This window comes from Nicotiana tomentosiformis, chromosome 8, assembly GCF_000390325.3.
Source record: "Nicotiana tomentosiformis chromosome 8, ASM39032v3, whole genome shotgun sequence".
Classification (NCBI taxonomy): Eukaryota; Viridiplantae; Streptophyta; class Magnoliopsida; order Solanales; family Solanaceae; genus Nicotiana; species Nicotiana tomentosiformis.
Window position 1 is genome coordinate 122,546,546 of NC_090819.1, and position 72,089 is coordinate 122,618,634.

Below are 72,089 nucleotides of genomic sequence, written 5' to 3' on the forward strand. Positions count from 1 at the left end.
AAATTATACATTGAGTCCAGACATACATGTCTGTTAATGCCTACATAAGAATGATGTAGTGTGTCATGTGTTGTAGAGTGAAAAAAGATGTGGCACAACACTGTTGTTCTTCTATTAAACATAGACAACATGCATTAGTTTTAAAAAATAAAAGCATAGGTGAACCATAGACATCAACTTAAACAATCTTGTTGTAGGGTGGGAGAATAAGCTAAGCTAAGCCAAGCCTGGGATCTTCTGATGCATAGTACATAAGGGTTCTGATTATTTAGGAATTAGGCGTTATAACTTAGAGATAGAGTACTGGAAGAAGTGGAAGGGTTTTTGATCTTTAATATATATATATATATTCTTAACGAGTTAACGGATTATCCGTCAAGAAAATTGAATAATCCGCCCCCAAACCGATAAGCCGTTAATAAAAAAATTTCAATCTGTTCCCTGTCCGTTAAACCATTAACCCGATACCAATAAGCCATTAAGCTTCGGTTTCGGTTCGGTTTTCGATTTCGGTTTGGTTTTGAACACCCCTAGTTTTGGTGATGGACCAGTCTGGAGGACTTGAGGCTAGGTTTAGACTGCAGCTTAGGCTCGGTAGTTTCAGTTGGGAGAACTTGTGCTTTTGGACTTTTATGTCCGGTAGTGTCCCTTTGAGTGGAAATTATGGCTCGATGAGCGGTTGAATGGCTATATGATGAGTATGATGTGGCTGCGGGATGCATTTAGATGGGTTTGAATGTGACGAAAAGAGTTTGCTTGAGATGTAAAAGGAACTATTGGGTGCTTGATTTCTGTCTTGATTTGACGTATAGTCTCGAGTTATGGGTGTGTTGAAGGATCTTTCATGTTGTTTAATTGTGAAGCAAAGTAGGGTTTCATGTCTTGTTGTGAGTTCAGACTCAGGAAGATTAAGTGATGGCGTAGTAGTTGTGGTTGTGAAAGGGTATAGAGAGATGCCAGTTTAAGGCTAAGCAGGCAGGTTATCACCTACGGGGTAATTTACGGATGCGTTATCCTTACAATGTTGTGTGGAGAATTTCTCTTCTACCAGCGGGTTATATGTGTCGATATTTGAATTTGAATTGGTTGAGAAAGCTGACCTAACCGTCATGAGAATGAAGGCGAGCTTAATAGATGATTTGAGGTACTATATGATTTGTGTTGCATGAGCTTGTGAAGAATTTAGTTGAATCTCACTGCGGTATTATGAAAATAATAGAGTATGGGTATTGTGAGTTACCGAGAGTTTTGATCTATGGCTTTGAGCCAAGTGGGGGAGTCTACTATCTACAATTTGATTGCATGGTTACATGTTGTATTGGTTTCGGTCTGAGGCATACTTGCGGATCGGTTATGACTTGCAGAGACTGGTTCTGAGGATGACTTAAGCAAGGCAATTCTTGGAAACGGGGTATATTGCACTTTATGAGTATATGAAAAATCATGGGATGCGTGAGTTATTATTTGTGAAGAATGTAGTGCGCATGGAATATGAATTTGATCGGTGATATTAAGGCAGGGTTACTTCTTTAGTTGTTGTTGTGCTAACAGAGCACAAGTCGTTTGGCCCGTTTGGGTAGTGTAATTGAGATTTAAGCAGAATGGATAACTCTAGAGAAGGTTCTAAAGAGTTTAAGCAATTGAGAATTTTTCGGATTTGTATATGGCTAAGATCTGAGATTTGCATTTGATGGTGCCGGGACTTGCAGTAATTTTGTGTATTGTGATTTCCTCCTGGATGGGAGCAAATGGAAGGTTTCTTACTAACTGGGTATGTATTTTGCTGGTGACTCAGAGTTGATTACGAGATTCTCATACTTTTCGTATGATGGCCTAATAGAGGCGTTGTGTCCTGTAGGATTGAGATTTGCATGTATAAGGTGATGGTTCAATTTTGAAGGAATGATCGTGAATTCTTAGACAACATGGGTGGTTTCAGATGACTAGATGAATGCTATTACTACTTGGTATTTCCTGAGATGGGTGCGCATTTCAGAAGGCGCACTGTATTTTGACTTACGGATGTTTCGTTGGTATTTCGGTGTTCACCTGGTTGATCGACTGCTAATATTCAATTTTTTGCTATGTGGCACAGAAGAATTATAGAAGTATTCCCCGTGGGGTGATTATGTATGAGAGATGTGTTAATTATTCGAGTGTTGGAGTTGGGATCAGCTATGGTGATTCATGTGTTCTATGAATTTGGTGACTGGGAATTCTCAGAAGCAGATTATTTCGTAGTTGTGGACCGTGAACATATGGCCGAAGCTAGCCAGATGATAGTATGCGTTATGTTTAGGTCATTGTGAACTTTTGGAGGGTCAATTAACTATTTGTGGGTGACCAAGGTTGATTTGAGGGCTCATTGGTAGGCTTAATGAGGATATGTATTCTACACCAGGTCAGATTTGTTGACTCGGTACTGCTATTGTGGGGATGCACTATTCGACTAGAATTGATCGTATTAGTATATGGTATGTTCTATGTGTTACTCTGCTATGCTATGGAGTGTTGTGATTTATCGGTTATATGCACACATGATGCGGTTCTATTTGGGCATTGCGGCGAAATTCGGGCGAGATGGATATTGGGATGTTGAATGATTGATTGTTCCTTGGTTATGCTCTTACCGGGGCGTGATATATTGTGTTATTTTCTTCCCTGTGGTTATGGTCATTCACTTTGTATACTTGTTTAACTGCTCTTGTACGATATATTTGGACTGGAGGTCTGGGACTATACTGGGCAGATCATATTATTGGCACATGAGTTATCCATGCGGATTTATGTATTGATACTATAGCATATGAGTTGTCCATGCAGCACATGATTTATCCATCTTCGATGTTGATATGAGATCTAGGAGAGCTTGTTACCGTTACTGGATCGGCGTTTGGATGGGTCACGCATTGTAGCAGAGTTGTGTTGGGATATTACTTTTGTGCTTATTCGGTGTCTCATTTTCCCTCTGTGGGATGAGTTAACGAAATTATACTTTTGTTGTTATATCTATTGTACTTTAGATAATCCCCATACCTTGCTTTCCTCTTATTTTGCCGCATGACTGAGTTATTGTTTGTTTGGTGTACGGACTATGTTATGTGAGAATCCGTGTGGTTCCGTGATGAGTTGTCAGTTGGGTTGCTTGTATTGGCTAAGATGAGGTTTCTAGACCTGAAATCTGCACTATCGTGTCAGAATTAGGAGTCTTTGGAGGGATGAGGCTATTTCCGCTCAAAATTGGGCAATGGCCCTTGACGGACGAGAGAGTTTCTTGACTTGTTGGTCTGATAAGTGGTTATGAGATTCTACGTGTTTCTTTCATTATCGGCAATGTACGAAGGTTTTGGAACGAGATTTTTTTTGGTATGGGGTTTAATACTGATATCGGGTTTGTTTTGAGTAGTTACTGTGATCGGGAATTGTACTACGAGTATGCGAGTTGTGTGGCATGTTACGTGATTTTATCTTGGGTTATGGTTAAGGCTTAATACAACTTGTTCAGACTTATATAGTGTGTAGATGCGAGATTCGAGTCTTGTAAAAAAAAATTGGATGTTGGAAATTGGGTTCCAAGGTTTATGGGCTAAGGTTGAATTAAGGATCTTCGGAAATGTTGTGTGGTCAGGCCTATATGGAATAGGGTGACGTGGGATCACCCCCGGGTATATGCATAGTAAGGTTACACGATGATTTGATGGCTTTGGAACGACCCCTAGCACGTTCGAGGACGAACGTATGCTTAAGTGAGGGAGAATGTAATGACCTGACCGGTCGTTTTGAGCATTTGCATTCCGTTCGGCTATTAGGAGTCTTGATTAGCTTCGTATGATGTATTATGATGTGTGTGAATCGTCGGTTTTGGTTTTCAGATTAATCGGGATGGATTTGGGAGAAAGATTCTCAACTAGGAAGCTTTAAGTTGGAAGAGTTGACCAAGTTTGACTTTTTAGTATTTGACTCCGGAAAGGAGTTTAGATGGTTTCGTTAGGTCCGGATGGTGATTTTGGACATGGGCATATGCCCAGAATTTCATTTGGATAATTCTAGAAGATTTAGGCACTAATTGGTGAAAGTTGGAAATTTTAAGGTTTGGAATGTTCATAAGTATGAACTCTAGTTGACTTCGATGATATCGAGTTCGGATTGTGGTTCCGAGAATTTGAATAGCTTCGTTATGTCATTTATGACTTGTGTGCAAAATTTGAGGTTAATCGGAACTTATTTGATGTTTCAGCGTCGTTTCTTTTGGCATAAAGCGTACCACATTGTGCAAACGACCTTTTGATTTGTGATTCGATTGAACCATCAGATCTGTATCGTAATTAAGGAATCATAGCAATAAGAATCATTGCATTCCGAGGTCATATGAATATATTGTTAAATTGCATGAATATATTGTTGTTTTTATCACTAAATTGGTGTTTTGGATTGAAAATGGTAGAAATTTTCTAGACTTTAAATTGAGGATTTAGAGGTCGAGTTGTGATCGAAATTTGGTAAATTTGGTATGGTTGAACTTGTGGTTGAATGGGTATTTGGATTTTGTAATTTTTATCGGATTCCGAGACGTGGGCGACTGTTGACTTTTCGAGCGGAGTTGAAATTTTTTATAAATTGTTAAATTGTAAGCATTAGAGTATATTTTGATTAATTTTAACATTGTTTGACTAGTTTCTGATCGTTTGTCTTTGAATTGAGGAGATAGGAAGGCGTTCGGAGGTTGATACGCGTGGAATGCAATTTTCAGAGTATTGTTTAGCTTGCTCGACATTGGATTCGCTTTCGAGGTAAGTAACACTTCTAAACTTGGTGCTGAGGGTATGAACCCCTGATTATACGTGTTATTTGATTGGTTTGGAGGTGACGCACATGCTAGGTGATGGGTGTATGGGCGTGCACCGTAGAGATTGTGACTTAATCGATTATGTGGAGTTGTGTAGTCAAATGACTTATTATTTTCCATGTATTTTCCATGTGTTAGAAAAACTGAGTTGTGACTCGTGTTGGAAATCATGCTTAGGCATATGCCGGTATTATTGGGACCCACTGAGGTCATTTCTGCTATTGAGTTATATGTTTAAATTGTAATTTCGTACTTAATCATATTCATTCATTTTATATCATATCTCAATCTCTGTTGATATTCATTGACACATTATATCATTATTTTTGGGCTGATTTTCATGAAATTTTGAGCCCGAGAGACTAGAGAGATTGATGACTGAGTGAGGCCGAGGGCCTAATTGTGAGGATATTAATGGGATCGGGCTGCACGCCATAACATGCTTTATTGATTCATACCATGATTGACTTATTATAGTGCTCGGGCTGGATCCACCCCTCCGGAGTCTGCACACCCACAGTGAGCGCAGGTACCTACTGAGTGCGAGTGTAAGTGCCAAGTGCCAAGTGCCGAGTACTGAGTGCTGAGTGATTTGGGAGAATTGAGTGACTGTAAAGGATGAGTGACTGTGAGGACTGAATGACTGTGAGTCATGAGTGATTATAAGGATTGAGTGAATGGGAGGACAGAGTGAATTGATACTCAAGGAATATGCATATGATTTTATCACTATGTTGCATTGCATTGGCATACACATTTACATGTAGGCATAAACATGTACTTTTCTCATGCCATCCGATAATGCAATTTCTTATTGTGGAAGAAAATTTTTGGGAAAAATCATAGTTTTCAAATTTACTCATATTTTTGGTGATTTCGGTGAAAGATTTTGATTTTACTCTTGTACTTGAAAAAGACATACTTATTTTTCCAAAAATTGTGAATGAGCGGAGTATCATATTTTGAGCTATTACTTGCATTGTTTATGTATTTTGTTATGAGCTGTTTCTTGACTGTCGGTGTTTGATTTTGACCTTTGTCCAAGCTTGTCACTACTTTCAACCTAAGGTTAGGTTTGTTACTTATTGAGTACATGAGGTCGGTTGTACTCATACTACACTTATGCACCTTGCGTGCAGATTTTGGATACTAATGTTGCTATGTATGGCGGGAGCTGGCATTGAAGATGTACCTGCGATCCAGTCACAACTGCCTCTTGTTCTTGGTAGCTTTAGAATTATTAATTTGTTCATATATATTTCAAACAGATGACGTATTATATTTCACACCACCTTTGAAAATTCTAAATCTTAGAAACTCATGATTTGTACTATCAGTCCTTGGGGGTATATTAAAGCCGGATATATTATTATTATTTATTTTCTCAGTAAATCACATTAAATTGGATTATTGTTAATTGGCTTACCTAATGGGTTTGGTTAGGTGCCATCACGACTAGTTGGATTTTGGGTCTTGACAGCGTAACTGGTAAAACTGTTGCCATGTGACAAGAAGGTCACGAGTTAAAGCAGTGAAAACAGTCTCTTGCAGAAATACTGGGTAAGGTTACGTATAATAGACCCTTGTGGTCCGGCTCTTCAACGAATTTCGCACATAGCAGGAGCTTAGTGCATCGGGCTACCCCTTTAGAGTGCTAAGTTGTATGTAATATCTTATTTTAAGGTATACACACATACATATATAAGATTTTTGTGAATTTTATGGGATCCGATGATCCCTCAATGGTATAAGTAGGTCCGCCTCTGGTTTGAGTATTAGAATTGTATACCTATACTTAACTTCTGAACCAAAATCTCTCTTATCCATTAAGAGACCCGGATGAAGCACTAAAATAAATTACGTGGAGGGCAATACACATTTTAACAAAAAGAAAAAAAAAGATTTATTGTTTAGTTAAGTAACTCCTGTTTAGCAAAGGGAAAAAGGAAAAAAGAAAATAAAATGAAGAATCAAATTGTCTTCACTCTTATTGTTTTAGTAACTTGATACCCAGAAAAAAAGGAAGGAAAAAAAATGAATGAAAAAAGAAGAAGAAGAAAAAAGACATTAATTAATTGACGGGTTTCCGTGTAAAGAATGCCATCGATGTAGTATGGTCCTCGGGGTCCCTTCGAACGAAGGACACTTTCTCTTTCCATATTTTCGTGTTTGGCTTTCCATATTGGGGAAGTTTGTACTATCTTCTATGTTCATGACACTTTTTTCTAATATTCGGAGATAATTTAAATTTAAATTATTCATTTTTTAATGACATGATTTTATCAAAAATATGTCTGATAAGTTTCTAATGGAAAGCATTAGATTTTTTCTTTAAAACTTCATGCCTACTCAAACACTATTATAAATTAAAATAGAGGGAGTATTATCATCTCATACTTACTGTAACAATATGATTGGGTAGAGGGAAAGCGAGGAGTTTTTACAAGGTAAAAACTTATTTGCACTATGTATTTATACAAATTCAATAAGTACAAGCCATATGTTTGTTATACACATATATTCGTTTAACCGTAAAATGGTATAGTTGAATTTGTAATATGGTTTATAGACAAACGAATCGACTTAATCCCAAAATTATAACTAAATTAAATAAAATGCAAGACTTAGCGTCGAAATCGAAATAAAGCAGCAGATAGCTTTGGTTCCGGGAGCAGAGCTTCTGAAGGCAGTAATACAAGTATTAGAAGGCAAGAAATCCAGTATTATTGAGCTTTTGAATAGTATATAGCATAAGTTTATCAGATAATTCCTCTTCCACTAATGGCTATTGAACTCACTATTTATAGTTGCACATAGGGAACAATGTCCTATGATCAAGCCCATCTTAAATGACAATTATGGGGTCCATTGAAGAATATGTAACGACAGGCCATGAATGCCATAATTCTCTATAACGGACTGTGTATTTAATACTGCACAATATTCTTCATTAAATATTTTCGGGTGGCAATCATTTATTTGTCTTTATTAGCAATATTCCCTTCGGGAGCTTCCCGGTGTCAACCGAAATTGCTGCCCCCAGTCTTGATTTCTACCTCTCTCACCTTTCGCCTGTCTACGGTTCCATGTATTGCTCTATTATGCGAGTATTTAATATGAACAAATTTTACCCTATACAAATGGTCCCTCTGCTTTCCGGTGGCACATCCTTGTGTCATAGGGAAGTTGGTGAAGATACATTTCTTGGCGGAAAATTCTCTGACCCCCTCTGAAAAGTTTCTGACGCTTGAATAGACGCACGCCTCTCCGTATTTAATGGCTTGAACACGCATCATTCTACAATTCAGTAATACTTTCTCTGGTTCTTGAGGTAATCATGGCCACTATTTTAGCCACCTATTCCTTTACTTATACGTTTCATTCTTCTCCTTTTACACTTTATGATTTTTCGAACTCTCTCAACTTTTATTACTCAACTCTATCTTGCTTTCAACTTTCTTTAACCTTTTTCTTCAGAGAAACTCTTACTCCCTTCTGCTAAGCATTGCCTCCTCTTCCAAGAACTCCAACTCTTCAAAAAATAAGGAAAGCACTGATGATGTTGTTCCTCCTACGGTGAGCACCATTATTCCCAGGAGGCTTAATACAACTAAGAACTTTGAAGAGAAGTTTCCTTCTGCTAATTCCCGCACATGGGCTGTTGGTGTATACCCTTCTTCCATTCATTTTTCTAGTATTCGTGCTGTGAAGGAAGACTGTGGTTGCCATGATTTGAACATCATCGCTCCCGATTTGGCAGAGCGAATAACCTTCCCAAAGAAGGGTTTTATATACGTTTATACGTATTCTTTCACTTTGGGCCCATTCTCATTGAGCGGGGGACTTGACCCCGTAATCTTGGAGTTTTGCTTCCGCTACCAAGTCTGCTTGGCACAAGTGAGCCCTTCTGTGTGGCGGACGATAGCATGTCTTCGGCGGATGTGCCAAGAGACGGGGGAAGAGCTCTCCCTGGCTCGAATGATAAACCTTTATTCCCAAAAGATGTTCTGTGGGGGAATGATAAACTTTAGTAAACGTGGTCACCATGATTTGCTCACCAGCATGGATGATGGCAAGGACCGTGGCGGGATGGAGCGGTTCATTGTAGTTGCCACCAGGCATATCATTCCGGCCACAGCTCCATCCTTTCCTGCATCATGGAATCGTAGAGGTAAGTTCAATGTCTGTCTAGTTAAAGATTATTTCATGCTGTTAAAGATCCTTCTCTTTTCATTATTTCAGCAACTCGGTGGACACCATCAATGGTCGAAGGCTTGGATTAGTGGGTCCAAAAGATTTTGGATGTTACAACGCTTCAGACCCGCCGGTGGAAAGAACTTGCCCTCAAATACGGTTGGAAGTCCAAAAATCATAGTTAGTTAATTCTCAAATTTATCTTGTTGTTACCTCGCGTATAAGAAAACTAGCTAACACCGTCCCCAAGGAGGACGTTTTGGCCGATCCCGCAGATGCGGCAATGTTGCTGCAGGAGGCTTTCACTCGAACGAGTATTATTGGACCTTCTTCCAGTGCAGGTGCTTCTTTGCTTCCGAGGGCCTTCAAAGGTTAATCCTTGATAAAGAGAAACTCACATCCGAGCGGGATCAACTGTTGGATGAGCGGGAGCAAATTTCTGCTAGCCTCACAGGACTAGAAGCACAAGTTACCGAAGCCGTTGAGTTGGAGGCTCAGTTGCAGCAGAGTGAGCAAGAGGTGGTAACCCTCAGCCAAGAGGCCGCCCTGTTAAGGATACAATTTCAAGAGGCCAAGGCAAAGTGGTCTGAGGTCCAAAATATTGTTCTTGCTGCTGACGAGCGCGAGGCTGCCTCTACTGAAAGATTAAATAATTTGGAGGCAGCCTTGAACTCCAAAGGTAAAGAGGCTGCTGCTGCCGAGGGGAAGCGGGCCCAGATGGAAGAGAAGTATAAGAAGGTCATGGAGCACAATAAAGTTTATAACTCCACTATATGTGACCTTGGTGTCAGCCTTCAGGCTGCAAGATCCAAGCGAAATAGCCTTTCGACTGAGGTTGATCAGCTGAAGGCAGAGCTTCAGCGCCGAGCGGTTTCCCTCATTGTGGAAAAAATATATTCGATGTGTAGTATGAGGAGAAAAAACTTAGAAGAGGCCAAAGCGGGCTTCATTGATTTTGATATCGAGATTGCCAAGGCCTGTGAGTTGGAGTCAACTGCCCGAAGAGGCCTACCGGTTCAACCTGATGCCACTGACTCTTTTGGTTCCGATTCCACATTCTCGGAAACTGAAGAAGAACTTGAAGGGGATGACGATGAAGGACAAGGTTCCGAGCCGGTGACAGATTCGCCTACTTCTCCTAGGGGCGCATATGCTTCTCTTCTCCCAAGTTCTGGGGATGCAGTAGCTTAGTTTTTTTCTTTCTTTTCCCTTTGTCTTTATTTTTCATACTTTTGAACTTGTGCTGCTTGGCACATTTGTTATATATGAAAGTGTTTTTTTGTTTAAGCATTGTGCAAATTTTACTTTTTTGCGTCGAGTTATGCAAGGCTTCGGGTGCAATTTTCCCCGATGGCATTTGGATTTCGGGCATAAGTTCTTCCGGAACCAACCGTTTTCTGTGAGGTTTTATAAGAGAGGGCACTCTTATGTTTACAGTGCTCTTGAAGAGGACGTCTCATGTTCATTCTGGCACTAGCATTTGAAGTACTTAATTAACTTTCAAATGATAAAATTAATTCATCGTTTGGACAAGAAATTAATTCTTATTTTTGCTGACGATGTTTCCTTCGTAGCATGTTTTTCGTTGCTGCCTAGTCAAAAACCTTGCCAGAAAAATCTAATTGGGACAAAAACTGGACGAAGGGAAAAAGAGTGTAACACATACTTTCAGTATATGTGGTCCCCATCAACAATAGTACCTTTTGAGGTGTGCCACATTCCAGTTTCTCGGCAATTTTTCCCCGTCTTGATTTTCCAGTTCGTATGATCCTTTCTCGGCGATAGTTAAAACTCGGTAGGGGCCTTCCCACGTTGGACCCAATTTTCTTGCGTTGAGCTCTCGGGTGTTCTGAGTTACTTTCCTTAAAACCAAGTCTCCTACTTTGAAATAAGGATATTTGCCCTTCAATTGTAGTATCTTTCTATTCTTTGTTTCTAGGCCACCATCCTTATATATGCCAAGTCCTTGCGTTCGTCGAGCAGGTCCAATCTGACCAACAATGCTTCGTTGTTTGCTTCTTCGTCCGCTCGGAAGTATCTTATGGTAGGTTCTCCCACTTCCACCAGGATCAAGGCTTCTGCTCTGTATATGATAGAGAAAGGTGTCTCTCCCATTCTCAACTTGACCGTCGTTCGGTATTCCCATAGCACTCTCAGTAACTCTTCGGGCCATTTGCCTTTGGCTGCTTCCAATCTCTTTTAGAGATTTTGAATAATCACCTTATTTGTTGACTCTACTAGGCCGTTTGCGCTCGGATGGTAAGGCGATGATGTGATTCTTTTGATTTTCAAGTCTTCAAGGAACTTTGTGACCTTTGCGCCTAAATTATGGCCCGTTGTCGCAGGCTCTATATCTTTTGGTATCCCGAACCTGCAAATTATGTTCTCCCACAGGAAATCGACCATTTCGCGCTCGCCAATTTTTTGGTAAGGACCTACTTCAACCCACTTAGAAAAGTAGTCAGTTAAAATCAAAAGAAACCTTACCTTAACGGGAACCGGTGGCAGCGGACCGACTATGCACTTCCCCCATTTCATGAATGGCCAAGGCGACAAAACTGAGTGCAATAGTTCTGCTGGTTGGTGCACTAACAATGCATGGCATTGACACTTATCGCATTTCTGAATATATGATTTAGAATCTTGTTCCATCCGGGGCCAGTAATATCCTACCCTAATCAGCTTGAATACCAAAGAGTCTGCACCCGAGTAATTTACACAAATTCCTTCATGGACTTCTCTCATGACGTAATTAGCCTCGGAGGTTCCTAAACATCTGGCCAACGGGCTTGGAAAGACTTTCTATACAATTGGCCTCCCCTAAAGTAGTAGTGGGCTGCTTTAGTGTGTAGTGCTCATGATGCCTTTGGGTAGTTTTCCATGCTCAAGATAGTCAATAATCTCATTTCTCCAGTCCCAGACCAAATTGGTCGCATTTACTTCATAAGAACCATCCACATTCAATACCGAATGCATAAGCTGCACGACCGTACTGGAGTCTGATCCCTTCATCTCCGTGGACGAGCCTAGATTGGCCAGTATGTCTGCTTTCGCATTTTCTTCCCTCGAGATGTGGGTGATTGACCATTCCATGGACCGTGCGAGCAGATTCTGGACTTTCACTACATGTTGTTGCATGTGTTCCTCTTTGGTGTCGAAGATCCCGTAGATCTGATTTACTACCAGTTTGGAATCACATTTAATTTCTATAACCTCGGAGTCCGGTCCCCGAGCCTACAACTAAAGCCTCATACTCGGCTTCATTATTAGTCAAGAGAATATTTCTTATGGTCTACCTTAGGGTTTCCCCCGATGGCGTGATTTGTACTATCCCGAGCCTGAACCCTTTTACGTTTGAAGCTCATCCGTGAACAAGGTCCAGACTCCCGATGTCGATTCTGACACCATTATCGCTTCTTTGGTGGCCAAGGGCAGCAGTCTAGGACTGAAAATAAGGCCTAAGCTTTCGGGCAGTGACTACGAGAGCTAAGGCCAATTTTTTCAGATGTGGGTAGCGAGTTTTCGCTCCCGTTAAAACTTTACTAACACAATACATAGGAGATTGTGTACCTTCATCTTCACGGATTAAAACGGCACTTATTGCTACCTCCGAGACCGCTAAGTAAACCAGTAACTGCTCGCCTTCCTCCAGTTCTAATAATAATTGAGGGCTCGATAAATACCTTTTCAAATCTTTCAGAGCCTGCTGGTATTCCGAAGTCCATTCGAAGTTGTTTTTCTTTTTCAGAAATGAAAAGAAGCTATGACATTTTTCCGAAGACCGGGAAATGAATCTGCTTAAAGTGGCCAGTCTGGTTGTTAACCTTTGAACCTCTTTCACATTTGATAGCTAGTCGAGGATGCCCTTGATGACTTTAATTTTATCGGGATTGACTTCGATCCCCATTTGTGACACCAGGTACCCTAAGAACATGCGAAATTTATTATTCTTTTTTGGAACTACTGCTACGTTAGCTAGCTAGTCAAGATACTTTACCTCCCGCATTGAACTGATATCAAGCAATCGAGTTACCTCTTCTTTGACAAATTTGTTTCTGACCTCGACCATAGAGTGTTTCTTCTGCCTTAAATAAGGGATGTTAGGATCCAGGCTTGACTTGTGCACGGCCACCTCTGGCGGAATACCTGTCATATTCGCATGCGACCAAACAGTCAATGTTCAATTTAAGGAATTCTATAAATCCTGACCTAATCTCGGGGTTTAGTCCTGTCCCCAAATGGAACTTCCTCTCCAAGAATTTCTCAAATAATGCAACTTGTTCGAGTTCTTACGTTGTGGATTTGGTTGCGTCCATTTCTTCTGGTACCTAGAAATATCTTGGTACCTGATAGGATTCTGACAACTTCTCCCCCCTGTTGACTTCATTCGGTTCGGGAGCAGGCGTCAGTTTCTGTAATTGCTATGCCGCATGCTCCTTCCCTTTGCTACTGGAAACTGAGATCGCGTTCATCTCCCTTGCCGCCGGTTGATCTCCTCTTACTTGTTTAATGCCCTCCAGAGTTGGGAATTTCAGAAGTTGATGGTATGATGATGGCACAGCCTTCATCTCGTACAGCCATGGTCTTCCAAGAATAATATTATAGCCTATATTGCCATTTACTACTTCAAAAAAGGTCATCTTCATTACCCCTTCGGCATTCGTGGGGAGCAGAATTTCCCCTCGAGTTGTCACGCTTGCTAAATTAAACCCAGCGAAGAACTTTGTGGCCGGAATGATACTTCTGGTCAGCGTGGTTGGTTCAGTACTCTCCATTGGATAATATTGGCTGAACTCCCTAGGTCCACCAAAATACGTTTAATTTTAAAATCTAAAACATTAAGAGAAATTACCAAGGCATCGTTGTGCGGTAGTTGGAGTCCATCTGCGTCCTCCTCCGTGAAGGTGATGTCATCCTCGACGACTTTCTTGGATCTCTTCCTATGGGTCACCGATACCTTTGTCTTTTTCGCTCCGAAAAGGTTACACCATTAATCTCGTTCCCCCTGAAAATCATGTTGATCGTTAGACGAGGAGAACCTTCTTCTGCTTTTGAGGGTTCCGCGTTATCCCAGTTGTGGCCGTAGTTATTCTTAGCCCGGTCACTTAGGAATTTTCTGAGATGGCCGTTTTTCATCAATGCCGCCACCTCTTCGTGCAGATGACGACAATCCCCTGTCCGATAGCCGTTAGTCCCATCATATTTGCACCATAGATTGGGATCCCTTTGACTAGGGTCAGATCTCATCGGCCTAGGGACTCGTGCTCCCTTAATGTTTCTCATTGTCGAAACCAATTCCACCATGCCAATGTTGAAATTATATTCGAACAACCTGGGTAAGTGGAGTCCCGGGAGCTCGATACCTCATTATCTTACAACGATCTGTTATTTTAGCCGCGATCTGTTCTCCTATCAGTAGCAAACCTATCTGCCGACCGAAAACTTCTGTCGCATCCTTCAACCCTTTTGTAGGGCAAAAACTGACCTCTGGAAGACCATCGGTCTGCGTCGAAGTCATCCTTCAACTTTTCCTTATTCTTTTCTCGGTCCTAACCCTTAGTTGATGCCGGGAAACTCTGCTGGTAATCCTCTATTCTTGTCTCCGACTCATAGCGGTTATGGACATCTACCAATGTTGTTGCCTGGAACTCGAGCAGACTTTATTTCTATTTTTGGGAAGCATCCGAACTCCTCGGATTCAGCCCTTTAGTAAATGCATCAGCGGCCCATTCGTCCGGCACTGCCGGTAGCAGCATTCTTTCCTTCTGAAATCTGGTCACGAACTCCCGCAGTAATTCGGACTCTCCTTGTGTAATTTTTAATATGTCGGCCTTTTGGTCCTGTACCTTCCTGGCCCCGGCATGGGCCTTGATAAAAGAATTCGTAAGCATCTCGAAGGAATCTATAGAGTGCTCGGGAAAAAGTGAATACCATAGCTGGGCCCCTTTCGTGAGTGTCTCCCCAAACTTCTTCAACAAGGCTGACTCAATCTCGTGCGGATCTAAGTCATTTCTTTTCACCACCGTTGTATAGGTGGTGATGTACTCCTGAGGTTCCAAATTCCCGTCATATTTTGGCACGTTTGGAATTTTGAACTGCTTCGGGATCAACTCTGATGACGCGCTTGGTTTCAATGGCAACTAGTGTATTTCTTTGAGTTTGGTCCTTCCATCACTGGTGGTGCGTCCGGGATTTAATCCATTTGGGCATTTATTTCCCTCATAAATCGCATGAGTTCGGTTTTAAAGGGATCGTTCTCATTATTGTTACCGGATCCGCTACCGTTTCCCCCGGCCCTATCGAAGTCAACCTCATCCCTTGGGGTGTTATTATTAGCCCTTTGTGTTGTTTGGTTCGCGGGAGCACCGGGAGGAACTGGATCTCTCCCATTCGTATTGTTGGAAGCACCCGACAATGCCTACCTAAACACCGTCATGACCTGATCCTATCGCGAGAGATGTCCCATAATAGCATTTTGTTGTTATCTCAGGATTCTCACTGTTTCCGCAACGTGCTAGTCTTCAGCATCATCAAGAGTCGCCTCTCGAACATGTCGTGGATAATGCCCGTCATGGGCCTCAACGTTGTGCGTGATGTTAACATCGTTATCTGCCATTTTTTATGATTTTTCGCTAAGAAACAAAGAATTAAACAGGTTAGTAATAGATACAAGAATCAACTCAATTACGCAATTGTCTAGGCCCACAGTGGCCGCCAAACTGTTTACCCGCAAAACGGTATAATTGAATTTGTAACATGGTTTATAGACAAGTAAATCGACTTGATCCCAAAATGATAACTAAATTAAATAAAATACAAGACTTAGCGTCGAAATCGAAATAAAGCAGCAGATAGCTTTGGTTTCGAGAGCAGGGCTTCCGAAGGCAGTAATACAAGTATTAATAGGCAAGAAATCGAGTATTATTGAGCTTTTGAATAGTATATAGCATAAGTTTGTCAGAAAATTCCTCTTCCACTAATGGCTATTAAACTCACTATTTATAGTTACACCTAGGGAACAAGGTTATTGGATTAAGCCTCTCTTAAATGGCAATTATGGGGGCCATTAAAGAATGTGTAATGGCAGGCCATGAATGCCATAATTCTCTATAACGGATTGTGTATTTAATATTGCAGAATATTCTTCATTGAATGTTATCGGGTGACAGGCATTCATTTGTCTTTATTAGCAATATTCCCTTCGGGAGCTTCCCGGTGTCAACCGAAAATGCTGCCCCCAGTCTTTATTTTTACCTGTCTCACCTTCCGTCTGTCTCCGGTTCCACGTGTCGCTCTATTATGCGAGTATTTAATATGAACAGATTTTACCCTATACAATATTTATTACTAAACCAAAGTTTTGGAATTGAGATGGTATGAAACGAATCAATTATGCTTGACTAATGTTTGGACTAAAAATCATATTCACTTTATTGAACATAAAATGAAAATCTCAAAAATCATTTTCCTTGCATTTTTTAAAAGAAAAACTTTTAATTTTGTTGCAACATGCTTGCACACATCTACTTTAAACTTAAAACTGTTTTTAAGAGAATTTCTAGAAAATATCTTCTGGAAAATATTTTTCGGTATTTGATTGGAGATTCGGGGACAAAAATAGTTTTTACAGATTGATAATGATATTAGCAAAACGAATTCACTGGAAATCCCAATTCTAGAATATTGTGTAGGTAAGGGATCTGACATTCGTAATAATCACAAAGATTAAAATTGGAACCAAGGGGACAATAGAAACAACAGAGGAAAATGAACTCGTTTCATGGTTATCTTCACTTTACTCTTTTAATGGAAGACCAAATACATCAAGATTGATGTGTAGCTGGCTGAGTAGGAAGCTTTACAATTTACAAGCAACAAAATTCAAGAACAGGTAAGAATCAAAAAAAAAAAAACTGCACTATTAAGAAAAATTGATATGAACAAGAATCCTACCAAGTTTTCAGGGTTGTGAATGAAAACCAGGTTGCTGTCCTCCGGTTTGTGGCCTGCGATTCGAATGATCAATGTTGAAGTGTCCATAATGTTGGCTAGGACTATCCGGAGTGGCCACCTGATCCTCTATTCCTATTCCAACATATTGCTGCACTATCAAAACTGAAACTTCCATTGCAAAATCTGAGGAAGCCAAAAGATCACCAATTGCCCCAAGCTCCGGACATTCGCTCCAGTCAGTTAGCCCCGCGGTCAACGGGGAAATGTTGCCTTGTCCTCTACCAACTATGAACAAGTCATGTGAATTATCTATTGACCTTATTGCTGCTACTGTCTCTTCTCCATGATTCACTACTCTTTCTGTGTAAATTACTGACTCATCATTTGTTGTTCTTGTCCTGAATTCTTTTACATATTCCTCGTCTAGCTGCTTTTCCTTGTCGCTGTCTGTTGCTACTGTTAGTATGCTGTGATCGTTCCTGCTGTTGGTTGAATCTGATCTTGTTGCTTCAATTGAAGCTTCTCCGGGGAGAAACCGAAGAACAGTGAGATTGATGTTCGGATGCTCACTCATTCGCCATGCATACGCTAATGCTTCGCGATCATCTGGTCCGCCAAAGAATAACACGGCGATATGGTGAGAAACTTGGTTCATTCTTGATGCACTTAAGCCTCTATCAACAAGAATTCCAACGGAGCAAGGTGAATTTGCTAGTACATTCTGGTTAATGGCTTGAAACGCTGGATTTGTAGCTTCCATTCCACCATCAACTGTTTGTTGCTTGTGAAAAGGGATGATTATTAGTGCCACCCTTTTATCCTCTGCTAAAAGGCAAATGTCTTCATGCATTGTGGAGTAAGGGGAGATGGCAGTGAGAGACTGCACGTAAACACATCCGACGTTTTTCTCAAAGTTCTCGAATGCATTGATTATGTGATCTGATTGAGCTTGAGTTCTGTTAATTGCTGGCCTTCCTGTTTTTCTCATGTTATGAACAATAAGCATTGCGGATGCACGGCCAGTGAGTTCGACAAGGTGTAGGACATATATACATATTGGTGATTTCTTGGTCGGATAGGATGCTTCAAGAAGATTGATAATTGTTGGAACATTTCTAGGTGTGTGGATACAAACCAGTACTCTGAATTCTCTATCCAACTTTGTTCTTTGAACTGTTCTTCTCTTATATGGGACAAAGTTTCTTGCTGGTTTGTAAATTACTGTCACAATGGGAGTGATGATTGCAGTCATGCCTACTGCTACCATCACCATTATAGCAAAAGATTTGTCATCAAGAACCTACATTTTACATAATCATTTAGTTTAAATTATTAAGCAAAGTGTACTGATTATTGTGTAATGATAAGAAGATGAAGTAAAAACGTCAAGGCAGCCCGGTGCACAAGGCATCCCGCGTTTATGCAGGGTCCGGGGAAGAGCCGCACCCGAAAGGGTGCGAGGTAGATAGCCTACCCCAATGCATGCATTAGTGGCTGCTTCCACGACTTGAACCATAGGTCATACGGAGACTACTTTACCGGCCGCACCCGAAAAGGTGTGATGTAGACAGCCTACCCTAATGCAAGCATTAGTGGCTGCTTCCGCGGCTCGAAACCGTGACCTATAAGTCACACAAAAAACTTTACTGTTGCTCCAGGCTCCCTTTTCCCGAGAAGATGAAGTAGTATATGTTAATTACCTTTTGGTCTTTACCAACATTGAGCACAATCATCTCAATGAGGCCTTTGGCATTCATGAGTAGACCAAGAGAAAGGCCTTCATGATATGGCATTTTGTAATAGAGAGTTACAAGGAAAACACCTAGTACTTTGCCAGCACAAGCTAGGACTATAACAACAAATAAACTTGCCCATGTTCCAACTCCATCAATAGCAGTAATCTCTGTCTTGAGACCACTAATGGCGAAAAAAAGAGGCAACAAAAGACCCGAAACAAAGTCCTCTAGCCTTTCCACAAGTACCAAACCAAGAGGACCGTTAGGTATAATCAAACCAAAGACAAAAGCTCCAAAAACAGAATGTGTTCCAATTGCATCTGTTATGAATCCAGCAACCATAACCCCTGTGAGAATGAGACATATATTGAACTCACTAATCGATTCGCCTTCTGGGGTCTGTCTAATCCTCCTTTCAATTAATGGCCTAACGACGAAAAAGCAAAAACAAATGAAGGCTGTACTTGAGAGGATCACCCAAAGAGAAGCCAATGTCATATTTTTATTCTCAGAAAAGGCAATTGCAAATGCTAACACAACCCATGCTAATATATCATTAATAAGTGAAGCTGACATCGCGATTCTTCCAATTTCAGTGTTTATAAGTTTGAGCTCCGCAAGGATTCTAGCAAGAACAGGAAATGCAGTAACAGAAAGGGAAAGGCCAAGGAAGAGGATGAAAGTTCCCTCTTTAGTATGTTGTGAAGTCTCATGCAACATAAAGGAGAATGAACTCCCTACTATAAATGGCAATACCATGCCTGCTATTGCTATAATCAAGGATTTTTTACCATTTCGACGAATCACATCAATGTCCATTTCTACTCCGACTAGAAAGAGGAAGTAAAGAAGGCCAATATTTGCCATTGTCTCAAGAACCATTACACTTCTTTGAGGAAATATTGTGTTAGCAAATTTGCTACTTCTTCCCAATACTGATGGCCCCAATATTACACCTCCCTGCCACCATTCTGCAGAATATTAATATAGTATACAAAACAAATTAAGCTAAACAAGAATATGAGTATTTTATCACCATTTCACCAAAGAAAAAGAAAGAAAAGATCATCTAGACCAATAACAAAGTTTCTTTCTTGGTATTTAAATACCCTTACAATTGAATAACGTAAAATCACTTTTTATTTTCCTTTTCATACAGTTTCAATGTCCTACATCTCGCTTATGTGAGTTTCCTGATTGTCACCATTATTATTGTCAATTCTAATTCATTTTATCCAACAAGAATACTTTCAATTTTATTTGGTCTTACAACCATTAAAATTGTGCATTATATAATGCATGGTTTCATATAGGAAATGATGTCGAAAAATAAAAGGGCAGCCACACATACTAAACTTCTGCCCGAGGAAGCACTAGCTACATTGGATATGTTATACATTGCTCTACATTACATTTCTGTAAAAGTTTTTTTTACCGTTTGAACCTGTGATCTCCTAGTCATACAAAAAATGATTTTGACAGATAATGACAATAAAAAATGCGATCATATAAATTGGAGAATTGTGTTAACTTACAAGAATCTCAGCAATAACACGGGGTTGACGAATTGGTTTCAAGACATAAACAAGAAGGCGAGTGATGACAACAACCAATGTCAATTGCAATATAAAGAGTGGCAAGGAATAATCAAGTGGATTATCACCCTGCCATATTCCATTCGTGGTTATCATCGTAGGAGCATAACATACAATCGTATCCTCTGTTTTGTTCTCCGAGCTTGTTACTACTATCTCGTCCGCCATTTTGCATCTCCCTACGTCGTCGTGTTGATCACCGGTATTTTATTTATTTAATTACTTAAAGTTTGATTAGAAGCGATATTCAAAAATTACTTTAGCTCACAGGTTCGAAGTTGCAGCCTTTTGAATTCTCTTAGTAAAATTCCTGCTCCGCTACTGTCGTCAATGATCAATGCCATACATGCATGACCTTAATTGGGTAGGAAAACTAGTCTTTGAATGAGAAGACAAAAGAAAATGTTCGAGTGCTTGTCAATAAGGTCAGCGAGAAAGAGAAAAGAGATAAAGCAGAAAATTATGGTAAAATTTTGAGAGAAAGAATTAAAGATTAGTTTGTTTGTTTCTATTTTGGGGGCATAAAGAAAGTATTAATCTTCATAATTTTTGTTCGGATGTGAATGTACAATTTTCTTTCTGTTTTATAAATTAAGAAAGTAAACTAATAAGTAACTACAAAAATGGGAACTGCAGCAACGTAACCACAGAAATGCTTGAAAGTAGCATGATTGGTGAAAGGGGACAACACTCTTTGAGACCCAAAAACTGTAATTTAGACTAAGAGAGAATAACTTAAATAGTCCTCAATATAATAATAAAAAAATTCTCCGAGAATCATGCATTAAATAAATTAAGTATCGTCCAATTCAAAATTTAGTTGGGATTAATTACATGAATCATCTTTATCCACTACACTATATTTAGATCAATTTGTCTCCAATATAAGTAGTTTGAGTTTTAAGGAAAATTACAGGCTAAAAGTAGAGATTCTCTAATTAACGTCACACTTATTTGTATGCAAACATGCGAGTCTCTACCTAGGATAAATCTCACAAATGCAATGTTGGTGTATTGACAAAAAACTTAAACTTAATCCCAATTAGTTGGAATTGCCTATATAGATTTTCACTTCTATTTTGTTCTATTATTTAGTTAATACTGATTCAATCTGTAAATGAGTTATTTGAATCAAATGAACATTCAGTTAATATTGACCTAACTTCTCTAATAAACAAGATAGCCAGATTGGTCTGACACGGAGATATGATAGGAGAAATAATGTATATCGTACTTCATTCTTGTGCTGTTTCTAATTAAGGTTTGGTCTCTAATTTATTTGGAGCCGCTCCTAGAAGATAGATATGCAGAACTGCAAACTTTAAGTAAACAGATTTGTATACGGGTGAAACTGGAACCACAAGCCGGCCCAGTTTTCGATAAAATAAATCGAATAAGGAACGCGATGACAAGGAATCGGAATCGAGGTAAGGGACTCACCGAGTCAGGCATCGGGGGCACGACGCCTACCCTCGAGTATATCGAGGCCATGACCCCGGATCGGTCCAAATCTCAAGAGACTTCGGAGAGCATTATTGGGCGATCGAACACGATTAACGGAAGACCGTGATATCCGCGATCAACCGGGTATCACAACGCATATCTCGGCACGTACTGATTGGAATCCAGTAATCAGTTAAACGGGAGATTTTTACCTTTTTTAGAATTGTACTTAGGGTAAAACTCTCCTACTATATAAAGGGGAGTCTAATTATTCATTGAAGACATTGTAACACGTATCTCAAAGCAATATACTATTATTTTTTACTATTATTCATAGTTCTTACTCTCGTTCATCAGTGTGGTCATCGTGAGTCTGAGTCGAGGGCGGATATTTCATCAAGGCTGGAAAAATCCTCCTCACGTGGTTTGAATTTATTATACCTTTATTCGTTTAATCTAACGTAATTTATCGTTCGTATCGAATTAATCCACGTATCCTTAAAACCACTTACAAATTTAATTATTATCCATTTTTTAGGGTAAACAGTTTGGCGCCCACTGTGGGGCTAAGGATAATAGTGGCAATTTGACACGAATTTCCATAACGCATCCTATTTTATACTTGTTCTTTGAAGTGTCTTCAATTTTAGGTCAAAGTTCAAAATGTCGAACTCCTAATCTACACCTCTAAACGTGGATGCTTAGTCCGGTCACCACGGCGAGAACAACAATATGGTACCAAGTAACGAGGTGCACCTTGTCAATCTTAGTGGAATTCCGATCGCGGACCCGATCAATGCTAACTCACATGTGGCCATCAATGCGAATCTGCCTACCGATCCTGAGAACAGCGTCCGCGGGGGAATCCGATCGATAGCCCAAAATACACAAGACAGTGAAGGAGGTGAGATCAACTTGTGAGTGATCTTCGAAATGCTGCAGACCTAACAAGCAGCGATAACCCAGCTGCAGAACCAAAACCATGCCCCCGACAGAATTGAGCCCGAGCCGTCTTGGGAAATCACTCACAGAAACGAATCAATTACGGAGAGGCCGAGCGAAGCTGAACCCGGGACTAACCCTGAGATCATAAAAATGCTCGAAAAACTGACAAAATGGGTAGAATCGGGAGAAAACAAAATCGAGGCCAATGACAAAAAGGTAGAAACCTACAATTTCAGGGTCGACCAAATGAAGGAGCATCACCGATATTGAAGGGTCTAGATTCCAAGAATTTTGTTCAGAAACCTTTCCCTCCGAGCGCGGCTCCGAAGCCAATTCCAAAGAAGTTTCGCATGCTCAAAATTCCTATGTACAACGGAACAACTGACCCAAATGAGCATGTGACCTCCTACACATGCGCCATCAAAGGGAAAGACTTGGAGGATGATGAGATCGAGTCCGTCCTGTTGAACAAATTCGGGGAAACTTTGTCGAAGGGAGCTATGATATGGTATCACAACTCACCCCCTAATTCTATTAACTCGTTTGCTATGCTTGCAGACTCCTTCGTGAAAGCACACGCCGGGGCCATCAAGGTCGAGACCAGGAAGTCAGACCTTTTCATAATGAAACAGAGAGATAATGATATGCTCGAGAAATTCGTGTCCTGATTTCAAATGGAACGAATGGACCTGCCTCCGGCCGCGGATGATTGGGCCGTACAGGCCTTCACCCAAGGACTCAATACTCAAAGATGATCAGCTTGGGACCCCTTCCGGGTCCGTTTATCTCGTCAGAGCTATCGATAGATCCAAGAGAGACATTGATAATGAACCGAGATCAAATAGAGATAGGTATCAACCATACAATGGAAACTAAATAGGTAGTGGGTCCGGACGAAACCCTATGAGAAGTGAAAGGAGAAACGATTGAGGTCAAAATAGCAGATGACTCATGAGCAAAAGCGGTTTCGACAGACCTATCGGACCTAGGGAAGCGCCAAAGTTATCGGAGTACAACTTCAACGTCGATGTCGCTGCCATCGTATCTACCATCAGACGCATCAAAGACACAAAGTGGACTCGACCTCTACAGTCTGATCCAGCCCAAAGGGACCCCAACCTAATATGTAAATATCATGGCACTCACAGAAACATAACAGAAGATTGCCGATAATTGATAGAGGAAATAGCTCGGTTATTCAACAACGGACATCTCCAAGAGTTCCTGAGCGACCGAGCCAAAAACCATATCAGGAATAGGGACTCTAATAAGCAAATTGATCAAGAGGAACCTCAACACGTCATTAACATGATCATCAGTGGGGTCGACGTCCCCCAGGGGCCGATGTTAAAGCGCACCAAAGTGTCCATCACTAGAGAAAAACGGACTCGAGATTACGTGCCAGAAGGAACCTTATCTTTCAACGATGAGGACGCTGAAGGCATCGTGCAGCCACACAATGATGCACTGGTAATATCTATACTCATACATAAAATCTCGAGTTAAGCATCTGTTACTTGATCTAGGTAGCTCGGCCAATATCATCAGATCGAGAGTCGTAGAGCAGTTGGGTCTGCAAGACCAAATTGTGCCTGCAGTCCGAGTTCTAAACGGATTCAATATGGCATGTGAGACCACTAAAGGACAGATAACACTACCGGTGAACACCGTCGGAACCGTTCAGGAAGCAAAGTTCTACGTGATCGAAAGAGATATGAGATACAATGCTCTGTTCAGGAGGTCGTAGATTCACAACATGAGGGCAGTGCCCTCGACATTGCACCAGGTGTTGAAATTCCCAATGCCAGGAGGGATTAAAATAATTTACGGAGAACAACCGGCCGCAAAGGAGAACTTTGCAGTCGACGAAGTGGTTCCGATATCTGCACTTTCTACACCAAAAGATCCGAGTTTGGTCACCAAGGAAGGAACCAAATAGCAATCACCGACACCGACACCGACCCCCGACCAAACCGGAGAAGTAGGGGACGGATGAGGACGACGACTACGGAGTTCCCAGATCTTTCATAGTCCCCGACGATTCCGATGCCACCAAATCAACGATCGAAGAACTGGAGCAAGTCATATTGATCGAGCACATGCCCGATCGTAAGGTATACCTGGGCACGAGGTTAAATCCCGAGCTCAGGAAGAAACTCATTAAATTCCTTATGGCTAACATAGATTATTTCGCTTGGTCCCACCTCGACATGACAGGGATCTCACCGAAAATAACTACTCACAAGTTTAGTCTGGATCCGAAGTTCTACCCGGTCAAGCAGAAAAGGAGGCCTCAGTCCGAAGTCAAGCATGCATTCATCAAAGACGAGGTATCTAAACTCCTTAAAATAGGGTGCATTCGGGAGGTTAAGTACTCGGATTAGTTAGCAAACGTAGTGGTAGTCCTTAAAAATAGGAATAAATTAAGAATGTGTGTAGATTAAAAAGACTTGAATAAGGCATGCCTCAAGGACTCTTTCCCTCTGCTCAAAGATCAATCGCATGATCGATGCGACGGCAGCCACGAGATCCTCAGTTTTCTCGATGCTTATTCCGGGTACAACGAAATTCGGATGGACCCAGGCGACCAGGAAAAGACGTCCTTCATCACTAAGTATGACACCTACTGCTATAACATGATACCGTTCGGACTAAAAATGCTGGTGCCACTTACCAACACCTAGTAATCGGATGTTCAAAGAACAAATTGGAAAATCGATGGAGGTTTACATTGACGATATGTTAGTTAATTCCCTACGAGCAGAGGGCCATTTGAAACGTTTGCAGGAAACCTTCAACATATTGAAGAAATACAATATGAAGCTGAACCCGGAGAAATGCAAGTTTAGAGTCAAATTCGGTAAATTACTCGGATTTATGGTGTCTAACCGGGGAATCGAGATCAACCCCGATAAAATTAAGGCCATAGAGGACATTACATGGTGGACAATGTCAACGCCGTTCAAAGGTTAATCGGGCGCATAGCCGCTTTGGGTCGATTCATTTCAAGGTCCTCCAACAAGAGCCATCAGTTCTTCTCGTTATTGAAGAAGAGGAATAATTTCTCATGGACCCCGGAGTGTCAATAAGCCTTGGAAGAACTCAAGCGGTACCTTTCAAGCCTGCCTTTGCTTTATACTCCGAAGGCAGATGAATAGTTGTACTTGTACTTAGAGGTATCCGAGATAACGGTAAGTGGAGTCCTAGTCCGGGAAGAAGAAGGTACGCAATTTTCTATCTACTATGTTAGCAGATTTGGAGGTTTTGGCCATTGTTATCTGCAAAAACTTGAAAAAGATAGAGAAAAGGAGAAAGTTGAAAGCTCAGATGTGTTGGCTTGAGTAGTGAGTAAAAATTTTGCAACGTACTGAGGAATCTTGAGTAACGAAGGTAAGAATAATGAGGGATAAAAAAAGACTGTAATATCTTAAAGGATCGAGGGTAAAAGTTTGGACGTAAAGTGGAAAATGAATGAAGGAGGGAATATTTATAGGGTTCCACGACGTTTCGGTAGCCAATCGACGACTGACACGTATTTGAGATCATTATGACGCAACTGGCGAGACGTTTCGGTTTTTTTGTCATTTCGGATCGCAGTGTGTTGAAGAAGAGATCGAAGAACTCATGTCGTTCCTCATCGTTTTCGTAAAATTTACTCTCCGAAAAACGAGGAGACTATCCGTATACGGGTGAAACCGGACCCATAAGCTGGTCCGGTTCCCGATAAAATAAATCGAGTAAGGAACGCGATGACAAGGAACCAGAATTGAGGTAAGGGACTCACCGAGTCAGGCATCGGGGGTACGACGCCCACCCTCGAGTATATCGAGGCCATGACCCCGGATCGGTCCAAATCTCAAGAGACTTCGAAGAGAATTATTGGGCAATCGAACACGATTAACGGAAGGCCGTGATATCCGCGATCATCCGGGTATCACAGCACAGATCGCGGCACGTACCGACGGGAATCTAGCAATCAGTTAAATGGGAGATTTTTACCTTTTATAGAATTGTACTTAGGGTAAAACTCTCCTACTATATAAATGTGAGTCTGATTATTCATTGGAAATATTGTAACACACATCCCAAAGCAATATACTGTTATTTTTTCACTATTATTCATACTTCTTATTCTCGTTCATCAGTGCTGGTCATCGTGAGTCCGAGTCGAGGGTGGATATTTCATCAAGGCTGGAATTATCCTCCTCACGTGGTTTGAATTTATTATACCTTTATTTATTTAATCTAACGCAATTTATCATTCGTATCGAATTAATTTACGTATTTTTAAAATCACTTATAAATTTTATTGTTATCCGTTTTTTAGGATAAACAAAACTATCAAATATATTTTTAAAAAATTGCAAAAGTCAATAGATCGAGTGGTAATAATTGGACCAACTTTTTCTCGTCACATTTATTTGTCTTCGGTGTACTTGCCAAAATTAAGGTTTCTTTTTTGTCCCTTTGCTAGTCTGAAACCTTGAAGGAGGACAAAAACAAAGGTTCACATGATGCTTTGGTGAAATGAACTAGACAAATAGTCCACTATTTACTCTTTGGTTCTACCTCTCTGATCATTTATTTGTTTATTTATGTTTACTAGCAAGGTATACAGAGAATTATTCAACAACAGTTATAATCTAACTGAGATTTTATGCTAATATTTCAGATTGAAGCTCAATTTAGAACGTACACGCACCTTAGATTTCCCGGACAGAAGGGATATATAATTCACGAAACTTTAAAACCTATAGATATATTAGGGAAAAGGAACAGATAGGAAAAAATTAAAGCTCAGGGAAGTTAGTGTGTGACTATATCATTATCTAAAAGCTTAAACTATTAGAGAAATCGTAAAAATTAGTACTTATCTGTTTTAATTTAGATGACACATTTCACTTATCGAGATCTGTAAAATTGTGTGCAATTTGACCAATATTCTAAAATGTATTTTTTCGAATCATATTAACATGAGCAAAATAACAACTTATAGTACTTTTCGTATAGTTTTTTAATATCTAATTTTTAAGCTTTTTCAAGGTTTAGTCAAATTGACTCTCGACAAGCGAATGTGTCATCTAATTATGTTTTCATTATGTTTTCAGTATGCCTCTTTACGTGCCAGACTGATTATTTCTCATGAGAAGTACGTGGAGATTCTTTTTAATAATTAATGCCACAACATTTATATCTGTTATGATATAAATTAAGTAAATTGTTAAAAAAAAATACTTTGTTTACTTGATTATATCTTAAACAAAGAATAAAAAGAAAAGAATAAAGGAAGTGAGAATCTTGCATGAAAGAGAAGAAAATCAGGTTTTCCCCTTTCAAGCTTAGCATTCCAGTAGTAGGACAATACAAATATAAACAGAAAAATAGAAACTCCAAAGTACACTATGTAATCAAAGTACAGAAACAGCAAATGCCTTAAAATCTGTGCGAAACTGGAGTTGTTGTGAAATAATAGCGTGTTTGGTCATTATTCTCATCATGCCAAAAGAATTTTTTTTTTCCTTTAAAAAAGTGCTTTTTTCCTCGATTTAAAATGTTTGACCAAGTTTCTTTTTGAAAAAAAAAGTGATTTTGGCTAGAAACGGAAACAATTTTGAAGAATCAGAAAAAAATAGTATCTTTTTGAAAACAGAAGCAGAAGCGGAAATAGTTTTGACTTTTTTTCCTGCCAAAAATGTCCTTTGCAAAATATTATATATACCAAAATAATCTTGTTTAGTTTAAACTATTAAAGTAATATAAAATGACTTTTGGAATGAACTTTCACATTTATTGAATGATTTTTTGATATATTTAAATTATCTTGAAAAAATAAAATACTATAGAATATTTTTATATTTTACTTAAATAAATAAAAAACTTAATTATTTATTATTTATTTTTAATTATTTATCTATTTATAGAATATTAACTATTAAGCAAATTTTTTTCATGTCCTTATTTGTAAGTTGATACTTAAAAGCACTTTTTGAAAAGTTTGGTCAAACACAAATTATTATTCAAAAAATATTTTTTAAATTAATTAATCAAACACAAATTATTTTTCTCCAAAAATATTTTTTCGAAAAAAAATTCTCAAAATAAGCTGATACAGCCTGCCAAACAGCTATAAAAAGAGACTCTTGCGTCTTCACGGACTATAATAAGCAGTCACGGATTGGATATTGAAGTTCGCGATGAACGAACAAACCTCCAAAGTTTCCATTTCAGTATTTCCCAGCTAATAAACTTTGGAATTCCTCCAGCAACGTGTTGCTCTCTCAGTTCCATTTCAAGTAAATACCCTCATTCACGGGTTGCACATACCATGCACCTATAAAAACTAAACTATAGTGTATATCAAAAACCAAGAACATAAGAAAATAATGCAACTATCCTTTTTAGAACCCAAAAATTAAAGTCATGGGTTCAAAGATTTCAGCAATCTTCTTCATTTCTATGATTTTCATGTCAATATGTTTATCACCAGCTTATGCAACTTCGGGACAATGCCCATGTACTCCTCCTTATCCACCTTATCAACGCCCTAGTCCACCTGGCACTACTCCACGTCCGCCACATCCACCAAAATCTCCACGTCACCCTCATCCACCTAAGTCCCCTGGTAGGCCCCACCCTCCGTCAACGCCACGTCCGTATCCACCAACCACCAGACCACCACCACATCACGGCGGAGCACCTCCTAGGGTTTTGCCGCCTATTGTCAGACCACCGCCAGTTGTAACACCTCCGGTCACAAGGCCACCTGGCATCTTACCACCTATAGTCAATCCTCCTGGCATTTTACCACCAATAACAACTCCTCCCGGAGGACCTTCTGCTGGATATCCACCTTACACACCTCCTGGTGGTGGTGGTGGTGCACCCGGTCGCGGAGGAGGAGGCGGCGGTATTCCGGGTATTACTCCAGCGCCGCCTGCCACGTGTCCTATAGATGCATTAAAACTTGGGCTTTGTCTTGATGTTCTTGGCGGCTTAGTACATATTGGGATAGGAAATCCAGTGGAACATATATGCTGCCCAGTGTTACAAGGATTGCTAGAGCTAGAAGCTGCGATTTGTCTATGCACAACAATAAGACTTAAACTTCTTAATCTTAACATTTTCCTCCCACTAGCACTTTCAGTTCTTGCAACTTGTGGTTTAACTCCTCCTCCTGGTTTCATATGTCCTCCTCTTGTCTGAACTAAGGTTTTTATGTTGGTCCTTTTGTTGTCCGATCCATTCTGCACGGTAAGAGATAATATGCAAATAATTAGTTCCCTAGTCTTGTTCTTTCGAGATGTAAAACGTTAACTATCCTAAGAGTTTGTGTCTTTGTTATGTTTTTGGTATTTCGCTCCCAAAAAATGGATTCTGAAAGTGTGTAAAATTCAGTAATAATGTATTGGCGAGGGTTTTCATGTTCATTTGCATGGAGTTCATTTATTCTTCTGCAACTTTAATTATAGTAATATCTTTGTTGGCTCGATAACATTTTTTTTAATTTTAATTCCAACACCCAGGCTTTCACCTCCCGCATGGTGACGGTGTTTAGCATTGACCCCTAATTTATTATAAAACTAAGAAAAGGTACAATATGAGGGGGACATAAAACAAAACCTCCCGATAAATTACATTATTCGAATCTACAAATAAGACATATCTAATACATATAACAGATCCAACAATGGAGCCATATGATCATAGATCTGTTATATGTGCTTATATGTCCAAAAAGAAAATAAAACTCTTTTTGCCTCATTGGGGACATAAAAGCACTTTAAAAGCATACAAATACAGTTAGCTACCTTACAGCAAAAAGCAGACTATCATCTCGCAACAAAATGGTTCTTGATAACTATATGGCTTAGATTAGGATATTGTATCCTGTCAAATTTATAATATCCTAAAGCCTGCTTAGGGAGATTAATGTCATTGAAGACCATAGTCTCATGTATCTCACGGCTCCATTTAGGGGTGTCAATGGTTCGGTTCGGCCGGTTATTTTATAAAATTTGTACCATACTAATTTTTTGGTTATGTTATTATGTATAACCAAAATTAGACTTTCCGAAACCGTTCCAATCATGTCGGTTTCTCTTCGATATTGGTACGGTTTGATTAAAAATCACTAGTAGAAGTAGAATGCAATAACATTCATACTTTTATAAGACTTCGCAAAACTCTCTAGACATTTTTACTGTTTAAAGGATGATGAATTAAGAAAACATGAAAGATGGCCATAGTATTAGATCCATCAATTATTGTACAGCAGCATAAAAGAAACTAAGCAAAGACAAAAAAAAATATAAATCACATAAATGAAAAGATATTAACCAAGTTGAGATTCAAGAATAAAGTATATGGAAGATTAAATATTCAAAAAAATAAATTTAAATCATACAAAACAAAACATATTCAATACATTGTAGTTTGCTACTCATAATCGCTAGAATACTTTGTGTCTTGCTAGCGAATATGCTGAAAATAATTTAGTTTCAATAGGAGTAGCATAATAGTTTTGGGAATTAGGATTTTGAGTTTAATTACTCGTTGGCTTTTAACCATTTTTATAATTCCAATGCCCAAAAAAATAACTTAATACTTTATTATTTTTAAACTTATAATATATAAATATATTTTCTACATGTAAATTTATTCGGTACGGTTCGATATTTTTGCGGTTTATTTTCACAAAATAAAAAATCTACCCTAATTATCGGTACGGTTATAAATTTATATAAAAATCTAAGGTTTTATTAAAAGAAACTTAAAACTTGGTTCGGTCGGTTTAGTCGGTTTTTAAATATCCATTGATACCCCTAGCTCCATTTAGCGAGTATGTTTGCCACATTATTAGATTTCTATAGCAATGTCTAATAATAATATTGTGAGTTTTTATGAGATGTTGTGCCTCTTTGATGATACTGTCGATATGCCAAGGTGATTTCTTCAACATATCGATAACCAGTTTGGAGTCACATTCAAGCATAATTCTATCATATCCGTTTGAGTGACACCATTGCAGGCCTAACAAAATAGCCTTAGCTTCTGCCATATTACTAGTACCACGCTCTAAACTTTGTGAGAATGTCATAATCATATTGCCTCTATGATCTCTTAATATACCTCTGACACCAATCGATTCATTATCTTATTTGCTACCATCTGTATTAAGCTTAGCCCAACCAAATAAAGGCGTTTCCTAGCTTACATGAATTCAAATTATTTTAGCAGTTAAATTTCTTAGCTTGTCACATATCAAATACCATGGAACAAAACCATCTATAGAGATGTTATGCTTAGAGACCACCCACCTCAAGTGAGAAAGTACATGAAATTGAACTCTAGCAAAAGAAATTTTAATACCTCCATACTTTGACGCACATCTAGCTTTTCACAACTCCCAGCATATAACTGTAGGGGTGATCTTGATGATGAACTAAGTAATTTTGTTATTAGATTTTGAGTTCCACCACCTTCTAACTATGTTAAGAATAGGCATATCTTTCCAACGAATTCCCAATGGAGCACCAAAGTGCTTCCGGGTGTTTTGAGCTATCTCGCCAGTGACAAATGTGTATAACATAGTCTCTATTTGTAGGGTCCCGCAACAGTTACACCTAAAAATAATTTGCTACAGTGACAAATGTGTGTAACATAGTCTCTATTTGTAGGGTCCCGCAACAGTTACACCTAAAAATAATTTGCTAACCAAAAATATTATTACATCATCAAAAGGTATTTTTTTTTTTAAGCAATCTCCACATTAAAAAAGACATTTCATAGGGAAGATATTTATGCCATACTCCCTGAAGTAATGTGATTGTGCCTCGACTGTCTAACGACTTGTCAGGCTGATGTAGTAGTAAAGAAACCAGTGGAAGAAGGCATCCAAATAGCAATATCAACACTATTAAGATCTCCAAACTTGGAAGATTGAATTAACTCAATAATATATTCAGGCAATTGTTACAATTCTTCAAAATGCAAATGAGGGCCTATCCTAACTTGCTTATTCTTCTTCATATCAGGTTGATCTAGTTGGACAATATAAGCTAAAGCACCAATGCCTAACCAATTATCCGACTAATATCTCCAGCGTTGCATCTCCAAAGAATGTGTTTCTCTGCTTGATCTCTAATTCCCAAAAAGTTCTTCCAAGAGTGAGTTTTTTTTATTCTTCTTCTTCTTGAAAGGGTGTATTCTACTATAATATTTAAATTTAAGAAATTCAGCCCATAGGGACTTAGATGTTCTAAATCTCCACCACCTGAGAAGGAGTTGCTCACATCAATTAAGCTTCTGATACTCGTACCCCTTCCTTCTTAGGATAACACATATTGTTCCAACAACTTCAGTGGTATCTTTGTTTGCCATCAGAAGTACCCCAAAAATATTTGGCCATATACTTCTCAATTTGTTTAAAAATAGTCTTTGGAGGCACAATATCTGCTAGAAGGTGTAGAGGTTGAGACTGAAGAACATGTTTAATCAAACTAGCTCTCCCCCTATAGATATTAATTTTTCTTGCCAACCATTTGACTTTCTCACAATCTTAGTCATAGCCTCATTAAAATAAGAAATTATTTTCCTTCCCACATAGAGTGGACATCCCAAATAGGTGATAGGGAATTCAGTGTGCCTGAAGTGAGTAATCTCTTTAATCTCAGCAATTTGACTTGGCTCAGCATTAGGCGCCACCAAAAACTGCTTTTTTCATAATTAATAGATTGACCTGAACATTTTTCATAGTTCCTCAACTACTGCATGATCAGATCGAGTGAATTCTTGGATCCAGAAGTAAAAATCATTACATTATCAACATAAGCTAGATGATTAACCTGAGGTCATGTTCTATGCATTGAGAAACCTTTGAAAAGACTATTAGATGACAAGTGATTAAGCATTCTAGAAAGGATTTCAGCTCCAATAATGAATAATGCTGAAGATTGGAGGTCACCTTGTTTAAGCCCCTGCGTGGAATGAAAAAAAATCTTTTCTATTACCATTAATAAGAATGGAATACCAATTGTTCGATATGGATCTCCATATCATGTCAATCTATGCTTTGGAGAAACCAAACTTCCTCAAAGCTGCTAATATGATGTCCCAATTAACCCTATAATAAGCCTTGGCCATGTCCAATTCAATCATCATGTTTCCCCCCTCATTCTCCTTATTAATGTCATGAACAATTTCTTGAGCAAGGAGTATGTTCTTAGTAATAAGCCTACCAGAAACGAATCCACTTTGATTTTCCGAAATAATCTTAGGCAGAATAGGAGCCAACCTATTTCCCATTATCTTAGAAATAATTTTAGTGAAAAAGTTACTAAGAATAATGGGTCAAAGATCAGAAAAAATTTCAGGGTGCTCCACCTTAGGTAGTAGAATCAAATAAGAGTTGATATAAAACCTGGTCAGGCTATTCCCATTGAAAAAAGTCTGTATAATTTCAACTAGACCTTGCTTTATAATCTCCCAACATCCCTGATAGAAAGCTCCACCAAATCCATCTGGACCTGGGGCACTGTTCTTATCCATACTAAACACTACATCTTTAATTTCCTTCTCTCCAGGAATAACACATAGGTTATCATTTTCTTCCAAAGTAATGACAGAGTCAATGATATCCAAAAATTGTAAATCGAGAGGTTAGCTGTCTTTTTTTAAAAGATTTTCAAAGTATTCAACTGTCCCAGATTTTCAAAGTATTCAACTGTCCCAGTGGCAATCTCTTGGTCCCTTGAAGCCATTGTCCATCTTGAGTCTTAATCTTGTGAAGTGTCAGTCTTCTCCTTCTCTCATTGATAATGGCATGAAAATATTTGCTGTTAGAGTCTCCTTCCTCAAGCCATTTAATGTTTGCCTTTTGTTTCAACATAGTTTCTTCCGCCTTTAACCACCTAGTGTACTGAGTTTGGGCCTTATGTAACTCTGTCATATGTTCTTCATCCTCACTATCAATGTATTGCATCTCTAATTGTATCATTTTGTGCTCCCATTCTTTAACATTCAGAAAAATATCACCAATTTACTCTTTGGATCACATGCTCAATTTTCTAGCAACCTGCTTCATTTTTTGTTGGAACCTCTACATAACATTTTCAACTATTTCATTGTCTCAGGCTTGCCGCACAACAATGAAAAAATTAGGTTGATCAACCCAAAAATTTAAAAATCTAAAATATCTGATAAAATTATGATCAGGAGCACCACATTTCATAAGCATTAGAGTGTGATCTGAGCCTGTACTAGCCAAGTGAACAATTTCATTCTCTAGGGAATAAACCGGTTCATTCATGATTGAGTAAAACTCTGTCCAATCTTTTCCAAATTATATGGCCATTACCCTTGCCATTACACCATGTAAATCTAGGTCTACTGAACCCTGCATCCACCATGCCACATTCTTTAATGCATGAGATAAATTCCTAACTTTTTTCCGTCCTATGAGGTATGCCTCCCTTCTTTTCCTCAGCTTCCATTATGACATTGAAGTCACCAGAGATACACCAAGGACCATTGATACTTTGATTGCATTGTGTCAAACTATCCCACAGAAATGTTTTTAGAATTCTCTTAGTTTTGGCATAGACAATAGCCATCCACAAAATTGAGTCCTCCGCTCTCTAGATCATTTGACGTGTAACCTTGTAACGACTCGGCCGGTCGTTTCGAGAGATAGTCCTGTTTTCCCTATTTCTGCTTCTTTTGTGCTTTACAGTTGTATTATGTCTTACCGGGTTGGTTGGTTCGGGTCCGGAGTAGTTTTGGAGTGAATTGAGACACTTAGTCTCTTAATTGGAAGCTTAAATTGAAAAAGTTGACCGGATGCCGACTTGTGGGAAAATGACCACGAATTTAAATTTGTATGGTTCTGTTAGCTCCGTTAGGTAATTTTTGATTTAGGAGCACGTCCAGAATGTGATTTGGAGATCCGTAGTAGAAATAGGCTTGAATTGGCGAAAGTTAGAATTTTGGCAATTTTGGCCGGTAGTGAAAATTTTGATATCGGGGTCGGATTAGATTTTCGGAAGTTGGAATAGGTTCGTGGTGTCATTTTTGACTTGTGTATAAAATTTGAGGTCAATCGGACGTGGTTTGGTAGGTTTCAGCGTCATTGTGAAATTCGGAAGTTTAGAAGTTCTTTAAGCTTGAATCCGGGTGTAATTTGGTATTTTGATGTTGTTTTGAGAGATTTAAAGGTTTGACTAAGTTCGTATCGGGTTATAAGACTTGTTGGTATAATTGGTTAAGGTTCCCGGAGGCCTCGGGGTGATTTCGGGTGGTTAACGGCTTGATAGGAGTTGAGGAATTTCAACTAAAGCTGCTGTTACAGGTCTAACCGCACCTGCGGAGTGGGAACCGTAGGTGCGAGCCCGCAGAAGCGAAGGAGGAGCCGCAGATACGGCTAAGGAGGATCTGGGCAGAGAACGCAAGTGCGATGGCATTCCCGCACCTGCGATGGTCCCAGAAGCGGATTTAGGGGCGCAAGTGCGAGTTTGGACAGCAGGTGCGATGTAGTTCCCGCACCCGCGAAGAGCGCAAATGCGATCAGTTGATCGCAGGACTGGAGGCAGTGTTTTAGTGATTTTCTGCAGATGCGGCTCCGCAGATGCGGAAATGGAGCCGCATGTGCGAGAAATCTGGGCAGAACCTATAAATAGAAGACTTCGAGATTTTTCACCATTTTTATCATTTTTCAGCTCGGATTTTGGGGATTTTGAGTGAGATTTCGGAGTAATCACTGAGGTAAGTTCCTTGTGCCTATGTATCTTCAATAATGGTGTTTCCCCACTGATTTTTACACCTAGTTGGTGAGTGTTTGAGGTGAGATTTAGGAGATTAGGTCTTGGGAATTGGAGAGTGAATTTTAGGGTTTGGAGGGGAAATTGAGGTCGGATTTTGATAAATTTGGTATAGTTAGACTCATGAGTGAATGGGCTTTCGGGTTTTGTGACTTTAGTCGGGTTTCAATACGTGGGCCCGGGGGGCTGGGTTGAGCCGATTTCAGATTTTGGACTATATTTAGTAGTTTTCTTGTGGAATTGATCATTTTATCCAATATTGATTATCTCGTATTATTTGTGGCTAGATTCGGGGAATTTGGAGGTCAATTCGAGAGGCAAAGGCATTTCGGAATAGGATTTCTGGGCGGTTGAGGTAAGTAACAGTCTTAAATCTGTTTTTGAGGGTATAAAACCCCGAGAATTGGTATGATGTGAATATTTGGAGGTGACGCACATGCTAGGTGTCGGGCGTATGAGCGTGCACCGTGAGGGATTGTGACTTGGTTCGTCCCGTGAGACTGTAAAGTCGAATAGCCATTGTTATTACTTGTTTTCCTTGTCTTTGAGCAATTGACTGCCTTTCATGTTAGAAACCATGCTTAAGCCATATGCTATCACTGTTGGGACCCGCAGCGGTCGTATACTTGTTGAATTGACTGCTAATTGTTGTCTTGTACTCATCCACAGTCTTACTTGTGTGTTATATCTCCGTTCCCTCTCATTTCTTGTTGATACTTGTTGTATTCTCTGTTTGGGCTAATTATTATGATATTCTGTGAGCCCGAGGGGCTGGAGAGGTTAGTGACTGAGATAGGGCTTGAGTGCCGAGCTGCGAGCTATGAGATATATGAATCGGGTTGCACGCCGTAACAAGCCTTTGGGCTATATATATATATATATATATATATATATATATATATATATATATATATATATATATATATATATTATTGGATCGGGTTGCACGCTGCAACAATATTGGATCAGACTGCACGCCACAACAATATAGCGCTTGGGCTGAAGGAGCCCCTCTGGAGTCTGTACACCCCCAGTGAGCGCAGGTACCTATTGAGAGTGTGTATTGAGGGCTGAGAGCCGAGAGTATGAGCTGTTAAGATGGGTTGAGTGACTGCTGCCTTGAGAGGCTGTACTTGCTTTTATTTATTGTTGCACTTAGCTGTTATCTGTTGTTGTTGTGAAATTTCTAGAAGATTCAAATCTGTTTTACTTGAGCTCGAACTGATTTGACATATACCACCGGATTTGAAAGCATCTTCACTCTTTACTGAAATTTTTTGAAATGATCTGTAATTTTTATAGTTCATCACTGCTTCTCAGTTCCTTTCTGTTACTTGATGAATTGGTTATACTCATGCTACATCCTGCACTTCATGTGCAGATCTAGTTTTGTACAGTTCTGGCGGTCGCTGAGTTCGTGCGCGAGCTGATTATCGGAGACTTACGAGGTAGCTGCCGGCATCCGCAGTCCTTGTTTCTCCTTTCTTATTATCTTTTCTCTCTTGTATTGGCATTTGGCACAGACTGTAGTACACTTTCTTTCTAGATTGGTTGCTAGATGCTCATGACTTAGTGATACCCCGATGTCGGGCTATCATTCCGCACTTATATTTTGGGTTTTTACCCCGTTATTATGTAAACCTTCAGTTAGTTTAATTGTTTTAGCTCACTTTTGTTATACATTGAAAGCATATTGAGAATCTCGGCTTACCTAGTTCCACGATAGGCATCATCACGACTGGTTAGGTATTTGGGTTGTGACAAACCTGTTGCTTATCTTCATAAAAAATAGTAGCATTGAGTTGTGCATTTCAGGAAATCCAGATTTTTCCACTGCTATTAGATTGACAATTTTCAAACCCCCAACATCCTTTTATAGGATTCAATGTGAGTAGAATCCACAAATAGTTCTTGGATAGCAATAAATTGGAGTTTGTACATGTTGGATATGAATTTTATTCTTTCAAAATCCTCCTGGACTTTGTCCCTCTAATATTCCATATAATGGAACTAATCATTAAATGAATGAGATTGGGGAACAATTTGTTTGGCTTTGATCTTTGCCCTAGTGACAGGGGAGAGACCTCCAGTAGCATTATTCTCTTTTTTCTTATTTTTCTCACCTTGCCTAGGTGATAAATTCTCTCTCATGATGAGATCCTTTGTCTGCTCTTCCACTGCAATCTCTCCAGACTGGTATTTCCATGAGGTTCTTAGAGCAAAAGCATTTAGAAGCTCTTCTTCATCTGTAGAATTGCACTCTTCATATTTGTCTTCTTCCTCCCCTTTCTCATGTATGTCTTCATCGGATTCATCAGATGCATATTCACTAGTGTTGTCTTCATCGGACTCACCATGTGTTGTTATCATTAATGGTCCAGTTTTATCTTTCTCCGCCTAAGGTATTTGTTGGCTAGTACTACAATAATTGTCACCCTTTTGTATTCCATTGTTGATCTTCCTCTGTTCACATTGATATTGCAGATTCTCCATTGATGTTTGAGGACCCCAGAGGTGTACACCAATAGTGATGCCCCTTATCTTTTTAGTCACAGTATGGCTAATAACTTCGGGGTTAGAAGAAACCATATTGGAGTTGTTTGTGATATGTGTTTCAGAAACCTTAAGATGTGTCATGTTATTCACCTCTGTATAAGTGGTTATAGCATTTGAACTATCATTTACAGTATTTTAGGGAGATAAGCATGCTTCAACATGTTTCTCACCCCACCTTGTTCTGTGCCAAATTATCTTCTTTATCGTTGGACTCCAACTCCTTGGAACTACTTTTATTATTTTTTTAGCAGACTTCACAACCTCAATAGATTTCTCATTTTCGTTCAGGTGCGACAGATGTTGGAAAGAATTAGCCAGGTACAGGAGAATTTATGGCTTCCGGCATGTGTACCAAAGTTTGGCTATCCTTTTGTGCAGTCACCACAACAACATTATTGCCCTTCAAAATATTTTTTATTTCCTCATTAGCACCGGATTGCTTTTGTTGATCAATGTTGATCCCTTTTTGTCTCACTATCCATTTCATCTTCTTAGCTTTAAGACCATTTTGAATCTTTTGTCTGTTAGTAGTTTGTTTCTTGGCAATGTGCTTTTTGGTTTGTAACTGTTGTGTGCCATTCACATTGACAGGTTCTTAAGAATGAGAACCTCCTTATTAGGAACAACCTTTGCATTAACTTGTGCCTGTTTAGCCTTTATATTCCCTTGCTCTTAAGTCTTTGCATCATTCCATTTCTCAATTCTTTGTTGTTACTTATCAGGAAACACTTCAAAACTCTTATTATATTGATTCTTCTTATAAGTCTTGGCATTCTGATTCTTATTATTCTGAGAATAGCACACATCTTCAGAGTGGCCCTGATGCATACATTTGAAACAATAATCAAGAACGAAATCATACTACACCTCTTTCCAAAAACCATCACCCTTAATACCATTTTCATCCTTTGTACCCACCCAAATAGAATCCGGTCTCAGCACAGCTAAATCACTTTCTATCTTTACTTTAGCAAAATTGGTCCAAGATTTAGTCGATGTAGCTTTGTCAATAGTTAGGAGGGTACTTATAGGAGAGGTGATTCTCTTCAGAGCATCCCAGTTGTAGTAGTGCCATTTAAGGCTAGGTAGATGAATCCAAACCAGGACTAGAGTAGTTTCTTCTTCTTGATTGAAATCTTTTGTCCGCCGCATTAGTCTCATAGGAAATCCCAAGATTGTAACTTTGTCTCTGAAATAATAAAACCCATTGAGTCTTCTTCTTCTGCAAAATCGATGAATATATGTTTGGCATTGTAATACCCTAATTTTACAGCTCATCTCATCAAAAATCTTGCATTGAAATCTCTGCGAATATCCCCGATTAATATTTTTCCATGTGAGAATTTTTCGATTACCGTTAATCGACACAATTTAGCTATCTCCTCTTCTTCCTGTGGGGAGAAGAAAACAATAGGCTTGACTTTGTAGAGTTCCGGTGGGTGATAAGGCAATCTCAGAGTTTGCTGCCTCGGACCAGTAAGAGTATTGACGTATGAAGATTTTGAGTCTCCTGATAGGTTTGCACCGCTCGAAGGATCATTCAGATGTGTCCACTCGCTGCTAGTTTCCCGACGGTGGTCGGAGCACTCATCGAAAGAGGTTTGAGAACATTAGTGTTGCGTGCGCGTGAGACGCGTACCAACGGTTACGTTTTGTGCTCGATAACATACACTACACCAAAAGAGGCTTTTAGTGGCAATATATTTTGCTTTTAGCAGCAATAGTTATTGACGCAAAAATATTTACCAGCAATTTATTTAGTGCCATTGTATCCAACGTCGCTAAAGCCTCTAGTGGCAATTGTGTCAAATGTTGGTAAAGGATCATATTCTTGCAGTTAAAAGTAAATATTATTAGTGGCAATTGTTATTTCCAGTAAATCTGCCTTAGAAATGTGCTATCCAAACATGTTTAACAGCTTTTGTTATTGCCGTTAAAAATGCATCAATTGCCATTAAAGGAGATCTGTTTAGTAGCAATTATTGTGGAAGCTAAATTGATCATAAATTCACCTTAATCTACTTATTTAACTAAGTACTATTTTGTAGCATAAAACACAAAAACCATAAGAGCAAACAATTAGAAGGTTCTTACTATCAATCTCAAAAGTCAAAACAATATCATTCAGTTAAAACAAGATTTATCCAACTCAGAACACCAACTTATATATCGACTAGTAAAAGACGCAAGTAACATTATGTACAAGACAACTAAACATCAAGTTGTAAACCAAGTCTCTCATCAACAATCTGATATTCTTGATCTTCCTAATCTTCTACTCCCTTTATTAACAATGTGATCTTCTGGGCAGCTATCTTTCCGTGATCTTGAGCCAAAGGATTTAAGTTCCCGCATTTTACCATCACATAGTAAGAATTTCTTGCATATAAAATACATATAATGACACATATGAGAGAAAATCTAAGAAGACAACATGAAACAAAGTAATATTCCTGCCGATAAAATGCATATTATGACATATATGAGAGAAAATATAAGAAGACAACAGGAATTAAAGTAATATTCTTGTATCATTTGAGACTCTAGCAGTTCATCAATATATTAACAAGAGCTTCTCACCTACTGAAGATGATTTTTTTGGGGCAAATATTGACCAAAATTCTCATGTACTTTTGAATTTTTATCTGTGCACGTTCTATTGAATTAGCGTGACAAAGTTGTACCTTCTATTGAGTATAGCATGATGAAAACTGCAGAGAACTTTTATATTATTTTGTTTCTAAGATGAATTTTCTGACATTTAAATTGTGTCATAGCTGATGTGCTTATCATATCTAGAGTTTAATTATATCAACCTACACGACTCTGCAACTCGTATAAATGGAGTTGTTTTACATGAGTTCATCACACAAAGAGTTCTCTGCTTGCTCTATATGATAACATGGCATTGGTTTATGTCACTTCTATGTGTTCCATGTATGTACCACAATTATAGATTATAAGTTTCCGCTCATCTTTTTGGTTCATGGTTGAACCACAAGTGAAATTTTTTGGTACTCCGTGTTCAAAACCAGAAAATTATAGAAGCAAAGAAACGTTAATTCAATAAATAAAATAAAAAATAATTTCGAGCCCACAAGTTGCTTGTGTGTCCTTAAGAAATTTAAGCCCCTCGTTATTGCCCAAGGTTTTGGATTAATTCCTCCCACGATAGAACAAAATAGCTATTCTGTGATAGCGGCACTACAAATCACAGAATTTTAGCGAACCCAACAAATGGAGCAAATCACACCTGACACTTATGTTTATTTTGAAAATAATGCAATAATGCAGAAAAGATGGGAGAAATTTTAAGATTTTCCATGTATAAAAACGAAGCCAAGCCTCTAAATTTATAGACAACGAAAGGGTGAGATGAAAAGGTGCAAACTAAAATGTGCCTCTTCCATTTCCCATTCTCACCTTTAAAAAAAATTCAGCAATCCCCCACATGAATGAGGAATGGCCATATGTATAAAAACATGCATGAAAACTGGCAAGCTAGGATTAATTGCATCTCGATAAGTAGGTTTCTCTTTGAACTTTTCGTAGTGAACATATGTCGGATATACTCGGTCAATCGGTAAATTTGATATCTTTAAACCGTTGAACTTTGGTGTATACCTAGACAACCATAAGTCATACAATCAATCATTAACCTTTTTTGGTTTTCATTGTTGTGTTTGTTTCAGCCATGAAAACCGCCTGGTTTCATAAGCGCATAGAGAACTGGCCTTACAGAATTCTCCTTGAAGCGACTTATACTTCACACTTATGAAGGTGATTCCTAAATGTGTCATCCCGTAGAAACACTATTTGATATACCCCATATCAAATTTAGAAACCATTAAAAAGCCTTAACGTTTTATCCTTGGTACTGAATATTGTCTCATCATGAGAATGGACCAAAATTTTATTTGACAATGTTGAACCGTCATTAATGATTTTGTTTGATCTCCTTGAACCTAGATCTTGGAATTTTCAGTCTTCTAGGTACAGTTACCGCCACAATGACTTGTCCTCGGCCATAGTCTCATTCCCTTTCTATGATCTCTCAACTATCACAATATATGCATATAGGTGCCAACGAAATGGGCCACAATGGAATGTCTTTAAGAAATTTCGGAGCCATTCTGTTTCTTCACTGGCCTAGTCTAAGGCTATAAACTCAGCCTCAATTCTAGAGCGAGCAATGCACATTTATTTGGATGATTTTCAAGACACCACTCCTCCATCGTTTGTAAAAATATATCCATTTATGGATTTTAAAAAATAGTCAAATCGATGATCTAATTTGCATCACTATACCCCCCATTACCGTGAGATATTTATTGTAATACAAGTCATAATTTTGACTATTTCAAATATCTCAAAACTAATTTCATTGTCATTACAGTTCAATGTGAACTTCCTTATGTCGTAGATTAATATGTCTTGACTTTCTATTGCATATCAGATTATTAACTACACTTAATATAGCAATATTATATTATAACAATAACAGGAATGATTGGCATCGGTTGTGTCCACGACCTTTTAATATATAACATATTTTGTACTCCCTCCGCATTTTTCTAGCATTTGTATGCTATTTATTCTTATTCCAAAATGCAATACAGGTCTATATGATGTGCAAATTATAGCACCTTCTCATGAAAAATATCCAACTTGCTATGGATTTTATTTTTTATTATTTTCATCAGTTGATTCACCACATTATAGACCAACGTATTAATACATCCGTTCATGAATAGTTATGTCTATACAAAAACATTCAAACACATCTTTTAATAAAAATTCACAACTTTCCAGGTGACTCCCTTTCATAAATGTTCAAGAAAGAATACATCCTTTCTTGAAAGGCACGTGAACAACATTGGATTGGCGATTTCATCATCTAGTCATCACTAAGATTAAGCAAGTAATGAATTTACTAAATACCATATCAAAGTTCTTCTAATTAATATAGACATTGCGTCTAACATTAGCTTTTATCATGCATAAGCTAAACACCTCCACATTTCAAATATTTCATGTATCTTTTCTATTATTTCAAACAATGACTACATAACTTGAAATATTCTTAATATAAACACATTTGTTTACACTCATTAATTTTGAAACCATTTGACAGTATTATTTGGTCAAATTTTGTATGTCATTATTTGGGTGCTTATTTTAGTCCATAAAGTGACTTAACACGTATGTACGCCTTCTTTTCTTTTTCAGGAACCACAAACCCTTGGTTGTTTCATGTGAATTTCTTCCTCCAAATAATAATTTAAAAAGGGTGTCTTCACATCCATTTGATGGATTTCAAGACCGTATATTTTAGCCAATGCTACTAATATTCATATGTACGTAATACTCATAACCGATGAGTATATATCAAAATAGTCAAGACATTCTCGTTGTCTAAATCCTTTGACAATTAATCTTGCCTACTATTTGCCAATAATACCATCAGCTTTCATTTTACTTCTAAAAATCCACTTAGAACCCAAAGGTTTATTTCCTGGAGGAAGATCAATAATTTTCCAAGTATGATTACTTAATATGGATTCTATCTTACTATTGACTGCCTCTTTCCAACATTGTGCGTTCGAGCAAGACATTGCTTTTTTAAATGTTTGAGCCTCGTTTTCCAACAAGAATGTCAGAAAATCTGGTCCAAAGGAAGTAGTTGTCCTTTGACATGTACTACGTCTTGGATTCACCTCATTAGGTGTAATTCCCTTTAATTCTTCCTGAGGTCCCTTAGATTTTTCACTAGACGACTCACATTCCTTTTTATACAAATAATTATTCTCAAAAAAATTCAACATTATCATATTGTATCACCATATAAATATAAATCTCTGGATTTCTGATTTGTGAACCACAAATTGATATGTTTTACTGTTTGTTGCATATCCTATAAAAACACAATCAACTATTTTCGTTCATATATCTACCCTTTTAGGTTTAGGACTTGCATTTTAGTCAAATACGCCCACACTTTGAAATATTTCAAGTTGGACTTTCTTCCTTTCTATTTTTCATATGGAATGTATTGTGTTTTGCTATGAAAAACTCGATTGAGTATTTGGTTAGCTATAAAAGTAGCTTCCCTCATAAGTTCTGGAGTAAACTAGAACTTATCAACAAAGCATTCATCATTTTATTTAATGATCGATTCTTTCTCTCCACGCTCCCATTGGATTGGGCCATGTATGTGGCCGTTGTTTGATGAATAGCACCATATTCCAAATATATTTCTTCAAAAGAAGATTCATATTTTTTTACCCCTTATTACTTTATAGAACCAACCACATGAACTATTATTTGTGTCATGACATATCCAGAATTAATAAACGATGAAGTTTTTAATCTTCAAACCGATCTGACACAGTCAGAATTAATAAACAGTAAAAAATTTAATCTTCAAACCGAGTAATATCTGACACAACCAGATCTAATATATGGTGAAGTATTTAATTTTCACATCGAATAATATATTGGAGTATAAATCAATAATACTTTAATCTCCAAAATAAGTAGAAAGTCACTTAGACTTTAATCTCCGATAAATGAGTAGAAAGTCACAAATACTTTAATCTCAATGAATGAGTAGAAAATTACATAGATTTTAATCTCAATACATGAGTAGAAACTCCATAACGGGAGTAAAAAATAAGAGGATTTATCTCCAAAATAGGGGTAGAAAATCACAAGTACTTTAATTTTCTTTTCAAATGGCTTTCCAACTCAACCATTGCACCCCAAATATTTCAACAATTTGATATATTATTCTAATCAAACTAACATATTTATATTTTTATAATTTTCATGTTCATGATTTCAAAATAATTTTCAAGCATCAATGTGATTCTAATTCACACTTACAACCTTGAAAATAATCTTTCACATATTTTCATTCATGTTACCAAGTTGTATATCAACTACCCGGATGCCATTTGGTAAATAGAAAACGAACCTATTCTCTAGTCGCATGTTATTCATCATGCAAGTAACATATATTCTGAGAACATCATATAATAAGCTTCTATCCTAAGCTTTGCAGAGATTGAATTTCACAAATCACATAGGATAGACATGGCAGATAACATTGTTAACGACATGCACAACCCCGAGATTCAAGGGGATCAGCCTCATTCCGAGGACTCAATCAGTGACACCCATAATGAGGGGAATAACGCTACACCAGTGCATGACAGGCAGCATCCTCGACATGTTCGAAGGACCACTCCCGATGACATTGATGAGGAGCATGTTATCGACGCGGTAAGGTTCTTGCAAGGGCAACAAGAGATCATTCTAGGCCACCTCACGCGAAAGGATAAAGTTATGACGGAGTTGAAGCAAGCGCTGTCGGGAGCTTAAAATAATGCAAATAGACAAGATCAGATTCCTCTTGGGGTTCCCACGAATCAAGCGACGTGAAGGATCGACAACAACACTCCTAAGGGTGAAATTGGCTCTGATGGGCAGGGGGAACGGATCCGGCCTCAACAACGAGAATGATCCTTTCAAGAATGAACTTTTACGGTTCATGAGGGAAGTGAACGCCCGCATGGACCAGATCCCGAGCATGCCACCAATGCTGAAAGGTCCGGACTCGAAAAAGTATATTCAATTGTTGTACAAGCCAAGTGCGGCACCAGAGTTAATTCCAAAGCGGTTCAAAATGTCTTAAGTGACAAAGTATGACAGAACTTCTGACCCTCAGGAGCATATTACCGCCTACACAACGGCGATAAAAGGAAATGATTTAGCCCCTCACGAAATTGAATATGTGCTGCTAAAGAAATTTGGAGAAACCCTTACGAGAGGAGCCTTGACATGGAATTCACTATTACACGAGCATTCCATAGATTCCTTTGAAATGCATGCGGATTCTTTCATCAAGGCTCATGTCGGGGAAAAGAAAAGTGCAGGCCTGAAAGGTCAACATATTTAGGATTGCGCAAGGAGAATCCGAGCTGCGACGAGAGTTCGTTAGCCGATCCCAGAAGGAGAGAATGTTGCTCACCGCTGTCCTAGATGAATGGGCGGTTGAGGCGTTCACCAGGGGATTGAATCCGAGGAGTTAAGACGCTCCCAGAAATTGAAGGAAAGCCTACTCGAGTTTCAAGCAACAACCTGGCGGATGTCCACAACCGGTACGAATCAAAAATAAGGATCGAAGTTGATCAGGTTGATTTTTTGTCGTCGACCAAAGGACGAGAAAAGAACAAGGAAAAATCAAAGGATGATTATGATGTAGACACGCGGACTTCGAGGGTCCGGTGTTTGCCCTACGAATGAACCGAAGGCCGCAGTAGAGGTTTTTGGACAGCAGACAGGTTCACCGTTCACAGGAAACGTTATCGCGATCGGAATAATCGATCACCGTAGGATAAGCAAGTGGCAGGATCGCGAGATCCTTCTTACCCCAAATTATCAGAATACAAGTTCAACGTCAGTATAGTGGAATTGGTATCGGCCATGAGAAACATTAAAGAAACACGGTTCCCAAAACCTATGAGATCTGATTCCATCCAGAGGGATCCCAACTTGTGGTGTGAATACCACGGGATGAATGGCCACCAGATATGGGACAGTCTACATCTCCGGGAAGAAGTGGCAACATTACTGAAGAATGGTCACCTTAGACAATTCTTGAGTGACCAAGCTAAGAACAATTATGGTCGTAACCGAGACAACACAGAACCCTCGAAAGCAGGAGAAGATGGGGGGCGTCAAACAATCAACATGATCTTCAGAAGGAACGAGATTAATGGGGCCACCTTTTCAGCAGCAAAGAAGATGAAAGTATCAATAACGCATAGCAAAAGGCTTCGGGAAGACGATATCACTTTTACGAAGGAGGACGCAGATGGATTGCTGCTACCACACAATGACGCACTAGTAATTTCTTTAAATGTACTAGATTTTAAGATTAAACGTGTTCTAGTGGATCCAGGGAGTTCGGCTAATATCATACAATTGAGGGTAGTGGAGCAAGCTAAACTCACCGGAAGCATTATTCCGGCTACAAAGCTCCTCACCGGATTCAACCTCACAAGTATGACAACTCGGGGAGAAATTATATTACTCACAAACGCTGAAGGAGAAATGAATACAACTCTTTTCGAAGTGGTAGATGGTGATATGGGATACACCATTATTCTAGGAAGGCCATGGTTGCACGAGATGAAAGTTGTACTATCAACGTACCATCACTTGCTGAAGTTTCCAATGCCCGAGGGAATTAGGAAGATAAGGGGTGACCAACCAGCGGTAAGGGATATGAATGCAATTTCGGTCTCCAGCAGCAAAGGAAAGGAACATGTGGCATAGCAATTGCAGGGATTAGCACCTACTCCTGAACTAGATGAAGTTAGCCAGGCGTCGGAAAATTATCAGGTGCTAAGATATTTCCAAGTTGCTGAAGAGACCGATGCAACGAAGTCCACAACGGAAGAGTTGGAGCAAGTGGCATTGTTCGAAGAATTCATAGAAAGGAAATTCCACTTGGGGACAGGACTGCACCTAGAACACATGTCCTATTTCATTAAATTCCTTAAATCTAACACCGATTGTTTTGCATGGTCGCATAAAGATATGACATGCATCCCTTCAGAGGTAGTCATACACAAGTTAAGCTTGGATCCTAACATACCTCCAATAAGACAAAAGAAGCACCCGATCGCCGAAGCCAGGAATAAATTCGTCAAAGAAGAGGTAAGCCGCTTACTTAATATTGGTTCGATCCGAGAGGTAAGATATCCAAACTGGCTAGCTAATATAGTAGTAGTTCCTAAGAAAAACAATAAGTTCCAAATATGTGTAGATTATAAAGATCTTAACAAGGTGTGCTTGAAAGACTTGTTCCCACTGCCAAACATCGATCAAATGATTGATGCCACGCCCGGGCACGAATTAATGGATTTTCTCGATGCTTACTGTAGGTACAACCAAACTAAGATGAACCCGGAAGATCAGGAAAAAACTTTTTTTATAATGAATTTCGGTATATATTGTTACAATATGATGCCCTTCGAGTTGAAAAATGCTCTCGTGAACAAGATGTTAGAAAATCAAATAGGAAATATTATGGAAGTTTATATAGATGATATGCTCATTACGTCTTCAAATGCAGGTGACCATCTTAAACATCTACAAGAAACTTTCGACATCCTAAGGAAGCATAATATGAAACTTAATCCCGAGAAATGCACGTTCGGGGTCAGCTCAGATACGTTTCTGGGATTTCTAGTATCCCAAAGGGGTATTGAGGTAAACTTCTATAAGATCAAGGCCATAGAAGATATCCCTGACCAATTATCAAACGTTAAGGAAGTCCTAAGGCTTACGAGGAGATTGGCAGCTTTGAGCAGCTTCATTTCCCGGTCATCAGAAAAGTGTCATCATTTCTTTGCACTGCTCAAAAAGGAAAATAGTTTCAAATTGACCCCGTAGTGCCAAGAGGCTTTGAGCGATTTAAAGAAGTACTTGTCAAGCTCTCCATTGCTTTCAAAACCAAAAGAAGGAGAAACGTTGTTGGTTTACCTCACGGTCTCGGAAGTTGCAGTAAGCGCAGTTTTAGTCCGAGAGGATGAAGGTACGCAATCTCCCATTTATTATATTAGTAAAATTTTAACAGGAGCAGAAACTCGTTACCCACATTTGAAAAAACTGGACTTAGCTCTCGTAGTCGTTGCTCGGTAGCTGAGGCCCTACTTCCAATGCCACCCGATAGCCGTGGTGTCTACTTTCCCTTTGCGGAACATCCTCCATAAATCTGATCTCTTGGATAGATTGGCCAAATGGGAAATCAAAATGAGTGAATTCGACATAGAGTATAAGACGAGGACTACAATTAAGTCGCAAGTCTTGGCTGACTTCGTGGACAATTTCAGTCCAGAATTATTGCCTCTGGCAACCAAGGAAGCAGTAATGGTGTCGCAATCGACATCAGGGGTTTGGACCTTATTTACGGACGAAGCTTCCAACGTAAAAGGGTCCGGGCTCGGTATAGTCTTAATAACGCCTTTCAGGGGAAACCCTAAGGCAAGCCATCATGACGGTCCATTTAACTAACAATGAAGCAGAGTATGAAGCTTTGATTGTAGGACTCGAGTTGGCCGGAGGACTTGACTATGAGGTCATTGAAATCAAATGTGACTCACAGCTGGTGGTAAATTAGGTCTACAGGATCTTCGAGACCAAAGAGTAGCGCATGCAACAATATGTGGTAAAGGTTCAAGCTCTGCTGACGCGATTCCGAGAGTGGTCAATTACTCATATCTCAAAGGAAGAAAACACAAAAGCAGACGCATTGGCAAACCTAGGATAATCAACAGAAATAAAGAGATCGGAGTCCAGGACGGTAGTACAACTGATGAACTCAGTCCAGGATACAAATGGTTACTATGAGGTAAATTCAACTAATCTGGTCTGGGACTGGAGGAATGAAATTATCTATTATCTCGAACATGGGAAGCTACTTGAAGACCCCAAAATATCCCGGGCACTACGCGCCAAAGCAGCGCGATATATCTTCAAGGGAGGCCAATTGTATAGAAAATCTTTTCAAGGCCCACTGGCCCGATGTTTAGGAGAGTCCGAAGCTAACTATGTCATGAGAGAGGTTCACGAAGAGATATGCGGCAACCACTCAGACGCAGATTCCTTAGTGCTGAAGTTAGTAAGGGCAGGATATTACTAGCCCCGCATGGAACAAGACGCCAAGGACTTCATACGAAAATGTGATAAGTGTCAACGCTACGCGTCACTGGTGCATCAACCAGCAGAACCCTTACATTCGGTCCTATCTCCTTGGCCGTTCATGAAATGGGAGATGGACATCATCGGACCACTACCGCCAACTCCCGTAAAGTTAAGATTTCTTTTAATTTTGACTGACTATTTTTCTAAGTGGATGGAAGTAGGTCCTTATCAGAAAATTGGAGAACGCGAAGTGGTGGATTTCTTGTGGGAAAATATAATTTGCAGGTTCAGAATATCAAAAGAGATAGCATGCGACAATAGGCCACAGTTTATCGGCACAAAAATTACAAAGTTCCTCCAAAATTTAAAAATAAAGAGGATCACATCTTCACCCTATCATCTGAGTGCAAACGGTCAAGTGGAGTCGACGAATAAAGTGATTATTCAAAACCTCAAGAAAAGGTTGGAAGCGGCTAAAGAAAACTAGCCCGAGGAATTACTCGGAGTTCTATGGGCATACCGAACTACGGCCAAGTCGAGCACATGGGAAACTCTTTTCCCCTCGTGTACGGTGCAGGAGCTTTAATCCGGTGGAAGTAGGGGAACCCACCTTGAGATACTTCCAAACATATGAAGAATCGAACAACAAAGCAATGTTAGTCAACTTGGAACTGCTCGATGAATGCAAGGACTTGGCGCATGTAAGAATGGTAGCTCAAACGCAGAGAATGGAGCAGTATTATAATCGAAGAGCCAACCTCCACTATTTCAAAGTAGGAGACTTGGTCCTAAGGAAAGTAACTCACAACACCCGGGATCTCAACGGGGGAAGCTAGGTCCAACGTGGGAAGGCCCCTACCAGGTTTCAGCTATCACCGGAAAAGGTTCATACGAGTTGGAAAACCAAAATAGAGAAATGTTGCCCAACAATTGGAACATGGCACACCTCAAAAGATATTATTGCTGATGAACATTATCCAATCAGAAAGTATGTGTTGCACTCTTTTTTCCTTCGTTCAGTTTTTGTCCCAATTGGGTTTTTCTGGCAAGGTTTTTAACGAGGCAGCAACAAAAAGCATACTACAAAGACAGCAGCAATAAGACCTTTAATAGCAAGGCACAAAAGCAAAGATTCACTTGGGGATGATTAGATAATATTTTTGCTTTAGAGTAGATTCTCGTCGGGAAGTTAAGTTTGCTATTGAGCAAAGGTTACCCGATCGTTCACAAGCACAAACCACTAGAGGGTTTTGGATAGTCCTTCGCTCGATAGCATAAGTTCCTAAAGGAAAGTAAAGTGTGTTACCAAGTTAAGGATTATCTAGCAATGCATTAGTGGAATCTTCAAAGATACAAGACTTCCAGTGTTCCAATTCGCAATCTTCGCATTCGAACACTGGGGGGAATGATATGAGGATATGACAACAATGATTGCCACGTTGACCGGGAAATGAAAAACTAGAAATATAATTACATCATCGTGATCGGGGATTGCGCGGACAACCCCATAGAAACAAGTTGTACAAGTTAGCCACAAGTAATGGAAATTTCTTTTTAGCATAGCAAATGCTTATATATTTTTTGAAAATAGAAGGAATAAAATGAAATCCTTTTGTTTTTATCTTGTTTCTTGTCTGAACGATGAATTGACTTTGTCATTTGAAAGTTAAACAAGTACTTAAAATGCTAGTGCCGTAATGAACATGAGACGTCCTCTTCAAGAGCACCGTAAACATAAAAGGGACCTCTCTTATAAAAACCCTCACGTTAAAGGGTTGGTTCCGGAAGAATTTATGCCCGGAATCAAAAATGCCTTCGGGAAAACATACACCCGAACTCGTATACAAAAAGACGCATAAAGTAAACTTGCACAAATATTTATCAAAGCCCTCACGAAAAAGGTCAAAAATGCTTTCGGGGAGAATACACCCAAAAGTTTCATATAATAAGACGCAAAAAAGTTTGCGCAAAATTCTTTAAGAAAATGCAAAGATTAAAGACTTACATAAATATTCTAATGCGAAGAAGACTCAAACAATACTTGAGCAAAAGATATTTTTATTTACAAAAACATGTCAAAATGGCACATGTATGAGAATTGTTAAAAGAAAAGAAAAGCTAAACCGCAGTATCTCCGGAACCAGGAGGAAGAGAAGTGTCTGCGCCCCCGGGATAATTAGACGGACCCACCGATGGCTCAACATTTTCACCAGTTTGCCTTCAGCATCATCATTCTCCGATTCTTCTTCAGTTCCCGGAAACTCGGAACCAAAACCAGAAGGACCAGGTGGATTAGACCTCGCTGGGAGTCCACTTTTAGCAGCTAACTCAAGCTCGTGGACCTTAGCAATTTTGGCATCAAAATCAATGACACCATCTTTGGCCTCATCCAAGGTTTTTCTCCTCATGCTATAAATGGCGTAAGTTTTCTCAACAACGAGGGAAGCCGCTCGGTGCTTGAGTTCTTCTTTGAGTTGGGTTACCTCGGCAAAAAGATTTCCCTAGGCGGACCTAGAAGATTTGAGGCTAACAACAAGGTCGCGGACAGTTGAACTAAAAAGCCTATTATGCTCGATAGTTTTCCTGTACTTCTTTTCCAGTTGGGCGTGTTTCGCCCCCACAGTAGCAAGCTCTTCAATTTTGGAGTTCAAGGCTGCTTATAAGTTAATCGCTCTTTCAGCGGAGGCAGACTCACGTTCGGTTAAAGCAAGAACGGTGTTATGGACTTCAACCCATTTGGCCCTAGCTTCGTCAAATCTAACCCTCAGCGGGACAATTTCTTAGCTAAGGGTTACCAGTTCTTGCTCACTTTGCCGCAAACGAGCTTCCAATACAACAACCTCAGCGGCTTTGGCTTCCAGTTCTGAAAGGCAAACGACATGTTGCTCCTGCTCTGCAAAAAGTTGATCCCGTGCGGAGGTAATCTCTTCCTTTTCACGAATCAACCTCTGAAGGCCCTCGGAAGAAAGAAAGTTGGCCTACAAATAAGAAGGGTAAAACTCAGGATATGTTCACACCCAAAAATAGAAGAAGTAATAAAGGAAGAAAGGAACGTACCGCGCTGCGGCGCTGTGCATGGCGTTGTTCAACAAACATTCTCCCGAGAGTGGCTGAATCATTTTCCAGTGTTTCTCTGAAGCCAAAGGCATCAGATAATTAGCAAGCTCCACCGGTCGGGATAGCAAGTTGCATGGGGTAGAGACCGAAAGAGTAATGTTCCTTCTCTTTTATGGATCTTTAGAAGGGGCAGCATAAATTTTCCCCAAATTCCCATGAACTAGGGACTGTGGAAGAGGAACACCTTCTTCATGGTCAGATGCGGATGGTGGAGGTGATGTAGCAATTGCTGATGGAAGAGTGGATGAAGATGGAAATGATGTAGTTGTTGCTGGTGTTGGTGAAGATGGAGATGAAGGTGATGGAGTTGAAAAGTGAGAAGCAGTTGCATCAAATGCAGTGCTCGTTGTTGGATGCTCGCAACCAAAGACGGCAAGGGCCCGGTACTCAGCCTCGCAGTACCAGACACAGCAGTTGGGCCCCAAAACGGGAGTTGACATTATTTACCAAATCAAATTCTCCCCAAAGTGCCGAGGCATCGTCCTCGGTTGGTGTAACCCTCTCAACAGGTTGAGCATCCTGTTGAGATGATGAGGATCATCGTCTTCTATGTAGAGAAACTCCCTCATCACTAGCTTCTTCATCATCGTCGATCGTCACGGTGTCTATGACCGGCCTAGAAGGAGGGCCAGTCACCATCTCAACTGAATATGACTAGGGGGCATCGATCCTCGCCCTCTTATTCTTTTCCCCGGCTGCAGAGGAGTGTCTTCTCTTTGGTTGTTTGTCTTCCAACCGGGGACTCCGAAAAGAAACATTTGTTGTCGAAGTTGGCCCAGAGCCACCTGTTCAAGTAAGTGCCTCCTGAAGCAGCCTCGTTGCATCAGCAGGATCAGCCAAGACATCTTCCTCGGGAATAGCAACAGAGCTCGTGGGTAGACCTCATTTCATAGACAGGTTAGAAGGGATCAATTGAGTTCTTCACAGGAAAAATTGAAACAAGATGAGTTTGAGTTACCATGATTCTTGTCTTTCCACCCGTATTTAGGGGTCAGTTCTTTCCACAAGCGAGTCTCGGGCGACATAACGTCCAAGATCTTTTGTACCCATCGGTCCAAACCTTCAATCACCGGTGGGATCCATCGCGTTGCTGAAACAAACAAAGGAATGAGGATCAATACAACTATAGAAAAATATTTAGTAAAAGGAAATACTAAACAAATAGCTTACGAGTGCGGTTCCAAGCGGCCGGAAAGGATAAAGCCGTTGCCGGAATGATGTCGTTGGTGGCAACTGTAACGAACCGTTCCATCCACCCACAGTCGTTGTCATCATCCATGCTAGACAACAAAGTATGGTGGCCACGCTTGCAGAGGTTTATCATTCCCCCGCGGAAGATTTTGGGAGAATAGAGATTCATAATATGAGCTAAGGTTAGCTCCTCTCTAGTTTCCTGGTACAAACACCGAAGGCAAGCAACTTTCCTCCACACTGAAGGTTTTACTTGTGCCAAACACACTTGGTAGCGGAGGAAAAACTCTTCAATCACGGAGTCAAGCTCTCTGCTCAAAGAGAATGCACCCAAAGTAAAGGGATACGTGTAAACATATGTAAAACCCTCCTTGGGTAGGGTGACTCGCTCCGATAGATGAGGAGCAATAATTTCCAAGTCATGGCAGCGGCAGTCTTCCTTCATAATAGGAATGCTCGAAGGACGTATAGAAGAAGAATACCTGCTAACGGCCCATGTACGAGAGTTAGAAGTAGGGAATTTCTCTTCGAAGTCTTTTGCAGTAATAAGACTTCTAGGGATGATAGAGCCCACTGTTGGAGGAGCAGAGTCCTCGGCATTGTTCTTATTTTTTGAAAAACCTGTACGTTTTGAGGAAGAAGCCATTGTATGAAAGAAGATGAAGGTTTTTCGTTTGAAGAGAATTAGAGAAAAGATGAATAGCAAGATGCGAGTTAGATAAAGGAAGCTTGAAAAATTATGAAGTATAAGGGAGGAAGTTGATACGCATAAGTAAAACTTTTGGTGGCTAAATTCATGGCCATGATTACCTCGATAATCGGAAAAAGGTTGTGCTGAATCATGGGACGACGCGTGTTCGGGGTATTAAATTCGGAGAGACATGCATCTAATCAACCGTTAGAAGCCTTTAGAGGGAATTATAGTAATTCCCGCCAAAAGAGTATTTCTACCAACTTTTCGGTAACACAAAGTCATGTCACCGGAAAACAGATGACTGTCTGTATAAGGTAAAATATGCTATGATACGTGGTCGTCCGAGAAAGGGACACGTGGAACCCAAGACAGGGGGATGGCTAAAGACCGAAGGCAACCGTTTTGTTTGTCATCGGAAAGAATAACGCTCATAAAGATGTGATAAATTCTCTTCTCCCGGTAGCATTTATTAGAGAATATTCCATGTCATTAAGAGCAATTACCCGTTTTAAGGAATTTGGCATTTATGTTCACCGTTATATCTATATCAATGCCCATTATAATTGACATTAAAGAAGGGCACAATCCTAGGACCTTCTTAATAGCTATAAATAGTGAGCTTAGTTGTCATTGTAAAGGACATGAATTTTCTGGTAAACTTATGATATATTCTATACAAAGCTCAATCCAATCTTATCTTCTTATTTCTTGATTTTCTTTGTTGTTGTGCCCGGAAACCCAATTTTCGGAATTGTTGCTTCTGCTGTTTCGTCTATATCCTAAGGTTAAGTATTGTGTAATTCTTCGATTATTTATTTATTTCATGATCAAATTATTCCACTTATCTAGAAACTACGTATAAATTCAATTGTATCATTTTACGGGTAAACAGTTAGACGTTTGTTCATGAAAAGATGGTTTAAAATATTTTGCGAATCTTTCGTAGTATTTCAAACTTTCTTTTTTGTAGTTTATCAGTTTTTCAAAGAAGATGATTTTTCTTTTTTCAAAATTTGAAAAGAAAGTTACCTCTTTTTAAAAAAAATACTTTACAAACAAACAAAGTTGCAAAATTTGAAATCCCTTTTCCAACCAAATCCCAATGTCAACTAGAACTTGATTTTCCGTCGTAGTTTTAGACTTTCAAGTAGTGGCCAAATTGCAGAACAATGCAAAACAAAGTTAGAAAAGGAATGTTGTTGAATTTTGGAATGTTGGACGTCAAGATCAGTAAGTCTAAAGAGTATCCACCATGAATTAGTAATATGCTGAATATACCTGTGGCTAATACAGTTCAACCAAAGCACCTTGGCCCCAGTTATAGAAAAAGCTGAGACAAATTGCTCTCATAAGTCCATTCTCTCACCCCTTCGAAAAAAACAAGAAAAAAAAAAGAATGAATTCTTGAATGGACATATGAGCACGAACTTCACTGTTGTATGGCCCGTAATCAAATTTGGCCATGAAAGTATAATTCATCCGGCTTACCTATATTTGTATTGGTTGAGCTGGGTATATATTCATTGGCGAGTCATTTTGGACATAGTTAAGTTAGCTCATCTAAAAGTTTGGGTTAATTTGGCCGGCTACTCATATAAAAACTTATCAAACATTAAAAAGATTAGTCTAATTTGTTTTATATAGTCATAACAAATATAAACAAAAGCTTTTATTATTTGAATTTTATAATTAAATAAATTATAAAAGAACCAACAAACAAATGAAAAATAGTTGAGTTGTGCGCGTTGGATTATTTCTTGGAGATCTATATGTGATTATATCGATACTGGTCCAGAAGGTATGACAATCAAATTTTCTTTAGAATTGGAAATCCTTTTGTTTCCTTCGACATTTGAAATATGATATTTCACAGTAGTGCTAGTTTTCGATGGGATATAATTTCTTGATTTTTGCAAGCCTAATATATTATTATATATGATTCTCTAATCCTATTGTGGAAGCATGCATCAAACACTAGAAGTTCAAATTTACGTACAATAAATGAGATAATTAAATTGTTGTTCGTCGAAAACTAGGTTGTAATCGTGAAATCTCTTGCAAGTATATATAGTAATCTCCTATCTGTTTGACCAAAAAATATTAATGTTCGTTCAACTAATTAAATTTATGTAAATGGGTCAATCTTAGTTAACAATAATATCCCAAAGATGAAGTTCTCATAAGTGCAATAGTTACTATGTAGATATATTTTAATAGTGGCGCCACCATACAACCAATACTTCAGAAGTCAATGAAAATAATGTACCATTAAATATTGTTGAATAGCAATAAATGACATTTAAGTAAATAGAATGAATGAGTCACCCAAGAAAGGATGAAATCGGTGAATGTTATTTCTGACAATGATGAGTGATGGACAATCCTTTGAATATCTGAGTTATTCTCGGATATGGTAGAAAAGTGTAGACAAGAATCTTAGTGAAAAGATTGTGTTTGTATCCTTGCAGTGAGATTCGATTCTCTCCTTTAAAGTCAAAGTGTCTTTTACAAATGAAATATCACTTGTCCCCTATCATTGTGTCTCTTTCTATTTATAGGGAACATGTCCTATCTTGAAACTAGCCGTTATAACTCTATCGAGGGTGCTCGACCTCGACCTTGATCCTTGATGACTCTTTGACCACAGACTTCATTGTTGATTAGATCACTTCGACCCATGGCGACCTGGAGATGCTTTATCGATGTCATTTTGACTTATATTCTAGAGATGGATTTTGGCCCATACAGTTAGTCCATCCGCTTATTGAAGCCGACTTTGCGGACGAGTTCGATGAGCGGATCGTGTTGTTGGTGGTCGAGCTTAATCAAGCGGACTACGTAGGTCGTGGTTATTGCAGCGAGCAGGTAACGTAGCCTTCTGTGGGCCGCACATTTCAAATGCTTCGAATTTCCCGGGCGATTGGCTAGAGTTACGCTGTCACGAGTTAGGATGATGTCATGATGTCATGCGTCACTATGATGCATATTCCCGATGCGTCATTTTATTTGGCACGTGACCTTTGATTAGACCTTCCGCTTCGGTTACGATGCCAATGTTGAGCTGTTTTCGGTTCGGTGCCATGGCCTTTATAAATAGAGGTCTTTGGACACAATTTTGGAGTTTTAAAACTTCTAACGCTTCAAAATCCCATACCTTTCTCTTGCTCTCTTCTTCTTCGAATTTCTCTTCCCTGTTTTAGCGACTTACCTTGTTCTTCATTCCCACTTGTTTGTTATTCTACTTCCTTACATTGAATCATGTCTAACGTTCCTTCTGAGGCTGGAGAGGGGAGTCGTGTTACTCCCTTGGCAATGGTGTTCCCCTCCCATGGGGAGAGCGTTACTGCCACCGCTGAGGAGGAAACCTTCCCGTCAGTGGAGGAGATAGTCCCACGCAACCCTGATTCTAGATCCGATTTCACTAAATCAACTAAGGCCGCAACTGGAGCTTTTTGATAAGTGATGATGGTGAAGGAATTAGCGGAACTTAAGGCTAAATTCGGCCTTCCCAATCATATCGATTTGATCCCGTCCGAGGGAGATATGGTACAGGTCCATCGTCCTGGGTATTGCGCTCTCTACGCCTACCCCTTCCAAGTTGGCTATCCGTTTCCCTTCCTTCCGTTGGTGGAAATTTTCTGTCGTCACTACGATGTTTTTCCTGGTCAGCTCGCATTGTACGTCTATAAAGCTATAAAGATGCTCACTAAGTTTGCTGAGCTGACCGCGGTCGACCTGACACTACAACATTTAATTCATCTGTTCGCTCCTAGCTTTTATAGGGGAACGATGCTGAACCTTCGCCACCGAGGGGGCATATTCCTGGAGGTGAAGATGGACGACAAGTCCGGTCGTCAATTCTAGTTTAACTTCTTTTTTGTCATAACCGAGGATGTTTTGTCCAATGTCAACGGCTTCCCCGAGGCTTGGAATTATACTCGTAAGTACTTTTGTTTCTCCCCCATGTTCGGTCCTGAATTTTGACTTCTCGCCTTCTTCTTTTGCAGCCAAGACGTTGCTTCCTCCTTTGGACGCTCATATTTCAGACTGGCCAAGCAGATCCTCCCTCTCATCGTAGGGGTTCGTGTAGCCAAGTTTTTCAAGAAATTCAGGCCTGCTCTCCCTTTGACTGGTAATTTCCTTTTTACCATCAGTGTCTTGATTTCTTTGTTCGTTTTCCTTCGCTGATTTTCCCTTTACCTATTGTTCTCTAGCTTCTGCCAGAGGGTCTACGAGGAAGTCAAGATCTCCCGCGCCCTCATTTTAGAAGAGGAAGGCTACAACGCCCTCAATTTCTGCCCCTGTTTTGACCGCGACTGATCATATCTTCGTTCCAGTTTCCTCTGTTGTCGCGTCCGAATTTATTCCAGCTTCGGCCATGGAGACTTCGGCTTCTCCTCTGTATTCTCTCATCGATGAGGACGATGAACCTTTGCCTAGTGATGGAGATCTCCTACCTCAAAAGAGAAGGTTCGTGGACGTTGGTGACAGATTCATCCGAGCCGTTGATGCGGCGGAAAGGGACTTTTCGCTGCTGAGACGGCAACCATTTTTATGGAAGATGATATTGAGTCGAGTCTCGAGGTTTTGAGGTCGGGAGAGATGATATAGATATGTATCTTCCTTATGCGGTGGTGGAAACTGAAGGGACGTTTGCTGATGTTCTTGAACTTCATGGCAAGAGGAGGCATCGACTTCTCAAACAGCTGTAGATACCTCCTTGTCGGCCAATGAGAAGGGCAAAAGTGTCGCTGAGGAGGGCGATGAGTCAGGTTCCGATGTTGATGCGGACGACTTGAGGATGATAGAAGAATGGCTTACCCACCTTTAGATAAGGTTGGAGAGGTCTACGAGGACTATCGCAATCCCCATGGATCGTGACCTGTTGAAGAACACTGATGAGGTAGTCCCTGCCCTCGGCCCTCTCTATTCCGAGATACAGGGTGAGACCCTTAAAGAAATAGACGATGGTGCTTTGTCGAGGAGCATTGTTGGCCATGCTCTTAGGGTGAGTATTTGTACTTGACCTGGTTTCTCTCTTTCTTGTTTTTTGTGTATTTCAGGGCATCCTTGGTTCTGACTTCTTTTTTCTCTTTCCTTTTTATGATTGCAGGTGGTGATTTTGGAGATTGAGAGCGCCCGCAGGGAGAAGAGGCATAAATAAATATTTGTGAAATTAAAAGATAACTATTTTGAGTATTATGGCAACTATTGAGATCTCCGCAGGCTATTTCGTGAAGGCGGCGATATGCAGGCCCTTCGGGACGAGTTGAAAGAGAAGGGTGATGAGATGGTGAAGGCCATCAAGAAATGTAGCGTCCTTGAGGGGACGTTGAGGAGTAGGGAAGAGGAGCTTGAGGTCAGCAGGGGCGTGGAGGCCCAATGCACTGACCTTCAAGCTCAAGTGGTCGAGTTGCGGGGGTAGTTAGAAGAGTGTCGACTTCAGCTGGAGGCCCTCAATAGTGAGATTTCCGAAAAGCAATAGGAGCTCAAAAAGGTGGAGTCTTCTCGTTTGGATGCTCCGAGGAAGACGAAGATGCTCGAGTTGGAGAATAGGACTCTCTGAGACGAGCAGGAGAACGATCAATCAACGGCGAGAGCCAAGAAAGATCTACTCGAGGAGAGGATCGAAGAGTTGGAGAAAGATAACTCTGTTCTTCTTGATCGAGTGGTCAATTTAGAGTCTGAAAAGGCCCAGTTACTTGCACAGTCATCCTCCTCCCGTATTTCAGATTTTTCCAATGTAACTCGGGAGTTATATGAAGAATGGATTCATGTCGAGGCCCAGTTAGATGTATTTCGAGATTTGCATGCGGCGGGGTCCGTCTCTGAGTCTGCCCTTGAAGATATTTGTGTTAAGGCTCGTGAATCTTGAGTCATTTGTGGATATGATCCCGCTACTCCTGAGGCCGATGAGGAGGCTGGGGATGAGGGTGTAGATCGGCTTGAGGAGAACGCCTGGTATGATGTTGCTTATCCTCGGGGTGAAGGTGGCAACAGCGAGGGGGATCGGGATGGTGATGGTGTCGGTGGTCAGGATGGTGACAACGTTGAATATCGAGCTGGTGAGGGCCTTGAGGGCCGCGATGGCGGTGACCAATAAATTTATTTTGACTTTTTTGTGTATTTTTGTTTGCGTCTTCATGAGCCTTTGTAGACAGTTTAAGTATGAAATATCAAAGTTGTTCATTGCATCTTCTTCCGTTCCTGTGGTTTATTTTTCGTACTTGTATGTATTTTCCTTTTGTTGTTTGCTCGTTCGCTTTTTGTCCTTCTTATTGTTATTGTCTTTTAGCTGGATGTGGGCTTGGAGCCGAATATTCATAAATCGAGTGTGTTTCTTTGTTGAAATATAAACGAGGGCCGATGAGTGTTTGATCGAGCGAGGTAAAACATAACCTTTCGTTAAATCGCGGCCGAGGGCTGGTAGGTATTTGTTTGAGTGAGGTCGAACATGACCTTTCGTTAAATCGCGGTTGAGGGACGATAGGCATTTGTTCGAGCGAGATCGATCATAACCTTGATACAAAAAGGAGGAAAAAGGTGATAAACATAAGTTTTTTATTACTTTGACGTTGTTGTTTTGGTTACATACTTGGAGAAAGTTTCAGATTTTGAGTGTTGGCTGGCGTTCCAGTCCCAGTCCCAGTCCCAGTCTACCTAGTCCCTTCATTGTTAGACTTGGAGAGTATTGAGGAGTCGAGCAATGAAAATAACAGGTCCCTCCCTCGCGCACGTCAAGTCGTTGTGCTCCCTTTGCCGCCTCATTAAAAATCTCCTTGAGAAAACCCAAATAGGGCAAAACTCAAATGAGGAAAAAAGAGTACGACTTGGGGACACTTTCTCTCAGAAGTTGAAGTATTTGAGGTGGTTGATGCTCCAATTGTTTGGTAGTTGCTTTCCTTCCATTGTTTCTAGTTGGAATGAGCCCTCGTTTGCTTTGGCTGTGATTTTGTACGGACCATCCCAGTTTGTTCCCAGTTTGCCTTCCCAGGGTTCTCTGCTCACTTGAGTTTTGGTTTTCAACATGTAGTCCCCGACTTAAGTGGACGGACCTTTGTTTTCTTATTGTAATAGTGTTCTGCTTGTTGTTTTTAGGCGACCATTCTTATGTACACCATATCTCTTCGTTCGTCGATCTTGTCGAGTTCCTACATTCTGCTCTCATCGTTACTCATACTGCTTTCGTGGGAATACCTTAGGCTGGGTTCTCCGACTTCGACCAGTATTACTGCCTCAGTCCTATAGACCAAAGAGTAGGGTGTCTCTCATAAGCTCGTCTTCTGAGTTATTCAGTAGGCCCATAATACTTCTGGTACTATTTCCGGCCCACAATCCTTTGGCGTCCTCGAGCTTTTTCTTCATGATGTTTAGTATGGACTTGTTGGAGGACTCTGCTTGCCCATTACCCTCTAGGTTATATGGGGTTGAGAGTATCCTCTTGATATGCCATTTCTCGAAGAATTCGAAGGTTTTCTTTCCCGTGAATTGGGGTCCGTTGTCGTAATTGATCTCCTTGGGTAGGCCGAATCGGCTGATGATGTTTCTCCATATAAAGGTGATTACCTCTTATTCCCGTATTTGGGCAAATACTCCTGCTTCCACCCATTTAGAGAAATAGTTAGTTAAAACCAAAAGGAATCGTACATTACCTCGCCTTGCTGGGAGGGGTCCCACAATGTCCATTCCCCATTTGATGAACAACCACGGGGAGGTGACTGTGTGGAGGTATTCTCCTGCTTAATGAATCATTGGGGCATATTTTTGGCACTGTTCGCATTTCCTAACGAAGTCTGTGGCATTCTTTTTCATGACGAGGCCATCTGCTTCGGCATTCTGCGCCCGTAAGATCTGGTCGAGCTGGCATTCGTCGAACTCAGGTAGTAGCTTACAGATCTTGGTCTGGTATTGTGGCAATCTTTGTTCCTTGATTTGATAAGTCCCTGTGACTTGGTTGACTACGAGCTATGAATCACAACGAAGTTTCAATCGTTTTGCCCTATACTTGAGTGCTAGCCTCAACCCTGCAATTACGGCCTCATACTCGGCCTCAATGTTAGTCATATTCGGGCACCTTATGGATTGGCGAATTACTTCGCCTGTAGGTACTTCGAGTACGAGTTCTAGTCCGGACCCTGATGCATTAGATGTGCCATTCGTGTATAAAACCCAGAGGTATTGTTCTTGGAGGGAATCTTGGATGGCTTCCCTCTCGACTTTGGGAATTATTTTTGCACTAAAGTCGGCGATGAAGTCGACGAGCACCTGCGACTTTATCATTGTTCTTGGCTGGTATATGATATTGTGCTCGCTTAGCTCGATGGACCATTTGGCCAGCCTCCCCGATAGCTTGGGTTTATGCAAAATTCTCTTTAGGGGAAAAGTTGTGACGATCGAGATGGGGTGGCTAATGTAATATATGGGAAATTGCGCACCTTTGCTTTCGCAGATCAGGATTGCATTTATCACTACTTCGGAGACGACTAGATATACGGGGAGCTGCTCCCCAGGTTCGGGTTTTGAAAGTAGGGGTGGTGATGATAGGTATGCCTTCAGTTCTCACAGAGCCTGGACACACTCGGGATTCCATTCGAGGCCGTTGTTCTTTTTGAGCATGCCAAAAAATTTGTGGCATCTATCAAATGAGCGCGAAATGAATCCTGATAGGGCAGCGATTTGACCAGTCAACCCAAGAGCGTGAGATGGTAGTCAAGAGCTCAGGTATCCCTCCGATAGCTTTTATTTGGTCTGGGTTGACCTCGATCCCCCGTTGCGACACCAAAAAACCCAAGAACTTTCCCGAGGCTATGTCGAACGCGTATTTCTCTGGGTTTAGCTTCATCTCGTACTATCTTAGTATGTCGAAAGCTACCTTTAAATGATTGATATGGTCCTCTGCCTTTATGGACTTGGCCAACATGTCATCTATATATACTCCCATGGTCTTACCGAGCTGGTCTTTGAACATCTTTGTCCCCAATCTTTGATATGTAGCCCCCGCATTCTTCAGCCCAAACGGCATGACCCTATAACAATACGTTCCTTGGTGGGTGATGAACGTGGTATTCTCTTGGTCTTCTTCCTCTATAAGAATTTGGTTATACCCTGAGTAAGCGTCCAAAAAACTTAATAGCTCGTGCCCGGCTGTTGCATCGATGAGTTGGTCGATGTGAGGTAATGGGAACGAATCCTTCGGACATACTTTGTTTAAGTCTGTGAAGTCCACGCACATCCGCCATTTCCTATTTTTCATTTTGACCATCACTACGTTGGCGATCCACTTAGGGTACTTCGACTCCCTGATGGAGTCGTTCTCTAACAATTTTTCTACTTCCTCGCGGACTACATAATTGATAGAGGGGTTGAATTTACGCCTAACATGTATAACTGAGGGGTGGATCGGGTCGACGTTCAATTTGTGTGTGGCAATTTCCCTTGGGATGCCCGGCATATCTTTGAACATCTTTGTCCCCAATCTTTGATATGTAGCCCTCGCATTCTTCAGCCCAAATGGCATGACCCTATAACAATACGTTCCTTGGTGGGTGATGAACGTGGTCTTCTCATGGTCTTTTTCCTCTATAAGAATTTGGTTATAGCCTGAGTAAGAGTCCAAAAAACTTAATAGATCATGCTCGACTGTTGCGTCGATGAGTTGGTCGATGTGAACGAATCCTTCGGACATACTTTGTTTAAGTCTGTGAAGTCCACGCACATCCGCCATTTCCTATTTTTCTTTTCGACCATCACTACGTTGGCGATCCACTTAGGGTACTCCGACTCCCTGATGGAGCCGTTCTCTAACAATTTTTCTACTTCCTCGCAGACTACATCATTGATGGAGGGGTTGAATTTACGCCTAACATGTATAACTGAGAGGTGGATCGGGTCGACATTCAATTTGTGTGTGGCGATTTCCCTTGGGATGCCCGGCATATCTGCATGGCTGAAGGCAAACAAATATACATTAGTTATTAAGAATTGACTGAATTTACCTGGTTGCCGGAGTTTGCAGCCGATATAGGCCTTTTTGCTATGGCCGTTGAGGTCCAATTGAACGAGGTCGAGGTCTTCTATGGTCGAATCTGCAACCTCGACCATTTCGGGATCCATGATGACGTCTCTGGTCTCTCCTTGCATCGACCTCGGCCCTATTGATTGTTATGCCTCTTTTTCCTTGACTTTTTTTTGTTGGGTTGTCGTGCTGTCTAAGGCAATATGGTAGCATTCCCAGGACATGGGTTGTTCCCTGCGTATGCAAAATATTCCTTATGGTGTTGGGAATTTAATTATTTGGTATAGGTCGGAGGGGATGGCTCTCATGGAATATATCCATGGTCGTCCCACTATGGCATTGTATACAGTGGCCTGATCCATGATATGGATTGTTGTCTCCAATGTTACGTCGCCAGCCAAGACGGGGAGTGTAATTTCCACTGACGTCCACTTAACTGTATTATTAAAACCGGTTATCGTGATGCAGCGCGACACTATCTTATCCTCGAGTCTCATTTGGGTAAGTACTCGGGGATGGATAATGCATGCGCCGCTTCCATCGTCCACCATGATACACTTAACATCAGTATCTAAAATGCGTAAAGTAATAACGAGGGCATCATTATGAGGAAAAGTCAAACCGTCGGCATCCGACTCATCGAAGATGATACTTTCTTCTAGTCCATCATACCGTTCGCAGGTGATAGACTACTTGAGCTTGTGAGTGGTGGTGAACTTTACGTCGTTGATAGAGGCATCAAGCCACCGCGATGATCATGTTGATAGTACGAGCTGGTGATGGTGGCTTCGGCGGGCCTTGGTGTTCGCGTCCTTTGGCGAAATTATGTCTACCCTTGTCTCTTAGCAGCTCTTTGAGGTGTCACTGTCGCAACATGTTTACGACTTCTTGTCTAAGGGAAATACAATCTTCTGTTTTGTGCCCACGTTTCTAGTGGAACTCACAGAGGGCGTCGAATTTTCTAGTGTTCGGGTCTGATCTCATCTTCGGCGACCACTTCACCTTTGTTCCAAGTTTCTCCAGAGCGTTGACTATTTCTATATGTGACACACAAAAATTGTAAGCAGATAATAAAGGGGTCACACCTCTTTTGTTCCGGTGAGTCCCTATTCTTGGCCTGGATGGGCCTTCTTCATAGCGGGGGGAAGGTGCGGCAGCTGCCCTGACATATGGCTGGTGTTGTTCCCTATTGGGTCGTGAAACCGGGTGATCCCTCCTGATGTTGTATCTTTGTTCTTTTCTAGATTCAGTTTGTACCGAGGTTAGTCAGTGAGTTGGTCTGTTGAGGTCGTCTTCATCTACTCGGACCTCGGTGCAATAAGCATTATGGATTTCGTCCCAAGTGGTTGGAAGATATTTCATCAATCGGTCCAACAGTTTTCTAGTTGCTCTCGAACCATCTCTACTCAACCCGTTCTGGAAGGCCGCGACCGCCATCCCTTCAGACACATTCGGCAGAGTCATCCTTACTCTGTTAAATCGGGGGAGGAAGTCCCTTAGTCCCTCTCCCAAGGACTGCTTGATAGCGAATATGTCGTTTACTCTTGCTTCGGCCTTCTTGGCTCCAGCATGGGCAGTTACAAACTTATCGACCATTTCCTCGAAAGTCTCTACGGAACGGGCTGGTAACTGTGAGTACCATGTCAATGCTCCTCCCGTAAGGGTTTCGCCAAACTTCTTCAACAAAATAAAGGACACTTGTTCCTTTTCCATCATGGCGGTGACATAATGGGTCACATGATCCTCATGATCGGTCGTCCTGTTGTATATCCTGAGGTAGGGCGGTATTTTGAAGGTCTTTGGTATGGCGTGCGGGGGTGCGTTATCATTGTACGGCTGCTCTACGAACCTACCGGCGTTCCTTTTTGGCAACAACTTAGGAGCGCCCGGTATCTTGTAGACTTGTTCTTGGTATTCTTTCATCTGATCTTGGAGTGCTTTGTTTTCATTCTTCATTTCTTCCACCCTATTTAGAACGACAGTGTGGGCACTGTCACCTACACTGTTAGTAATATTGTGAGTTATACCTGTCATCGGAGGGCTTGGTCGGTTGCAGTGCTCATCCGTTTGTTGTATCATGCAAGATCTTGCGGTTTTTGTAGTCATTCCTGGAACGGGTCTGTTGAGGACGCTCACCAGCGTGTCGGTCAGCCATGCTTCGAGGAGTTCTTTCACAGCTGGGGGCGTTCCTTCCTCTGTGGATGTGGAGGCTCCTTTTCTACTAGGTTTGTTTTGCTGCAGTGGGGGGAGGCGACCTCTCGCGCCTAGGGAAAGCGCTGGGCGTCACGTCCTCGCCCACAGTTTCGCAGCTCTCGTTGATAGCATTCATGAGGTTGCTAGGGAGATCACTTGTTATTCTAGTCTTCTCTCCTTGGTTACCTGCCATGTTGGTTTCTTACGTACAAAGAGAGAAGAAGATCTTTGGGGTTTGTGAAGTTAGTGACTTGTGTTAGTTACAGATCTGAAAGAAACTATAAAATTAACAAAGAAATCCCCACAGACGACGCGAAATTATTTGACCAAAAAATATGGATCTCGATTAAACTAATTAAATTTATGTAAATGGGGGTCAATCTTAGTTAACAATAATATCTCAAAGATGAAGTTCTTAGAAGTGTAATAAATACTATGTAGATATATTTTAATAGCGGCGGCTGCATACAACCAATACTTCAGAAGTCAAAGGAAATAATATAGCATTAAATATTGTTGAATAGCAATAAATGACATTTAAGTAAATAGAATGAATGAGTCACCCAAGAAATGATGGAATCAGTGAATGTTCTTTCTGACAAGTGATGGGCAATCCTTTGAATATCTGAGTTATTCTCGGATATGGTGGGAAAATGTAGACAAAAATCTTAGCAAAAAGGTTGTGTTTGTATTCTTGCAGTGAGATCCGATTCTCTCCTTTAAAGTCAAAGTGCCTTTTACAAATGAAATATCACTTGTCCCCTATCATTGTGTCTCTTTCTATTTATAGGGAACATGTTCCTAAAAACCCTAACAGTATAAGTGCAGAGAATACCCACTAAAATATTCTCTTTTGTCTTATCTTGAAACTAGCCGTTATAACTCTGTTAAGGGTGCTCGACCTCGGCCTTGATCCTTGATGACTCTTCGACTTCATTGTTGATTAGATCACTTTGACCCATGACGACTTGGAGATGCTTTACCGATGTCATTTTGACTTATATTATAGAGATAGATTTTGATTCATACACTATCTAGCTTTGTTTATAGCTTTAATTTGTTTACTAATGTACTCATTGGAGTTGAACGTGGGCCCTTGTTAAGTGTATCTAGCTAACTCTTCTGCTCTATTTAAAGTACTTGAGCATTCAATTAATACTTGTGATTCTCAATTAGGAGTATCTCACTAATTCAAATAGAGATGACTTCGAAATATCAACAGAGAGTTATATGATGAATGACAATACTCATTACACAATTTTTTTCATATAAGGAGAAAAAAGCTTACAACAAGTAAATAGATTTCTATATTGTGAAATACAAGAAGTCCATAATCAAGAGTAAGTACGTCCCCTAGAAAACCCTGTTTTTAGGAAATACTAAAAGGGACTTATTTGACGCTACTTAATTCCCACCAAATACACAACCATAGCAACAAAGGAAACGAGAAGTTACCACACACTAGAATTTAACCTTACATACACACTTACATATAAGTAACAAAATGAAATCTAAAACTCAAATCAAAATATGTGGACGTTGATCAAGGACACTGGAAGCCAGATGGAACCTGTTTTCCACAAACATTAAGAAGAAGGCTTAGAGAAAGAGGGACATTAAGGTTAATCCCAAGAATGTTGGCTTTAATGGCAGTGCATAGACAAATAGCAGCCTCAAGGTCAGCAACACCTTGAATGAGAGTGCAACAAGGTTTCTTTGGAGGATTACCAATCACAAGTCCAAGCAAATTGCCTAAAACATTAGCACAAACACCTAATTTTAGAGTATCAATTGGGCACTTGCCTTTGGATGGGCTAGGACTTGGTTTTGGTTTTGGTTTAGGACTTGGGCAAGTGCCACATGCACTCACAAGGGAGAAAAAGAGAAGGTTGACAAGAAGAAAGAGAGCAAGAGAAGTAGTTTTCTTAGAAGCCATTTCTAAGAGTCTAAAATTTCTTAATGATTGATATAACTATCAACTTTAGTAGTTATAAGTAGATTGTTGCTTTGTTTGATATTGCAAAGGTTATAGAAGGTGGGTTTATATAGGATGCAAAAGTATGAATTAGAGTAAAGAGAAATATTAAAGAAATTAAGTTCTAGAAACCATGTGTCCCCAAGGTTTTAGCTGGCAGCACAAGCAAATTAGATATTTACTCAAATTCTCTTGAATGCATTATTAGCCACATAAGGTGTTGCAATTTGCCATGTTCCTCGCCAATGTCTACATCTATGAATAAAACATAGAAGATGTATATGTAAATGTAACGAATTATATATACTAATACTAATAGTATAAAAAAAATTAGATTATAACCTACTTTTATCCGAATACTTATCAATTAATACTTATCGAGAAATTTATCCATAATAATATAATAAATGATCTGATTGTGTAAATATTTTCACACCATCAGTGCTTCCTCTTCCATGAGCTATCACTTCAACCGTAATATTATAAATCATGGTATAGAGACAAATTAGTTAATTAATATACTAGTATTTTCACTGTCAAAACATTAAAGGAGTTCCTATTACTAGCAACAAAAGAAGTAAAGACGGAGGTAGTTCCTAGCGCCCATACACTTTCGGATACCCAAAAAATATAAAATAAAAAAACCGGTGCTATTCCAATTTTATTTGTTTTAAAATAAAATATTGTAGTTGGTTCAAATTAAGATAAAATTAAAATTTTCCTACTACCCTAATGAATGAACATTTGTAGATAATTAGATTCTCGGTTTTTTTCCCCTCAATATTTGAGAGTGAACATGCATATTTACTGGTCTTAATTATTTTCTTTTTTCTTTTTAGTTGGCGTTGTAGTTCACTAACGTGATGCTATTATTAGCCTTTGCCGTAAGTAAGATCAAGTTCAATTCTTCGTCTAGTATATTGTGCCTCCTAAAGGACCAAAAGTTGTTAATTACCCTTAGCAGAAGTTCTAAGTGTTTCTACTTTTGGAAGTGACTCTGCTTCGCTTGAAAATTCCTGTATTTTATTATGATGCTGTTATGAAATAAAAGCAACTTAGTAAAATATGAACAAGACATGTTGTTATGAAATAAAAGTAATTTAGTAAAACATAAATAAAAAATGGAGATAGAGAGAAGGAAGAGGTTTTCTTCTTCAATTGTGTGTATTTTCCTATCTATTACAAGGCCTTTATATATGCATGAAAAGTGAAGAAAAATATGTCATTGAATATATCATTAAGCATAGAAATATGTCATTGAATATGTCATTAAGCATTTGAGAAGATCATGGAGGAAGAGTAGACATCCACCATAATTTGATTTTTCTTATAACACTCCCCCTTGGATGTCCATAGATAATGTGCCTCATTAAAACCTTATTAGGAAAAAACCTTATGGAAAAAAAAATCCTAGTGAAGGAAAAAGAGTACACATGTTTAGAAATACGCCTTTTGGTTGCCTCGTTAAAAACCTTGCAAGAAAAACCCAGTGGGACAAAATCTTGTAAGGAAAAAGAGTACAACGCGTATTAACTCCCCCTGATGAGAGCATCAATTCACATCCTTGAGCCTTCGCATCCCAATCTTGTACACTAGTTTCTTGAAGGTTGACGTCGGTAGAGATTTGGTGAATAAATCAGCCATATTATCACTTGAACGGATCTGTTGCACATTGATATCACCATTCTTTTGAAGATCATGTGTGAAAAAAAATCTTTGGTGAAATATGCTTTGTCTTATCCACTTTTATGAATCCTCCCTTCAACTGGGCTATGCATGCTGCATTGTCTTCATACAAAATTGTGGCTAATTTATCACACTTCAAACCATATTTGTCTCGAATAAGATGTATTATAGACCTCAACCATACACATTCTCGACTTGCTTCATGAATATCAATTATCTCAGCATGATTAGATGAAGTAGCCACGATTGATTGCTTAGTCGATCGTCAAGATATGGCAGTGCCTCCATATGTAAACACATAGCCTGTTTGAGATCGAATCTTTTGTGGGTCATATAAATACCCAGCATCGGCATAACCAACAAGATCAGGACTGCAATCATTTTCATAAAATAATCTCATACTGGTAGTCCCTTTTAGATA

General features: G+C 39.8%; 5 protein-coding genes and 1 long non-coding RNA gene across 7 annotated transcripts; 3 read left to right on the forward strand and 3 right to left on the reverse strand.

The window, feature by feature from the left end:
* Nucleotides 1–13,461: 13,461 nt before the first annotated feature.
* On the reverse strand, nt 13,462–14,323 carry LOC138898075 (uncharacterized). Its single transcript, XM_070184110.1, has 2 exons — nt 13,998–14,323; nt 13,462–13,837 (listed from the first exon to the last, which is right to left on the reverse strand). The coding sequence occupies exons 1-2, from the start codon at nt 14,321–14,323 to the stop codon at nt 13,462–13,464; spliced, it is 702 nt and encodes a 233-aa protein (XP_070040211.1).
* A 2,480-nt stretch (nt 14,324–16,803) lies between these two features.
* Nucleotides 16,804–21,012, reverse strand: LOC104092034 (cation/H(+) antiporter 15-like). 2 transcript variants are annotated; one of them, XM_009597519.4, is made up of 3 exons: nt 20,265–21,012; nt 18,694–19,689; nt 16,804–18,293 (listed from the first exon to the last, which is right to left on the reverse strand). In XM_009597519.4, exons 1-3 carry the CDS (start codon nt 20,490–20,492, stop codon nt 17,001–17,003), a joined length of 2,517 nt encoding a protein of 838 aa, XP_009595814.1. In that variant the 5' UTR covers nt 20,493–21,012; the 3' UTR covers nt 16,804–17,000. The 2 variants fall into 2 exon arrangements, with proteins under 2 accessions (XP_009595814.1, XP_033510939.1); XM_033655048.2 differs by having other exon boundaries at nt 18,694–19,700; nt 20,265–20,404.
* Nucleotides 21,013–28,908: 7,896 nt separating this feature from the next.
* Nucleotides 28,909–30,139, forward strand: LOC104092035 (36.4 kDa proline-rich protein). The gene has a single exon (XM_009597521.4). The coding sequence runs from the start codon at nt 29,133–29,135 to the stop codon at nt 29,913–29,915; it is 783 nt and encodes a 260-aa protein (XP_009595816.1). The 5' UTR covers nt 28,909–29,132; the 3' UTR covers nt 29,916–30,139.
* Nucleotides 30,140–38,462: 8,323 nt separating this feature from the next.
* Nucleotides 38,463–40,749, forward strand: LOC138896956 (uncharacterized). The gene is made up of 2 exons (XR_011410601.1): nt 38,463–38,928; nt 39,011–40,749. It is a non-coding gene; the product is annotated as an uncharacterized lncRNA (long non-coding RNA).
* A 6,820-nt stretch (nt 40,750–47,569) lies between these two features.
* Nucleotides 47,570–48,424, forward strand: LOC138898076 (uncharacterized). Its single transcript, XM_070184111.1, has 2 exons — nt 47,570–47,896; nt 48,023–48,424. Exons 1-2 carry the CDS (start codon nt 47,570–47,572, stop codon nt 48,422–48,424), a joined length of 729 nt encoding a protein of 242 aa, XP_070040212.1.
* A 20,817-nt stretch (nt 48,425–69,241) lies between these two features.
* LOC104087257 (14 kDa proline-rich protein DC2.15-like) lies at nt 69,242–70,034 on the reverse strand. Its single transcript, XM_009591671.4, has one exon. It carries the CDS (start codon nt 69,941–69,943, stop codon nt 69,551–69,553), a length of 393 nt encoding a protein of 130 aa, XP_009589966.1. The 5' UTR covers nt 69,944–70,034; the 3' UTR covers nt 69,242–69,550.
* Between the last annotated feature and the right edge of the window lie 2,055 nt (nt 70,035–72,089).

Coding starts and splice junctions, on each gene's coding strand:
- LOC138898075 (XM_070184110.1), bottom strand. CDS start 14,323: ATGAGAAACATTAAGGGAGCACGAGTCCCTAGGCCGATGAGATCTGAC. Junction 13,838..13,997: donor TCGGAGCGAAAAAGACAAAG/GTATCGGTGACC, acceptor TGGTGGACCTAG/GGAGTTCAGCCAATATTATC.
- LOC104092034 (XM_009597519.4), bottom strand. CDS start 20,492: ATGGCGGACGAGATAGTAGTAACAAGCTCGGAGAACAAAACAGAGGAT. Junction 19,690..20,264: donor GTGTTATTGCTGAGATTCTT/GTAAGTTAACAC, acceptor GAATGGTGGCAG/GGAGGTGTAATATTGGGGCC. Junction 18,294..18,693: donor ATGTTGGTAAAGACCAAAAG/GTAATTAACATA, acceptor TGTAAAATGTAG/GTTCTTGATGACAAATCTTT.
- LOC104092035 (XM_009597521.4), top strand. CDS start 29,133: ATGGGTTCAAAGATTTCAGCAATCTTCTTCATTTCTATGATTTTCATG.
- LOC138898076 (XM_070184111.1), top strand. CDS start 47,570: ATGAGAAACATTAAAGAAACACGGTTCCCAAAACCTATGAGATCTGAT. Junction 47,897..48,022: donor CAGCAGCAAAGAAGATGAAA/GTATCAATAACG, acceptor CTAGATTTTAAG/ATTAAACGTGTTCTAGTGGA.
- LOC104087257 (XM_009591671.4), bottom strand. CDS start 69,943: ATGGCTTCTAAGAAAACTACTTCTCTTGCTCTCTTTCTTCTTGTCAAC.